Source organism: Equus quagga, chromosome 5, assembly GCF_021613505.1.
Source record: "Equus quagga isolate Etosha38 chromosome 5, UCLA_HA_Equagga_1.0, whole genome shotgun sequence".
Classification (NCBI taxonomy): domain Eukaryota; kingdom Metazoa; phylum Chordata; class Mammalia; order Perissodactyla; family Equidae; genus Equus; species Equus quagga.
Window position 1 is genome coordinate 60,997,186 of NC_060271.1, and position 72,089 is coordinate 61,069,274.

The 72,089-nt window shown below is 45.3% G+C and overlaps 1 protein-coding gene across 1 annotated transcript; it reads left to right on the forward strand.

Moving 5' to 3' along the window:
• The first annotated feature begins 17,363 nt into the window (after positions 1 to 17,363).
• On the forward strand, positions 17,364 to 32,812 carry LOC124239623 (uncharacterized). Its single transcript, XM_046661811.1, has 6 exons — positions 17,364 to 17,370; positions 18,338 to 18,591; positions 18,879 to 19,157; positions 30,434 to 30,601; positions 31,721 to 31,846; positions 32,248 to 32,812. The coding sequence occupies exons 1-6, from the start codon at positions 17,364 to 17,366 to the stop codon at positions 32,299 to 32,301; spliced, it is 888 nt and encodes a 295-aa protein (XP_046517767.1). The 3' UTR covers positions 32,302 to 32,812.
• The last annotated feature ends 39,277 nt before the right edge of the window (positions 32,813 to 72,089 follow it).

Consider the following 72,089-nt stretch of genomic DNA (forward strand, 5'->3'; position numbering starts at 1 on the left):
GGAAGGAGAGGTATGGGGGCTACAAAGGTGGTGCCTGAGCTCAAGAGGCATCAAGTGGAAGAGAGGGTGGTAGGTGAGTGCACAGGCACAGAGAAGGGCAGAAAAGTTCTGGTTGCCATGCAGGGACCTGTGAGCATCACACAGACATCAGTTCTAGGGAACAATGAGTGCACACTGAGGGAATTCTGACCGATCTCCAAGGGAGAGGAAATGTGCATTGAGAAAATGATGATGTTGATCAGAGATGCAAGAAAGTGGGGCAGCCCCATGTAAGCAGCACAGATCATGAGCCAGACTGTAGATCATTCAGAACATGGTGCCACCTGACCCCGCTCACAGACCCAGCATCTCCATCCCAGGACCCTGCGATGGGCACTAGCTCCAGAGAGCTCAGCAGCAAGTGCTAACCACAGATCAATGCTCATCGGTATGAATGAAAGGACCAGCCGTGCTTTCTGAACTAGGCAGGCTTCCAGCCTCTCAAAGGATCTCACCGCATTACCCCATGAGATGCATTGACTCACCCAACAGCTGTTTGTGGAGGGCCTTCTCTGTGCCAGCGTTATTCCAGGATGGAAGACAAGGCAGGCCTTCCAGAGGGTGAGCGTTCATTAAACAAGTAAACATTGGACAATTCTCAATAGAAGAAAGTGCCATGAGAAGTGATCAGGGGGACACAATAAGTGATGTGGGGAGGAAGGGGCTTCTTGGGTGGGCGTGTCAGGGAAGGTCTCTCTAAGAGGAGACCATGTGACTGAGTCCTCCAAGAAGAGGGGTTCCTGGTGGAGAGAGCACCAAGGCCCTGAGGTGGGGACAGGCTTCCTCTGTCTGAGGAGTAGAGAGGAGCGGGGCAGAGACCTGAACAGCCCAACAACCGAGATGAGGCTGGGTGGGCAGGGGGAACCAGGCAGCACTGTGGAGGAGAGGCCATCAGAATGTGCAAGCATGGGCTTGAAGTACCCTGAGCATAGTTCTAGAAGGCTCCTCCAGACCTGCAAGGAGGCTGCTCAGTGGCTGCAACCAGGGAGGCCTCAGGCTTGGAGCAGGGCGGTGAGGGTGAGGAGAGAAGGGTTGGAACGATGACAATGGATATACAGGCTTTGGTGCGGAGCTGATGAGAGTAAATCATGCTGCCTGATGGGTGTCCACAGGCCTGGGTTAGAGCAGGAGAGAGGCACCTTCCAGCCTCACTCTCACTTCTGCTTCCTAGGGCTCCACAAGCCCTACTTCCCCACCACCCTTTTTTTTTATCAGATTTTTTTTTTTTAAGATTTTATTTTTTCCTTTTTCTCCCCAAAGCCCCCCAGTACATAGTTGTATATTCTTCGTTGTGTGTCCTTCTAGTTGTAGCATGTGGGATGCTGCCTCAGCGTGATTTGATGAGCAGTGCCATGTCTGTGCCCAGGATTCGAACCAACGAAACACTGGGCCACCTGCAGCGGAGTGCACAGACTTAACCACTCGGCCACGGGGCCAGCCCCTCCCCACCACCCTTTTTATGCATTTGTCCCACCCCGTCCCCTGCCCTGTGCAGAGCCCCAGATTCCACTCCTGCTTGCTCAAGAGCTGGGCTCTCTTCTCCATGCTGTCGACTCTTCTGATCAGACCACAGCTGATAAAAATAAACCTGACTCATTGTCTTTCTCTGCTGAATGCCCCTGGCAGACAGAACCCAGAACAAGGAGCTAAGAACCGGCTTCCCTTCTGGTCCCTGTGGGCTTTTGAGCCAATGGTTGCAAAGTTTTTGGTGGCCAGCCACCAGACTGGTTCCTGCTTTCCAATGCAGGAAAAACTTGGTGACCACAGAGACCATAACAAAGTAGAAATGATGCATTGACACAGGAACAAAGCAGTCAACAAAAGAAAGCATAAATTGCTCTAAGACTATCTTAGTTAATACAGGTGAAGTAGCAACTGAAACTCATGAGAAACTCAGGGTGACTCTTGTGATATGACGACCTTTCTCAAAATTGTAAAAGTCGTGTGCACACCTAGCAGTGGGCACCTTAGCCTAACACTCCTCACCCGACAGATTTCTTAGGGAAACATTGAACTAAGAACTCTGAAAACTCTAGTACCAAACTTATCATTTATGAATACCAGCCTTAGCAGTGCTAACAAAGTCACTGAGGAGGTGCTCCGTGAGGTGTCTTCAAGTTACCTGGAAAGTCCAGGGAGCCAGGTGTCTTTTGCTTGTTGAGAACATGAACAACCAAGAAAGATTCAGGGAGGATTTGTTTAGTCAGTTCTTGGCCTGTGGGGAGTAGCCTGACAGTTCCCCAGGGGCCCTACTTGAGCCAATCTCTTCTTTTAGTGGTGTGACTGACTCCTTACACTCCCTCTCTCACTCAAACTGAGTGCCTGAGCCAGGGGATTTCAGGTTGTAAGTAGCATCAAATTATGGTAAGTAAAGTATTCCAATTTGCATTGTTTGAAATAAATCATTCTTTTTATTTTATTGATTAGTTCAAAGAAAACTCAAAAGGTACAACATAGTTTATGGGGAAAAATAATTTTTCTTTCTACCTCTTTCCCCCAATCACCCACTTGACCTCCCAGGAAGCAACTGCTGCTACCAACTTCTTGTGCATGTGTCCAAAATGTCCCAGGCATCTAAAAGCAGATTCCAGGGCAGTGGGGGAGTCTGGACAGTTCAGTGAATGTTGCTGTGACAATGATCCATCATATGAAAAAATGGAATTGGTTCTCTACCTTCATCACACACAAATGTCAATCCCATCGGTATTGAAGTCCTACATGAGAAAAGAAAAAACATGATCTTGGTGTAGGGGAGATTTTCTTAAGACATAGAAAATGTGAACCATAAGAGAGAAGCTTGATAAATACTTCATTAAAAACCAACAAACTTCTGCCCTGGAAGTCACAGACTGGGAAAAGATATTTGCAAAGAATAAAACTGTTACAGGACTAATACTTGAAAATATAAAGAACTCCTATAAATACCATCTCAGACCCCTTGGATTGGGAAACTTTAAAGAACTTGACAATGCTACATATTGGAGATGTGGAGTGACAGGAGCCCTGCCCTCAGGGAGGGAGAGTCAATTCACCCCACTCCACAGGGAGCTGCAGATGAGGCTGTACCCTGAGGGCCAGCAGATCTCATCCTCCTCATGCTGTCATTGGGACCACATCTCCACACTTTCTCAGGCCCTGATGGACACCTTGGTTTGGTCACAGAATCTTCTGGAATGTAATCCTGCTGTTTGGGTTCATGGTATCTATTTTCAAAGTTCCTTTCTATATATGTTAAATGATGCTGTTTTTCCATTTACAAAGATGACAAAGTTTCCACTTAAGAAGTACAGCTGTCAGTCAGAGGATTCTGGGAAGATGGAGGAGTAGGAAGCACCAGGAATCTGTCTTCCCACCTGGACAACAGCTGCAGTGGTAGAATCCATCTGATGTAACTATTTGGGAACTCTGGAATCATGAAGCCTTGCAACTTCCAGGGGAAGACTTGAGAAAGACTTCAATGACCCACTCACAATAATGGATAGAACAACCAGACAGAAGATAAGTAAAGAAATAGAGGACTTAAACAACACAATAAGCCAGCCAGATCTAACAGACGTATATGGAACATTCTACCCAACAACAACAGAATACACATTCTTCTCAAATGAGTGCAGAAGGGACACTGTCCAGGATAGACCATATGTCAGGCCACAAATTGTCTCAATAGATTTAAAGAGACAGATAGTATACAATGTATCTTCTCTGACCACAACAAGATGAAGTTTCTTCACAAAAGGAAAACTGGAAAATTTATAAAATTGCAGAAATTAAATGATACACTTTTAAAGAATCAGTGAGTCAAAGAAATAAATAAAAAAGGAAATTAGAAGATACTTAAAGATAAATGTAAACCTAAAACACAACATACCAAAAATTATGAGGTGCAGCAAAAGCAGTGCTAAGGGGGAGAATGTATAGCTAGAAACACATTACAAAACAAGAGAGATCTCAAATCAACATCCTTACTTTACAACCTAAGGAACTAGATAAAGAAGGACAAAGTAAACTCAAAGTTAGCAGAAAGTAAGAAATAATAAAGGTTAGAGAAGAGATTAAAAAAATAGAGGCTAGAAAAACAATAGAGAAAATCAATGAAACCAAAAGGAGTTCTTCAAAAGAATCAATGAAGTTGACAAACCTTTAGCTAGATGGACGAGGGGAAAAAAGAGAAGACTCAAGTTACAAACATCAGAAATGAAATTGGGGACATTACTATCAACTCTACAGAAATATCAAGGATAATAAGAGGGTATTATGAACAATTGTACACCAACTAATTGGATGACCTAGACGAAATGGACAAATTTCTAGAAACACAAAACCTACTAAGACAGAATCAAGAAGAAATGGCATATCCAAATAGACCTATAACTAGTGAGTAGATTGAATCAGTGATCAAAAATATCCCAACAAAGAAAAGCCCTGGACCTGATGGCTTCACTGGTGAATTCTACCAAACATTTAAAGAGAATGATTACTAATCCTTTTCAAGTTTTCCAAAAAATTGAAGAGTAGGAAACACTTCCAAACTCATTCAATGAGGTCAGCATTACCCTGAAAACACAGCCAAAGACACTGCAAGAAAACTATATATCCATTAATAACGTTAATGCAAAAATTCTAAACAAAACACTAGCAAACAGAATTCAGCAGCATATTAAAAAGATTATACATCATGACCAAGTGGGATTTATTTCTAGAATGCAAGGATGTTTCCACATATGAAAATCAATCAAAGTAATATGCCACATCAACAGAATGAAGGAAAAAAAACCCCATCGTAATCTCAATTAAAGTAGAAAAATTATTTGATAATATTCACACCCTTTAGTGATAAACAAACTATGAATAGAAGGAATTACCTCAATATAACAAGAACCATATATGAAAACCCACAGTGAACATCATACTCATTCGTGAAACACTGAAAGCATTTCCTCTAAGATCAGGAACAAAGTAAAGATATCTGCTCTTACCACTTCTATACCATCTAGTACTGGAAGATCTAGCCAAGCATTTAAACAAGAAATAGAAATAAAAGGTATTCAAATTGGAAAGAAAGAAGTAAAATTATCTCTCTTCATAGACAGCATGATCTTATATGTAAACAACAGTAAAGATTCCACCAAAACACTGTTAGAACTAATAAATTAATTAAGCAAATTAACAGGATACAAAGTCAACCCACAAAATCAGTTGCTTTTCTATATATTAACAATGAACGATCTGAAAAGAAAATTACAAAAACAATTTCATTTACAATAGCATCAAAAAGAATAAAATACTTACGAATTAACCAAGGAGATGAAAGACTTGTACAATGAAAAGTACAAAACATTAGTGAAAGAGATTAAAGAAGATATAAATAAATGGAAACACATCCCATGTTCATGGATAGAAGATTTAACGTTAAAATGTCACTACTACCCAAAGAGATCTATATATTCCATGCAATTCCTATCAAAATCCTAATGCTTTTTTGGGCAGATACAGGGAAACCCATTCTAAAACTCATATGGAATCTAAAGGGACCCTGAGTAGCCAAAACAATCTTGAAAAAGAAGACCCAAACTGGAGGACTCACACTTACTGATTTCAAAACCCACTACAAAGTTACAGTAATCAGAGTAGCACAGTGTTGGCATAAAGACAGACATATAGATCAATGGGATCGAATATAGAGCCCAGAAATAAGCCCTTGTATATATGGTCAAATGATTTTTGACAAGGGTGCCAAGAACATTCAATGGGGAAAGGATAGACTTTTCAACAAATGATCTGGGAAAACTTGATATCCACATGCAAAAGAATGAATTTGGACACTTAGCTAACAGGATATATAAAAGTTAACTCAAAATGGATCAAAGATCTAAATGTAAGACATAAAACTCTTTGAAGAAAACATAAGACAAAATCTTCATGACACTTGATTTGGCAATGATTTCTTGGGCAGGACACCAAAAGCAGAGGCAATAAAAGAAAAAATGGACAAATTGGACATCATGAAAATTTTAAAATTTTGTATATCAAGAAACACTATCCACAGAGTAAAAAGGTTATCCATATAACGGGAGAAAATATTTGAAATCCTGTATCTGATGAGAGATCAATATCCAGAATATAGAGAGGATTCATATAACTCAACAACAAAAAAGAAAACAACATGATGCAAAAATGAGCAAAGGGAAGAGTGACATTAGGATTATGGCAGAGTGAGCTTTTCTCTTAGGGTCTCTCCCGTAAACTACAACTAACAGGACGTTCATAAACCAAAACAGGACATTTACACAGCACAACAGACATCTGAGAGATCCAAAAAGCGGTACATCTGAAGGTGGGGGTGTTTGATCCTCACTGGGAGGCAGTGGCAGGAGGTAAGTGGATCTCTTCACCCTCCTGAGTGGCAGTGATCTATGGCATGGGACTTCATGTGGCAGCTGGCCCATGACTCTGAGAGGAGAAGGGGAAAAAGGCAGCCCTCCATGGGAATGCTTTCACTTTCAGAGTTTCCTCCCAGCCTGTAGGAATGCTCTACACCGATGTGGGTAAGCAATCATGGGGGTGTCACCACCAAGCTGAGCAGCCCAGGTGGGCAGACAGTGATTGCAGAGTGGAAGCACAAAAGATCGCACATGCAAAAGAAAGCACCCCTCCCTCCAGCCTGGCACACCAGCTTGGCCAGTCAGCCAGAGCAGGGTATCCCTGACAGAGTGCCTGTGCCTACATGTGTAAAGCAGGGGTGGCCAGCAGGAAAATTCATATGGGGCCTGTTGGCACAGCTTCCAACAGACAGGCACAACTGCCAGGGGTCGTGGGGGGTTCAGAAACCACAGCTCTTGCCCCCTACAGTAGTGGCAGGTGGAATCTGTGACCAGATACTACCACTATGTGATAGCAAAAGTTGACCCTATCAAATGGCATGAGGAAGTCTATCAACACTCTGGACCAGAAAGAAAATGAGAAGTACATAGAAATCAATCTTCAAATAACAAAAATTTACAATGTAAATGACAAAGAATTCAAAATAGTTATCATAAACTCAACGAGTTATGAGAAAACTCAGAAATACAGTTCCATGAACTTGGGAATAAAATTAATGAACAGAGGGAATTCTTCACAAAAAAAAGATTGAAACTATAAAAAAAATCAGTAATGTTGGAGATGAAGAACATAAGACTGAGATAAAGGAAAACCTGGAATTCTTAAAAAACAGAGCTGATATTATGGAGGACAGAATTATCAATTTAGAGGGCAAAAACATAAAAATGCTTCATATGGAGGAGGAGAGAGAACTAAGATTAAAAAGAAATGAAGAAATTCTCTGAGAAATATCCAACTCAGTTAGGAAATGCAACATAAGGATTATAGATATTCCACAAGGAGAAGAGAGGGAGAATGGACCAGAAAGCTTGTTCAAAGAAATAATAGCTAAGAACTTTCCAAACCTGGGGTAAGAGCTGGAATTACATGTAAATGAAGCTATCAGAACTCCTAATTACATCAATGTAAAATGACCTTCTCCAAGGCATATTTTAGTAAAACTGGAAAAGGTCAAGGATAAACAAAAAATATTAAGGGCAGAAAGGTAGAAGAAAATAACCTATAAAGAGCCCCTATCAGGCTTTCAGTGGATTTCTCAGTGGGAACTGTACAGGTTAGGAGAGAGTGGAATCAGATATTCAAAATTATGAAAGACAAAAACTTTCACCCAAGAATACTCTATCCAGTGAAAATATCCTTCAGACATGATGGAGAAATAAAAACTTTCAAAGATAAAAGCTGAGGGAGTTCATCATCACAAGGCCCCCCACCCCCGGCAAAAGGAATGATCAACAAAGCCCTCATATCTGAAAAAAAAGAAAAGGTTCACAAAGCATCGAGCAAGGAGATAAATAGAGAGACAAAATCAGAAAATTGTAGCTTTCTATCAAAATAGGTTAGCAAACAATTATAACTTCAAAGATAAAAGGAAAGAATGCATCAAAAATAATTATAATCACCTCATTTTAATCACAAACTCACAACACAAAATGGAATAAGTTGTGACAACAATAAGTTAGACAGGGAAGAGGAAAGTGATGGAAGCTGCTCAGACAGAAGAAATAGAGGCTATCAGAAAATAGACTTTGTCATCTAAGAGATCTTTTACACAAATCTCACAGTAACCACTAAACAAAAAATCAGAACAGAGACACAAATGATAGATAATGAGAAAATAATCATAGAGAATCACGAAACTGAACTAGCAGTCAGACATACACAGAACGAGAAACAAGGGAAATACAGAACAATGGAAAACAAGTGATAAAATGGCAGGATTAAGTCCTTATGTATCAATAATCACTCTAAATGTAAATGGATTGAACTCATCAATCAAAAGACACAGAGTGGGTGGATGGATTAAAAAACAAACCCCGACAATAAGCTGCCTCCAGGAAACACATCTCAGATCTGAAGACAAACAGGCTCAGAGTGAAGGGATGCAAGATGATATTCCAAGCTAATGGCAAACAAAAGAAAGGAGGTGGAGGGGCCAGCCCCATGGCTGAATTGTTAAAGTTCTGCATGCTCCACTTCAGCAGCCCGAGTTTACAGGTTCAGATACCAGGCATGGACCTACTCCACTCATCAGCCATGCTGTGGCGGCATCCAACATACCAAAAATAGAGGAAGATTGGCACAGATATTGATTCAGGGCAAATCTTCCTCACCAAAAAGCAAACAAAAAAAAGAGAAGTGTTGTTGCCATACTTAGACAAAGTAGACTTCAAGATACAAAAGGCAATGAGAGACAAAGAGGGGCAGTATACAGTGACAAAAGGGACACTCTACCAACTGGACATAACACTTATATATGCACCTAACACAAGAGCACCAAAGTACATAACACAATTATTGTCAGACCTAAATAGAGAAATTCACAGCAACACAATATAGTAGGGAACCTCAACACTCCACTAACATCAATGAAAAGATCATCCAGACAGAACGTCAACAAGGAAGTAGTGGAATTATATGAAAAACTAGACCAGATGGACTTAATAGATATATATAGAACACTCCATCCAAAAACAGCAGAATACACATGCTTCTCAAGTGCACATGGAACATTCTCAAAGATAGACCATATGTTGGGAAACAAGGCAAGCCCCAACAAATTTAAGAAGATTGAAATCATGTTAAGCATCTTTTCTGACCATAATGCTATGAAACTAGAAATCAACTATAAGAAAAAAGCTGGGAAAGATACAAATATGTGGAGACTAAACAACATGCTACTGATGACCAATGGATCAATGAAGAAATTAAAGGAGAAATAGAAAAATATCTGGAGACAAATGAAAATGAAAATACCAACTTATATTGGATGCAGCAAAAGTGGTCCCAAGAGGGAAATTCCTAGCAATATAGACCCACCTTAACAAATGAGAAAAATCTCAAATAAGTAATCTTAAACTACACCTCACAGAACTGGAAAAAGAAGAACAAAGTCCAAAGTCAGCAGAAGGAGGGGAACAATAAAAATTAAAGCAGAAATAAATGAAATAGAAGCCAAACAACCCACAAAAAACAGTAGAAAGGATAAATGGAACTAAGAGGTGGTTCTTTGAGAAGATAAACAAAATTGACAAACACTTAGCAGGACTTACTAAGAAGAAAAGAGAAAGGCTCAAATAAATAAAATTAGAAATGAAAGAGGAGAAATTACAATGGATACCACAGAAATACAAAGGATTAGAAGAAAATACTATGAAAAACCATATGCCAACAAACTGGACAATCTAGAAGAAATGGATAAATTCTTAGACTCAAATAACCTCACAAAACTAAATGAAGAAGAAATAGAGAATCAGAATAGATGAGTCACAAGTAAAGAGATTTAAATAGTAATCAAAAACCTCCCCCAAAATAAAAGTCCAGGACCAGACGGCTTCTCTGGAGAATTCTATCAAACATTCAAGAAGATTTAATACATATCCTTCTCAAATTATTCCAAAAAATTGAAGAAGACGGAACACTCCCTAACACATTCTATGAGGCCAACATCACTGTCATCCCAAAGCTAGACCAGCACAACACAAAGAAGGAAAATTACAGGCCAATATTGCTGATGAACGTAGATGCAAAAATCCTCAACCAACTATTGGCAAACCAAATACAGCAATTCGTTAAAAGGATCATATGCCGGCCGGCCCTATTGCCAAGTGGTTAAGTTCACATGGTCTGCTTCAGTGGCCCAGGGTTCCACCTGTTCAGATCCTGGGCACAGACCTAGCAACACTCATCAAGCCATACTGAGGCGGCGTGCTACATAGCAGAACCAGAAGGACCTATAACTAGCACATACAACTATGTACTTGGGGGCTTTGGGGAGAAGAAGAAAGAAAAAAAACGAGGGAAGATTGGCAACAGATATTAGCTCAGGTGCCAATTTTTTTTAAAAAACCCAAACAATCATACACCATGATCAAGTGAGATTTATACCAAGGACACAGGGATTGTTCAACAGCCACAAATCAATCAATGTGATACACCACATTAACAAAGTGAAGAATAAAAATCACGTGATCATCTCAATAGATGCAGAGAAAGCATGTGACAAGATCCAAGATCCATGATCCATTTATGATAACTCCAAATAAAATGGTATAGAAGGAAAGTACCTCAACATAATAAAGGCCATATATGACAAACCTACAGCCAACATCATACTCAATGGGGAAAAGCTGAAAGCCCTTCCTCTGAGAACAGGAATAAGACAAGGGTGTCCACTCTCACCACTCTTATTCAACATAGTATTGCAGGTTTTGGCCAGAGTAATTAAGCAAGAAACAGAAATAAAAGGTATCCAAATTGGCAAGGAAGAAGCGAAACTCTTGCTGTTTGCAGACAACATAATTTTATTTATAGAAAACCCTAAAGTATCCATCAGAAAAGTATTAGAAATAATCAACTACAGCAAAGTTGCAGGGTACAAAGTCAACTTACAAAAATAAGTTAAAAAAAATAAAATCAGTTGCATTTCTGTACTCTAATAGTGAACTAACAGAAAGAGAACACAAGAATACAATCCCAGGGGCTGGCTCCGTGGCCGAGTGGTTAAGTTTGTGCGCTCCGCTGAGGCGGTCCAGGGTTTGGATCCTGGGCGCAGACATGGCACCACTCACCAGGCCACGTTGAGGTGGTGTCCCCCATGCCACAACTAGAAGGACCAGCAACTAAGATATACAACTGTGTACAGGAGGGGTTTGGAGAGATAAAGCAGGAAAAAAAAAAGAGGAAGATTGGCAACAGTTGTTAGCCCAGGTGCCAATCTTTAAAAAAAAAAAAAAAGAATACAATCCCACTTACAGTCACAACAAAAAGAATAAAATATCTAGGAATAAATTTAACCAAGGGATGAAAGACCTATACAATGAAAACTATAAGACATTACTGAAAGAAATTCATGATGACATAAAGAAATGGAATGATATTCCATGCACATGGATTAGAAGAATAAACACAGTTAAAATGTCAGTACTACCTAAGGTAATCTACAGATTCAATGGAATTGCAGTTAGAATCCCAATGACATTCTTCACACAAATAGGACAAAGAATCCTAAAATTCATATGGGGCAACAAAAGACCCTGAATAGCTAAAGCAATCCTGAGAAAAAAGAACAAAGTCGGAGGTATCACAATCTCTGACTTCAAAACATACTACAAAGCTCTAGTCATCAAAACAGCATGGTACTGGTACAAAAACAGAAATACAGATAATGGAACAGAATTGAAAGCTCAGAAATAAAACCAAACATCTAGGGACAGCTGATCTTTGACAAAGGAGCTGAGAACATACAGTGGAGAAAGAAAAGTCTCTTCAATAAACAATGTTGGGAAAAGTGAACAGCCACATGCAAAAGAATGAAAGCAGACCATTGTCCTCTGCCATACACAAAAATTAATTCAAAATGGATTAAAGACTTGAATGTAAGACATGAAACCATAAAACTAGAAGAAAATATAGGCATTACACTCTTTGACATCGGTCTTAGAAGGATATTTTGAACAGCATGTCTACTCAGGCAAGGGAAACAAAAGAAAAGATAGACAAATGGGACTTCATCAGACTAAAGAGCTTCTGCAAGGCAAGGGAAACCAGGAACAAAATGAAAAGACAGTCCACCAAATGGGATAAAATATTTGCAAATCATATATCTGACAAGGGGATAATTCCCAAAATAAATAAAGAACTCATACAACTCAACAACAAAAAAAACTAGCAACCTGCTCAAAAAACGGGAAGAGGACATGAACAGACTTTTTTCCAAAGAAGATATGCAGATGGCCAACAGGCACATGAAAGGGTGTTCATCATCACTAATCATGAGCGAAATGCAAATCAAAACTACATTAAGATATCACCTTCTACCTGTTAGAAATGCTATAATTACCAAGACCAAAACTAACAAATGTTGGAGAGGATGTGGAGAAAAAGGAACCCTCATACCCTGCTGGTGGGAATGCAAACTGGTGCAGCCACTATGGAAAACAATATGGAGATTTCTCAAAAATTAAAAATAGAAATACCATATGACCCAGCTATCCCACTACTGGGTATTTATCCAAAGAACTTGAAATTAACAATTCAAAGAGACTTGTAGACCACTATGTTCACTGCAGTATTATTCACAATAGCCAAGACGTGGAAGCAACCCAAGTGCCCATTAACAGATGAATGGATAAAGAAAATGTGATATATACACACAGTGGAATACTACTCAGCCATAAAAAAAGACAAAATCATCCATTCACAACAACATGGATGGACCTTGAGGGTATTATGTTAATCGAAATAACCCAGACAGAGAAAGACAAACACCATATGATTTCACTCATATGTGGAAGATAAACAAACACATGGACAAAGAGAACAGATTAGTGGTTACCAGAGGGGAAAGGGGTTGGAGGGTGGGCATAAGGGTAAAGAGGCAATATCTGTGGTGACTGAGGAATAATAATGTACAACTGAAATTTCACAATGTTATAAACTATTATGACCTCAATAAAATAATTTTAAAAATGAGCAAAGGACTTGAATAGACATTTCTCAAAGAAGATGTACAAATGACTAATAAGCACACAAAAAGATTTGCAACATCCCTGATTATTAGGGAAATGCAAATCAAAACTACGATGGGATACTACCTTCCACTCATTAGGACGGCTACTATTAAAAAAACACAGAAAAGAAGTGTTGGTGAGGATGTGGAGAAACTGGAACTCTTGTGCATTTGTAAGTAGGAAGGTAAATTGATGTAGCCACTATGGAAAACAGTATATGGCTCCTCAAAACATTAAAATTAGAACTACCAGGTGACCCAGAAATTCCACTTCTGGGTCTATAGCAAAAGCATCAAAAGCAGAGTCTTGAAGAGATATTTGTACACCCATGTTCATAGCAGCATTATTCACAGTAGCTAAAATGTGGAAGCAAGCCAAGGGTCCATGGACAGATAATTGGATAAGCAAAATGTTGTCTATACATACAATGGTATATTATTCAGCCTTAAGAAGGAAGGAAATTCTGACACTTCCTACAACATGGATGAACCTCCAGAACATCATGCTAAGTGAAATAAGCCAGTCAGAAAAACATGAATACTGTGTGGCTCCACTTACATGAGGTACTTAGAGCAGTCAAAATCAGAGACAGAAAGGAGGTGGGGGCTGCCAGGGGCTGAGGGACAGCAGAGCGGGCAGTTACTGTTTAAGGCCCACAGAGTTTCAGGTTCACAAGATGAAAACAGTTCTGGGGATGGATGGTGGCGATGGTTGTGCAACAATGTGAGTGTACTTAATACCACTGAATTGTACACTGAAAAGTGGTTAAGACAGTAAACTTTATGTTAAGTGTATTTTACCACAATAAAACACAAATGCTTTTTGAGTTGCTGGGTAATTAATGAGATAACGTATGTAAAATAGCGAGCATGTGGAAACACTTGAGCCAAAGGGAGCGGGTATTGCTCATATAATTAGCAACAGTGCATGCGCACACTGCATCACCAGAAGAAAGATGTCAGCCTATTTTGTGAACTACAAGACATCTTTTGAGAGGGACAGAGAATCGGTGACTGAGCTGGTCCTGGCCTGGTTGTAGAGGAGCCTGGGGGCTGGGAGGGGCTCCTGCAGATGGTGGTGGGGGTAGGAGGCGATGGCACGACAGTGTGAGTGGGACGTGGGGGTGGGGAGGCGGAGGGGAAAGGAGCAGGGGAGGGTAGTCCTGCTGTCCTGCTCTACATCCCAGGGCAGGACTCAGAGGCCAGCGGGGCGTAGCTGTAGGTGGTGAGAGGACGCGGCCCCCCTTAGTGGGCGGTGCTGGAGCAGGAGACAAGAGGTTTTCATGGAGGCAACATGGAGCCTTCCGGGCACCTTTAGGCAGCTGCTCAGGACCCCAGTGAACCAAGGCAGAGCCGGAGGGGTTGCCAGTGGCCATGATATTGACCATAGTGGACAAGAGGCTCAACCAACCTCTCAGACAAGGTTTTACTGTGGCTCATGTTCCAGCACAAGGGAGACAGCACAGGAGAAGTGGCTTTCTGGCTGGCTCCCAGAAGGAAGCCCTCCTGAGCCTTTTATGGGGTCAGGGAGCAGCCTGGTGTCATGATTCTCCTCCACAGGCATTCTGCTTACTTCTCCCTGGTGGTGTCATCTGCGCATGCCCAGTAGATCCAACATGGCGGTGTTGCTTGCTACCACCACCCCAGGAAAGTCGTCTACAGGTCATCTCGAGGCTTTGTGCGCAGGCGGGAATCAGGGCGACTGCTTAGGGGAGATTTGTGGTTGGAAGGGTGCTTAAGTTGACTTCAAAAATAGTTGAGCTGGGAGGCGCCGGACCTGGTGGTTAAGGGTGAGGGGCAGAGTCCTGTCCCTATTCTGTCTCAGCAATACTACTTCTGTCCCCTACATTACAGCTGAGTGGGCCCCCATCTACCCCACAGGCCCAAGAGGTCACTCGAGAGTAAAATGTCAGAGCAGGCTGGCCCGGTGACTAAGGCCTGACAGAGGAGCAGGCATCCAACTGCCGCCCTAGGTGTCACCTGGTCCATGTCATCACGTGGTGCCACTGATGGCACAGTGGGAGCAACGGGGGTGACCCACGGAAGAAGCGCGTCCACAAGGGCGGTTCCTACTGGGGCTGAGATTCTATTTGCTGGTGAAAGTTCCAGGACCTTTTCGAATTGGTTTTCCTTCCCCAGTATTGCAAGGCCGTGAGGACCCAGTGTAAGTGCTCCCAGCTAGACGGGGGGGCCTCTCACATGGGTCATCCTCTGGTTCAGCTCTCAGCAGCCGACTGTGGGATTGGTTCCATGGCCTTCCCATCTTCTGAGTTACAGGAATTCACAGTTGGTGGCTCCTGCAGGGACCAGAACAGAAATTTCCACTTGCTGAAAGAGGAAGGGACAGCAACAGCCTCAGGCCTGGGAGGCGACCGCCGGGAAATGAGGTGGGATGCAGGTGTGTGAGTGAGAGCCAGAATGTTCTCTAATGGAATCTGTGTCCAATAGGGGAGAGCACTTTTCTTCTGAGAGTGGAAGGGCACACACGTGTGATGGTGACGAGTCCCTGGGGATTGTGAGCATCTGCTGACACCAGCTTCCACGTCTTGAAGCTGCCTCCCAGCAGGCACTGCACAGGGCACTCAACACACGTTGTCTCCTTCAATCCACAAACAGCCCTGTGAGGAGGGAGTGCTGTTGCCATTTATGGATGAGAAAACCAAGGCACAGAAACCAAGGGATCTGTCTGAAGTTGCACAGCGAGTGAACAGCAGATGGGAGATTCTTAACCCAGGTCCCGAGTTCACTCTATAGTCTGAGGGCTCCCCAATGTCTCTGTTTCTATTTAACGTGGGGCCAGAGGGAGGGTAACGATTTTGATAAAATTAGAGGCGCAGCCCTGACGCTGAAGCAAAAGTTCAGAATGAACAGGTGCCCAAATGCTCAGCTCCTTCCTTTGGGAAGGAAACCAAGGCAAGAGTGCAGTTGCCACCCATGATTGAGGGAGCCGGAGCAAGCGAAGAGCTTGAGGTATTCATCAGCCAGGCCTCCAGGGGCCGGGAGGCATCGTACAGCAGTGTTCGCTGCAGTCACCGTGCTCGATGTTACATCCCAAGTACTTCTTTATCTCATAACCGGAGGTTGGTACCTTGTGAGCACCTTCCTCCAATGACATCTGCCCCGGCCCCCATCTCTGGTAACCACAACTCTGATCTCTTTTTCTATGAGTTTGGTGGGATTTTTCTTGTTGTTTTTTTAGGTTCCACATATAAGTGAGGTCATACACTATTTGTCTTTCTCTGTCTGACTTCACTCAGCATTAATGCCTTCAGGGTCCATCCATGTTGTCACAAATGGTAGGATTTCCTCGTTTTCTATGGCTGAATAATATTCCATTGTCTGTATACACCACGACTTCCTCCTCCATCCATCCATCCATTAAGTACGGTCTTGATCAGGGGCTTGCAGCTGTGGAGGCACAGCGTCACTCAGGTTCAAGGCTGAGCTCCACCACTCACCTGCTGTGTGGCCTTGGGCAGCTACTTAACCTTTCTGAGCCTCCATCACCTCATCAGTAAAATGGGGGTCATTCTGCAGACCCCAAAAGTAAATCCCACCTACTATGATTTCCTGGCAAGTCCTGCCCCATGAATCTTTCCCTGACATGTCCCTGTCCCCCAGTCCCTTCTCCCACCCCCCAATCCCTCCCCCGACACACACTGGCTGGAGGTGACCTCTTCCACTCTCAGGCTGGCACAGCAATCGTCACTTTCTAGGTCCTACTTTGTAGAAACCCACCCTAGGCCATGTTCTTATTTTGACAGAAGTCCCAGATCCTCCCAGACTGTCCCCACATTCACACCCACTGTGCTGCTAGGAGGACCGAGGACCCTGCAGTGAGTCATTATGGGCTGAGGGTGTTTTCTCATGTCCTGCTGGAAACCAAAGTGTGGTCCTGTCTTCTTATGGACCCCTACATCATCGGCTCGTGGCCCAGAGCACCCTGGGACAGCTCTGTGACAGGCAGACAGACTGTCTCTACTGACCATACTCTACGTCCAGAGTCATTGTCCTTCCTCCTCAGGCGGTCAAGCACCAACAAGGCCGGGTCCATCCTGGCAGAAGACGGGCATTTACTGAGCACCGTGCATGGGCTGGGGTCTTGGTTGGGCACTGAGGATGTGATATGGCAGGAAGGAGACAGGCGGATGGGGTTGGGGTGGGGGCTGCCCTGCAGAGGGTAGAGTGTGGTCAGGAGAAGGACCATCAAGCAAAGATGGCAGGTGAGATGAGGGTCACAGAGAAAGGGCCCTTCCTTTGTGGCTCTTGGGCCTCATCAAAGGAGGCTGCAGCCCATCAGCCTCACTGGGCTGCACCAGGGAGCTGCGCCTTCTCCCCAGAGTCAGGAGCCCAAGGCTGTGGAATTTAGCAGCAAAGGTTTGAAACAGCCAGCAGAAAACCCAACTGAAAACCAAACAATCAACTTCAAGGCCAGGCGAAGAGGTTATTAAGAGTTGGGAACACCTTTGTGTGTTTCATTGGTGAGTACTGACAGAGAAATTGCCAAACGGCTTTGGATGGATTTGCTTGAGTGTTATCTCACCTTCCGCCAGTTGTGGTTGTCCCCACCAGAGTCTCCTTAAGATGAAGCAGATGGACACCCTGGGTCTCAGGCCACCAAGGCCAGCAGCCCCGAGGAGGCTCACAGAGGCGCAGTGGGATGTTCTCATTTCAGGTGCCTGGTCCCTCTCTGTGAGTGTCAGAATGGACAGCTCATGGGAATGGGTGTTTTTGTTTTTCTGAAAATGTGTCCAGGAACTGACTTCTCTCCACGGGGACTGGGAAGGAAACAGAGCTGTGTAGAGGGAAAGGGTGAGGGTCCCACTGGGGAGGGGGGGCGGTGCCTGCTGGGGCTGTGGGTGCAGCCACAGAAGTGCTGGGGAGTCTGAGCTGGCGGCCTGCCAGGGATTGTGGGCAGATTTTCGGCTTTAGGACAGTAGGAGAAAACCCAGTACTCATGTCTACATTAAAATAAACAGGCGAACTCCTGGAGTGTGATACTTGTTTAAAAATACAGTCAAAATAGAGGAACGAAATTGTGCTCCAGAAACAAAAAACCAGCAGCACAGGGTAGTAGAAGGACGTGGGGAGGGGGAGTCCTCCCACCGCGGAGGCGCAGGGCCGCCCCCTCTGAGAGAAGGGCACGGATCTGCTCTAGGAGGCCCTTCCTGTCCCTTGGATTCAATGCAGATCGGCCCCAGCGCCGCCTCCACCGCCCTCCTCCGGGGCTGGCAGGGCTGAGAGCAGCCTCCTCCCCCCAGACGGACAGACTGAAGCTCCAGCATCAAGTGGAGCGCACTGTGGGTGCAGAGTACCTGGCGCTCCGAAGCCGCAGGGCGAAGGGGTGGCGGCCAGAGCCGGTCCCAACGACGCCCCTGCAGACCCCCAGCCTGCAGCTGCGGGCAGGACCAGGAGCTCGTCCCACGGCGAGCCTGGACGCGGAGGTCGCTCATATTAACGCACCCACTGAAAGATGGAGACACAACTCAAAAACAGTTAAAGTAATCGTGACCCGAGCGGTGCCGCAGTGGAGAGTTTTGGGAGCCTAGTTATTGATGGTTCTCATTCTTAAGGGATGGTGATGCCCCGCGAAGAGGGCAAAGCGTGCGAAACTCGTCGCTAAAGTGGCTTTTCCTGTTCCCCACGGGAAATAGCGCTCGGAGGTGGGACACAGCAGTCAGGCCCCCGCCCCAGCTCGGCAAGCCCTCTGTGCGCCCTCCGGGTGGTTCAGGGCGGAGCCCGAGGCACTCCGGCAGGGTCCCTTGGGGGCGGGGCGGGCGGCGGCCCGGGCTCCTCCCTCCTGAGCCCCGAACGCCTCTTATCTCAACCCGCCTGCGGGGCGACCGGGTCACCCGGCTCCGCCGAGCAAGCGAGTGGTCAGCGCGGAGCCGGAGCCTCGCGCGTCCTGTCCCGACACATAAGCCAGCATGCCGCCATGGACGGCAGTACTCTGCCCAGCGGCTTCGCTGTCTTCACCACCTTCCCCGAACTGCTTTTCATCTTCGAGCTTGTGAGTGAGTGGCTGGCGCGCCGGAGCCGGGGAGGGGGCGGGACGAGCTGTGCCGCGCGCTGTCGCTGGGGCTCCGCACACCCGTCCGGACCAGATGCACAAGTAGCGCTGGTCCCAGGAACATCGGGATGGCGGGGCCAGGGTGAGGAAAGTCTCCCCTAACCCACTCGTTTGGCCCCTCCTAGAACAACTACAATGGGGGAAACAGTCTCCAGGATTTAGGTGGAAAAACCAAATTCGCAACATGGGTCAGATGTTGGGAGCAGGCTAGGGTCCATCCGTTGCGCGCTTGTTCCGAAGCTGCGCTCTGACCCACTTCCCATGGGTGCAGAGGAAGCTCTTATGGGAGAGCGACGTCCCTGTAGAGGTGCCCAGCTTTGTCCAGGGTTAGGATTTCGTTTACAAATATCAGCAAAAGAAGCCTGAGCATCACCAACCCAGGTTTGGAGATTGGGTTGGTGAGGGAGGAGCCGAATCCGGAGTATTCTCTGGCCTTTGCAAGTTTCAGGGGAAAGAACATATTTTCCACAACTTGGATCTGGAAATAATAAAACAGGCCATGGTTTGCTCCGGCCCAGTTGTCCGCCCTGTGTGTGGAGTTCGAGGAGGGGGGAGGGCTGGGGAAAGGGATCCCCTGCCTTGGCTGACCTTGAGCAGTCCTAAGGGCCTCCCTACCTGTGGTGGGTTCTTCCTCAGGCTGAGCCACACAGCTCCACTGGTGGCTGCCTGAAAGCGCTTGCTACCCTGGGCTCAGAGTACAGTGCTCACTGTGTCAGGAACTTCAGACTGCCCTCAGCCTAAACCCCCCAGGGGCCACCAGCCCTTACCTGGGAGGGGCTGCTGTGTGTGTTCTGTGGGCCTCCAGTGATGCAGTCACGGAGACTCCTTTCCCAGCAACCCTCGCCCCCCATCCCCATGCGGAATAGTTGGTTGTAAAAGAGTTTGTCCAAAAAACCTGACTGTTTAAAAACAGGACCACAACTTATTCTTGCCTGATTGGAGGCGGGAGGGTGTGACCAGCACGGGGAGCAGGTTCTGTCACCCATGGAGGGTTCAGGGAAAAGGGCTAAGGGGACTGAGGTCGCCTGGTGGCCCCGTATCACTGCATCTGTGAGGGTTGAGTGGAGCTCACACCTGCGTGTATCCAGAGTGACGTCAAGTCCTGAGGCCAGCCAGGGTCAAGGAAATGGCATCTAGAAGAAACCCTGGACACCTCTACGCCCAGCCCCACTGTTTACAGATAGATCAGCAGATCACATCCGAGTCTCTCCTTTGGCCTCCAGGGCCAAGAGATGGGGCTCCCCTCCCCTCCCAAGGCAGGGACACTGCCCACCAGAGCAGGAAGGGCGATGGCTCAGGGTGGGGCCTGGCAACCTTGCCCTGCCCAGCACCCCAGCCCAGAGCCCCTGCCCTCTGAAAGCTCAGGGTCCTCACGGGAGGTGGAAGGCAGCCCAGCCAGGCCTGTGACCCTGGCTCTCTGAGCCTCTGGAGCCCACAGGCCACGCTGCTGTTGCAGGCGGTGGGGTCCCAGTGCACCCACACAGGCCCAGGTGGAACGTCCAGGGTCTCCCCTCCCCACCAGCTGCACCCAGGGCTCTGCTTCTGGCCTATTCCCCTGTCCCCACCCAAGGGGGACATTCCTTTTGGAACCACAGTCTCTGTTTCTTCCTCCTCCTCCTCCCTTCTAAGCCAGGGGCGTCCTGACACTGGGCCCCCATGCACAGCACAGGATGTGAACCTGGGACACTGTTTGTCTCAGCTCTGGCCAGGCCCCAAGAGGAAACTTCTCTCAAAATACCAGGAGGTACCCCCCACTTTCAGAATCTGGGAAGGAAATGCCTGGAAAGGGGCAGTGAAGTCATTAGCCCAGCTCCCTCCCCCCAGCCTGTGTGCAGTACAGCCCCTGAAAGAATGGCTGGAATGGAGAGAACATTTCTTTGGATAGAGCCTGCTGGAGTGCCACCCCCTCTCCAGGGCACCCCCTCCTTGCCTGCCCCTCAGGAGCTTGGGGACTCAGAGGGGTAGGGTAACCTGGTGGGAGGCAGCGCTTGTAGGGTGCACTTTTGGGGGTGGGGTGGGGTGGGGGAGCCACCTGGAGTCGGTTTGCAGTTTCCATTCTTACAGTGAACTGGACACAGTAGTTACTAACATGAGCCTATGTCTGTGACCCAAGGTGACTGGGGACTTTTTATTATTTGACAGTGACCTGGGACCTGCCCTAGATGCTCACTTATCGGCCAAAACGACCCCCAGACCAGGATCGGGCAGTGGGGTGGCGGGCAGGGTGACAGAGCAGCTTTCTGGTGGGTGGTCCACATTCCGGTTCCACGGAGAAGGCCCCATGAGGACTCCTGGGATGAGAGATGTAGCAGCAGAAACCTGACTTTCCAGAGGTAGGAGGAAACTGAGGCTCCGAGAGGGGCAGCAGCTGCCCACGTGCCCCGGTCTCCAGGGTGGGACTTCTTGCGTGACAGCAGGTCACTTCCAGGTTCCTGCATTCACCCAGACACCCAGGATGAACTGCCCACAGCAGGAGGGATCATGAATGGGGACCCCGCCCACCTGGGAGCCCTGCACAAGGCCTGGCTCCTTTCTCTCCCCTCGGGGAGTGAAGGGACAGCTCAGAGCCACTGGGCAGCTCACACCCTCCTTGGCCTGCTTGTCACATACACAGCCTGGAGATTTTGAGTCACTAGGTCCAGGGTGGGCCCAGGAATCTGCATTTGATAGTCACTGCCCAGCCCGCATGGATCCAGGGAAGTCTGGAGTGGTCATTGGTAGGGCAGCCCACCCCCTGGACGTTGTTATGGGGGCGAGGACAGTGGGGACAGTTCTCAGTGACAGGCTGGGGCAGGGAGCCAGGGGCCCCTGAGAGTCTCCCAGGTTCAGGGCAGGCACCCTCTCTGTGCTGCCCCAGCCAGGGACCCTCATACAGTCCCCAGGGAGTAGGGGCAGCCCTGCTGGCCGGTGCAGGACAGTGGGAGAGGCTGGCCTTCCCTGGCTGTGCCCACTGACCCCTGGCCCTGTGTCATCTTCCTGTGCTGTGGGCCCCTCTCTGTGGCTGTTTAGAAGGGGTGAGGACACTGCCCGGGTTTTCTCATTCCTCCTCTCTAAAGGGGGAAATTATAGGCAGAGGTCTCTCAGGGGTTTGTTCTGGGAGTTGAGAAGTCACTTTTCTGGTTTTTCTAGAACCAGAGGCCTGCTTTGATCAGCAGTCAGTGAGTCTGAGCTGTTCTCTGGAAACTGCTAAGTGTGATGGTGGGGCTCATGCGTGTGTCATCACAACCAAGCTCCACTGAGAAAGATTGCTCCTAAGCTTTCCATAAGTCACTCCTCAACCTGACCTGACGCAGGTGGGGTACTCTCTCTGTCCCAGAGCTTTCAGGAGAGAGCAGGAGGACCCCAGATGGCATGGCTCAGGCTCGGGTCAGGCAGTGACAAAGGCTGATTGTTGCACCCACAGGCCCACAGAGAGTGGGAGAGGGCATTGGGCTGCTGGCCGAGGCCAGGTCTGCAGCCTTAGGAATGGATGGCTTTGCTCTGGGCTCAGGCACATCCTCTGAGGGAAGGGCTGGGGTGGGGGTCTGGGCCCCCTGGGGCCTGCCTTGAGGTCGGAGGGGGCAGCCAGTCTAGACTAGATGGGGGCTGGGGGCTGACTCCTGTTGGATTCAGAGCTGAGCCCTGGCTCCACCTGTGACACAAGCCTGACTGTGCTCCCTCCTGGCCTCTCAAGTCTCAGTCCCTGGAAATGGTGTTTTGGACCAAAGGCCACCAAGGGCAGGCCCTATGAGATGGTCCAGCAGGTGTCCTCCTCGGGTGCTGATGGATGAGGACAGTGGGTGGGCCCCCTCGTCCCTGGAGCACTGATGCCATGGGGAAGCATGGCTAACTCCTCACAGGTTGCAGACTGTCCCAGGAGCAGGAGCAACTCCCTGCGTTCTCTGTGTCCTGGGCCCTGACTTGCTTTCTGCATTCTGGTGGAAGGTTTGGTTCCTGGTTGGCTCCTGCTGGGCCCCAGCAGCATAATGACTTCCTAGGGGGATGGACTGGCCTTGATTCTCTGCTCCAGGTTCTCTAGCACTCCCAGCTCACTGACAGCTACTGTTCTGCCCACACTGGGGCAGAACCACCCCTGTGGTGAATCCCTGTAGTGCACCAAGGCCCTGGGGCCTGAGAAGAATATGCAGGATCCAGAAGAAAAGCCTGTCACCAGCCATCACACCTTGATCTGCACAGGCAGTGGAAGAGGAAGGCCCAGGGCCACCCAGCCCCTCTCAGCTGACCTGAAAGTGCACCCCAGAGACCCCCTTCTGTTAGAAGGCAGTTGGGCTGGAGGGGAGGGGGCAGGAAGAGGAGGAGGAGGGTGATGCCCCTGCAACTCCTGGATCCACCTTTGAAGGAGGCCCTAGGAGGGCCCAGGGCACAGGCTTTGCAGGGGACACACCAGGAAAAGAGGAAGGACAGGAGACGAAGGCCACATCCCGACCCTGGTAGTGGGGGTGGGGGTGGGGTGACAAAGGTCGTGTTGATGGACCCAGGGATGAGGACCCCAGGCCTGTGTCTGCCGAAGAGGGAGCGACGTACTTCAGGGTTCGGATCTTTTGCTTGTTTTTGGTCTTAAACACACACCTTGGTATTCTTTCCTCTGAAGGGACGGAGCCTGTTAGCCAGTGGAGGGTGGAGGAGGGGAGGCTGCCTCCCATGGCCTCCTCCTTTGGGTTCTCTGCTCCTCTACACCCAGGGCGCCTGGGAGCAGGACAAAGGTTAACAGGCAGTCTCCTCTCCCTCCGTGTTACTGTTCTCATGGCCATTTCCAAAGCTGGTCCTAGACACGGGAGGTTTCATGATGAACCACCTGTGCATGGCCTTGGGGGACTGCCACACACATGGACATCCTGACCTGGCTCCACAACCAGCCTGTCAGAGCTGGCCCTCAGCAGCTGTGGGGGTGTGAGCGGGCCACTGCGCCTCAGTTTCTGCATCAATGAAATGGGCTATAATAGCATCTACCTCAAGGATTGCTGTGAGGACCGAGTGAGTGTAACGTATGCAAAGCTCTTCAAACCACCTGGTGCCCGCAGCTCCTGCTCAGTAGCCATTAGGTGCAATTATCATTAATTTACTAATAAGTCAAACACCTGCTCCGATCAACTGGCCGATCCGCACTTAAAGGGGGCACCTACAGGAGGGGCCATGAGGCCGATCCCCACCACCTTTGACCTTCCATGCCCTTCCCGGGCAGGGAGCGCGAGGCAGGGGGAGAGTGAGATTAGGGGGTGGGTGGGGCTGTGGAGGGCACGCATGACTTGTCCCTGGGGTCCCCAAGTACTGCACAGACAGCACCCTCTGTAGGGCTTTCCAGTGGCTCCTGTGCTCGGAGCTGCCCCTAGTCAGCCTGATGGGGTGACCAAAGGGAATAGGGGGCCGTGGCAGTCCTGTCCTGCTTTCTGCCTTGGGGGTGGGGACTTCCTGAGCCTCTGTCTGCACTGCCCTGCCAGCCTGGTGCCAGGGCGGGTCGGGGGAAAGCTGTGTGAATTCTGAGAGCGAAGCAAATTGCTGCATCTGCCCGAAGGCGAAGGGACCAGTTACCAGTGGGCCCAGGAACAAACATTTAAAACTGATTTATCATCGGTGTCAGTGCATCACCATTTGTGAGGGTGGTGGTTCAGGGAGGAGGCAGCCTCTGGCACAAAACTGTCCCCACCTCCCCAGCCTCCATCCCACCCTGCAGCTGCTTAGTGATAAGCCAGGGACCGCTGGACTGAGGGCTCTGGCGGGAAGGAACCACCAGCTTTTACATCTTAGGACTTTCCAGAACCAGCCCCACAGTCCTCACTGGTCTCCATATGTGGTGCTCCTTTGGTGCAGGTGGCATGGTGGGGCTAAGTCCTCTGTCCTTTAGACCCGGCTTACCCCAAACCTCCAGCCAGAAGCCCACCCTGGGGGAACCCGTTTCCTGTCCTGCAGGCCCCTGCTTGTGGTCAGTCTCCCACCTAGACCCTGAGTTTGCCCATGTCCATGCGGGAACTGCAGAGCGTCTGGGCCGGCGTCGGGGAGCTGGGCAGGGCGTGCAGACAGCAGGCGCTTCTTCTTCTGTCTGACGGGGTCACCAGAGCATTGTCCACAGGCTCGTGTTGTGGAGACACATCCCCAGGCCTTTGACAAATAGCCCGGGAGTCTGTTCCCTGTCCTGTAACTCTGCTTCTCTGCAGTCTAGTCAGACCCTGGGCCCAGACCTGGGCATCGGTGTTCTTCCAGGTGTGTCAGTGATTCCAGTGTAGACTGAGGGCTGAGGACCACAGAGCCTTAGCCCAGGCCCCGCCCCCATTTTCCAGCTTGGGGACCTGGGCCCAGAGAGAGAGCTCCACCAGGTGACTGTCGGCCCCCCGACTTAGAGACCTTCGTCTGAGAGCACACCAGCCAGCTGCACCCTCTCTGGTGTGGAGGACGGTGACCCAGGGGCCGGCGGGGGTGGGGGAAGTCCAGCCTGTACTGTAGACAGAGATGAAGGGAAACTGAGGCCGTGCCTCCACTTATGTGCCTGATGTTTCAAGGTGATCGCCTCTGAGCATTTACCGCCTGGAAGCTGGGAGCTGCTTAGAGTTTTCTTTACGAAGGGAAATGCTTGAACCCTCACCTACACCTTTGCTCTTGAGAAGTATTTGTCCAGCAGGGTCCTGAGGCCAGGATGGGGTGGGCTGCTCCCTGCCCAGGAGGCCTGGTCTCCCTGGGTGTGGGCGCAGCGCCTGCTCTCCCTGATGCTCTCTGCACACTGAGTAGGGGGAGGGCGGCAGGCGCTGGCTGTGTCCGTGATTCCCGCCGAATCCCAGCTTTGCACTGAGCGGGGCCTGGAGGCATCCACACTGGCCGAGCGATCAGTTCTGTCTCAGGCTCACCCTCCCTCAAGCTCCTTGTCCCCTACCTCGCGCGTGGCTCCCTGGCCTTCGGAAGCCCTCACTGGTTCTCCAGAATCCTCTGGACTCAGCGTGTACTCTTCCCTCCCCATGAAGAGCTACTTGGTGACCCTGTGGCCAGAACAGCTACTGCCGTCCAACTCTCCCTTCAAAGCTCGATGGGGCCCTGCCCCAATCCAGGCTGCTTGGCCCACTTGGGGCGGGACGTCATCCTGCATTGTACCGGGCTGCCTCTGCATCTGTCTGCCCCGGGCTGTGGGCTCCTGGGTGAGCAGTGTCCTACCCCAGTTGTTGGGTGGTGCTGGGCACGTTGCTAGCAGCTTCACACTCACCCCCATAGTTTCAGCCAGTTTGCACCAGCCGGCAGTGTGGGGAGACAGCTGCAAAATGCCATTACAGACCAGGAAGCCGAGGCCCAAGAGGCCGAGTCACGTGCTCCAGCTCCTCCAGCACATGCGGCGAGAGCCCCTCTCCAGGGCTCACATGCGTCCCCACCCGTGCAGACGCTGTGTGGTGGAGGTGCTGTGGGAGCTGGCATGTGCCTGGGAGGAGTGGGGCCTTCACACCTGCACAGCTGTTCCAGCTGTGACCCCTTCCAGCACACATCTGCACTGGAGCTCTCACAGCAGCCGTGTCTGTGTCCAGGACGCTGCTCACAGACGTCCAGCTGGAATAGACCCTCTGTTCTCAGCCTCGTCTCTTTTCCTTGCTCCACCCGTCCTCTCTCAGGGGTGTTCTGCACCCACCTCAGCCCCCTCCCAGGTGGTCCCTTGTGCAGGTCGCCCTACATTTCTCCCTGGGCACTTGCTGGGCAGGGCTGTGAGGTGTACAAGGCAGGCCCACTGCCCATCTCCTGGGAGCAAAACCCCCAGGGTTTAATCATTTCCTCTGTGTGAGGACATTTCCTTCACATGATATGTCACTTAGAATATGTTTCTGGGACAGACGGGGCCTGCTGGCTTGTTTCCCATGAGAATGTCCCTGGGCACCAGAGGCTCCTCAGCTCTTTCCAGTTGGAGGCTCCAGACAGATGATCCACATTCACTCAGTGTCCCTACATGGTGTGTTAGGATGGCCGGTGGGCTGTGCTCTGATGGTAGAGATATTTCATAAAGGTGCCCTTGAGAGAGAATTTCTCACCTTGAAAGACGTTGTGCCAAATGAAAGAAGCCAGTCACAAAAGTCCACCTTTTATATATGATTCAGCTCATGTGAAGGTTCAGAATAGGGGAATCCATAGAGATGGGAAGCAAATCAGTGGTCGTTTAGGGCCTGGAGGGGTGGAGGGAGCCGTAGCTAAAGGGCACAGGGTTGCTTTGAGGTGATGAGCATGTCCTAAATTGGCTCTGGAGGTGATGGCTGCACATGTCTGTGATCATCCTAAACCATGAGTTGTCACTTTACGTGGGTGAGCTGTGTAGTGTGTGAGTTCTCTCTCATTAAAGCTGTCTAAAAGAGAGAGAACTTCTCCCCGCCATCTTACCATGAAACTCAGTGCTACAGAGAAACCACACAAAGAAAAAGTCAGCGTGATTCTTAAAGGACCTTTGCAAGGTGGTGCACCCAGAGGCAGGACAGGGTCCTGAGGTCCCAGGGGGCAGGGCTGGGATGGAGCATAGGGTGGGCTTTGCTCCTGTGGACGGAATTCTTACCAGAGACCCTAGGAATCTGGATAAGGGTGTGTGAGTGTGTGAGTGTGTGAGAGAGAGCATTCCTAGGGAGCTGGAACACGGTCTTCCTCACACTGGTGGAAGCGCACACCCAAAGCAGGTGGAGAGTCGGGGTAACCTCGAAGCTTCCCTCTGCACTGGGGGCCGGGAGCTCAGTCCAGAGCTGTGGCCCCGTCTCGCTGGCGCTCACTCAGGACTCTGTGACGAGCACTCAGTGTGGGGACTGCGCTCTGACTTCCCCTCACTCTTCCTGCCTTTGATTCCTGACCGAGCCACACGGGGAGGAATCGAGCTGAACGGGGTCCAGGGCACTAAGCCTGAGACCAGGGTCTGAGAGCCGCCTTCTCAGATTGTGCCACTTCCGGGTGCGCCCGTGCCTTAATTTACCTCCCATGTGTTTTACAGTTAATTTTTCCAGAATAACTATATCACTCCCTTAAGAATAAAAGCCATGCCCTTCTCCAGGTCACCTCTGCCTGCCGGTCCTTGGAGCTCATGCTCTAGGGGAGCTCCAGACCCCTGGCTGTCCCCTGAGCCCTTCTCCTTGCCTTAGTCAGAAAAACTGAAGAGAATGACAAAGCGAACCGTTTCCCCCACGTGGCATTTAGTGTCCCTCAGTCCCATGTCCACTGGCCACATACAAGCACCTCAGGCCCACTGGGTCCCACGTGGGATTCCATCATGGAGGGCTCTCCCCTCCGCGTGCAGGGCCAGCTGCTCCTCTGGGATTTGGTCCATCAGCCTCTTGTTTAGGCACACCCATCTCCCAGGAGGCCCTGAAGGCCAGGGAACTAACTCGGACACTGACACACGGCTCGACGTGTCTTCCCTGTGTCCCACACCCAAGAGTCAGCCGTGAACAAGGGGGACCTCACCCCCTCCCTCACCTGGTCAGGGACAGCACCACTTTGTGACTAAGCAGATGCACCTGTCTTGTGCTGAAGGCTGCAAAGGGGCAGAAGCAGGGCTCCCTGAGAGCACGTGAACGGGGACCTAACTTGGATTGGTCCTCTTTGGATGGTCACTGCTTGTCTGGGCAAAGAACGCCTAGGAGAAGCGTGTCCCAGGCCCTTGCCTCTGCCCATGGGATGGGCATGCCCCATCCTCCCGCTCCTCCGTGACACACTCTCGTGCCTCCTAAATCCAAGTCCATCTCAGCCATCAGCACACTCATGTCCCTGTGTCAGTGCCCGTGATGGAAAAGGCCAAGTAACCTGTTTGATCTTAAAGGCAACTGTGGATGAGATCGACCCACACGTCTCATCTGTGGCAGTCTGAGGATTTGTGTTTAACTGATTTTGTTCCAATTAGCTATAAATTGTAACGTGTGTCCCACTGCCTCTGTCACATGCCTTCCTCCAGGCCATCTCAGGTTCATCAGTAGAGGAAGTCTTCTGGGCAGAGATGCCCAGATCTGATTCATTAAGCCCAGCTTGGTTTTGCTAACTCCAGATTCTTCATTACACTGATTTTTCTACCAAATGTGATTCTCTCCTGATGCTTCTCAGCTAAGAGGCTTGGAGAACCCCTGTGAGGACAGTGGTGTCTCTTACCCAGCAGGTGGGCTGGGGGATAAGAAGGTGAGGTCAAGGTGCTGCTTGAGTTCACACCACAGGGGATGTAGGACTGGGAAGCAGCCCGTCCTCAGCCCCCAGGTGCTCAAGACGATGGTGCAAGGGTCACATTACCTCAGAACCCTGACTGTAGAGCCATCTCCCCAGTGTCCCAGCCCAGACTCAGCACAGCTGTTTTCCGGATGGGGATGGTAAATGAGGCTGAGCTGATGTCATTGGGATAAAGAGGGACAAGGAGAAGGGAGGAGACATATAGAGAGTCCCAGCTTGGGGTGAGCTTGTCCACAGGGGAGCTGGACTGTGGCACTGAGGGGTGTTGTGACCTCTAGGTCTGTCCTTATGCTCCTCTTTGATTGGGGCTTTTGACCCTGTGAACATAACTGGGTGTCTTCTGGGTGCCGACGAGGAAGTGTTGCTCTCATGCCATCCTCAGCCACCCGAGGAGCCTGGCTGAGCTGGGCTTTCTCTCCAGCCCCAATGCCAGCACTCAGAGCACTTGTGAGACTTGGGGATTTAAGGAGTCCATTATTTTTAAAAATGCTAATGACACAATGTGGCTAATTTATTTGACAATAAAGACCAAAAGAATCATCTGGTCACTACCATTTCATAAAAGAAAGGATATTTTTGTTTCAAAAATACTAGGAAGGATATAATCCTGGAATTAGCCCTTCTAATGATAATGCTGGATGGTGTAAGTCCTTTCTTGGATGATGAATTACTTAACTTCCATGTGCCTCAGTTTCCCCATCTGACAAATGGGTCAGTACCTTGCTTATAGGGCTGTGTAATGACTAACTGAGTTAATATTTGTAAAGTGCTCAGGACAGTACCTGGCACATAAACGTGATATAAGTGCTTCTTAAATAAAAACATAAATTATATTTAAATAGTGAATGAAGGCAAGCAAGCAGAGGATTGGGAAAGACTGAGATTGGAGATCAGGCTAGAGCCTTGGGGCTGAAAGAGTCATTCTTGGTGAGGAAATGCCCCCCGCTGTTCTCTGCCTCCTTCCTGTTTTCCTGCCCCTCGTGCCCCAGCGTGACCTCTGGGTCTGGCCCTTCCTGGGCGTGGGCTCTCCTGGCCCGATGCTCACCCTGCCCTCCTTTCCTCCTCAGGTCTTTGGGGGCCTTGTGTGGATGCTGATCACCTCATCCCAGCTGCCTAACCCCCTGCTCCAGGGCTGGGTGACGTTCGTGTCTGTGTTCTGCTTCATAGGCACTGGTGTTCTGCTCTTCCTGTACCTAACTGGTGCCCATGGCGGTGAGACTTCCTGGGTCTCCCTGGTGAGTCCCAGCCCTGAATGTTTGAGGGGGGTGGGTAGGACCATCTCCTCTGAGGGGCTGGCTTTTCCAGTGCTGGGTGAGGCTGTTCCCTAGCCATCTGCCACCCATGTTCCAAGGCTGAGCTGGCTGGGCCTTCAGCTCCGAGCTGTGCACAGCAGCCCAGGGCTCCCTGCAGCCAGGAGGTCAGGAGAAGGGGACAGCAGAGGTTGACTGTCACCGTCTCCTCTGCTTCCTCCTGTATGACTGCCTTTTTCTTGGGTAACCAGCTGCCCAACCCCCCTCCCATTGCACCTGCACCTGCCAGGGGCCTATTGGCACCTCCAATCATCCAGGAGTGCTGGTTTCCATCTCCTGGGAGCAGGGTCCTGGGGGCTGGCCTGGGCTGCCCAGTGTGAGGCCATGCACACTGCCCAGCTCCATGTCACAGCTTCTAAAGCTGGGTCACCAGAGAGGGAGCTGATGGGGGAGAGAGATGGCCTGTGGTCTCTGTGTTCTGCATAAATTCTGCCTTGAGGCACATAAAGAGGTTGAAACTTACACATGGACCCCTGTCCCTTATGTCCCCTGGAAGGGATGGGGCCATTTGGCTGGGCCTGTCACTCAAAAAGTCTCCTAATTTCACTTGAGAAGTCACCTCCCAATTACAGCTGCTCAAACCCCAGTCTAGTGCTTTTTTGTTTGTAAACATACCTGGAGCCCACTGCCTCCCCATCTCTCCCCTGCACTGGTCCCTGAGGCCACACTGGAACCAGGACTGTGACCATGTATGACACTTCTCAGGTTCAGAACCAACTTCTGCCTATTCAGTTCCAAGCTGCCCTCCTCACTTGATCCCTGCTCAAGGGAGAGCAGGGTCCCTTCTCCACTGAAGTCCTTACCCTTCCCCCAAACCAGGGAGATGAAACTCAGCTGGACCAACGACCTCTTTGAGGAGGGGGTGGAGGGGTGGTGATGGTGGATGGGGTGGGAGGGAGTCAAAGAAAGTAGCAAAAGGTGACCAAGGACCTGAGCCATGCCTGGTGGGTACACGTGGGGTGGATGGGCCCTGCTGGACTGCAGCTGCCCCACATCCTCATATCTGGGCTCTCCATCTCTCTGACGGCCTTTCTGACCCCGCAGGAGTCAGCCTACCACACTGTTGCAGTCCTGCTTTACTCTATCGCCTCAATCCTGGAAATTCTGGCCACCATCTATATGCAAGACGGCTTCACGTACGAACATTACCTTGAAAACATCTCTGCTGTGGTGAGTGCCCCGTCAGCTTCCCCATGTTCACAGCTGCTACTACCTGCTGACAGAGGGTCTGAGCAGAAGGCTGCCCTGCTCTGTCCAGGCCTGGGCTGACCAGGGGTCCAGGCCTGGGTGGGCTTTGCAGACAGCGGGTGTGTGATGACATGACCGCTGAGTGCCCGGCACCATCCGAGCTCTCTGTGAACCATCATATTGAACCCTCACAGCGGCCCTGGCGTGTGGGCGCTGTGGTCATCCCCATTTCACAAATGGAGAACCAGGGCACCACGAGCAGGATAACGTGCTTCAGGTCTGTCATCCCAGAGCACCATGGGAGCAGCTGGCCTAGTGTGGACAGCCCATGTCTTGTCCTCTCTCCCCGCATGCCCATTAATCATCATTTATCTTGGTTTCAGGTGTTTTCGTGCATAACCAGTCTGCTGTACATGGCCCATGTGGTGTTTGTTTAATAAGATGAACATTTTCAGAACTTTAAAGCTGAAGAAGTTTAGCTGAAAACTCGTGGTGTTAACTGATCAACCGCCTCCCAGCATAACTTTTTAGAATGAAGAAATGCTCTTGACAGTGGAAAAAGGAAACCAAAGGAAGAGCAACACTGTGTGTCTTGTGGGTGTTTGTTTACTCTCCCATGTCCCTCCTGTCGGGGTTGGGACTTGCTGTCTTTAGCCTCCAACTAGTGAGCCGTCTTTCACGGTCATCTCCTATTTTTGAAAGGGGGCAGTGGGGTGGAGTTTGGGGTCTGAATGTGAGAGACTGAGAAACAAAGATCCCCTGCTGAGCCCTGGACCGGATCCTGAGAACTCTCTACTGGAGTCTTCCACAGGCTGTTTTGAGCCCCCATCTCATGACGTGTTTCTAAGTCTTCATGGAGATTCTACCTGTCATGGGGATGCAGCTCGTCCAACAAGTATTTGCAGATGTCCACGGGGGAAAATGATAAACCTTTCAAATACCTTATAAAGTGTCTTTATGTTCAATACTTTTGTGGGATGTTTTTGTTTTGTTTTGTTTTAATTCCTCAGTATCAGGACACCATCACTCCCAGCTTCTTCTGAGGAATCCTTTGGCTTAGACTGAATGACAGCTGTGTGTCGTCAGCCACTGCACTTAGGGAGCCCTGTGCTTGGTCTCCCACCCTCCCCAGCTACCAGGGTTGTCAGATAGCTTCACCCTGTCTGGAAACTCACCAAGTACCAGCCTGGAGCTCCCTTTCTTTGTTCTACAAGACGAAGGGGTCTCTGGTCAATTAGCAATTCCTCAAGTCACAAGAAAACAGGATGCAAATTTTCCTCTCACTCTGTGAAGCTGATCAGAAATGTTCTAAGCAGTGGGCTGTGTGTTCTGTTCCAATTAGTGATATGGATAATAAATTGTTTTTAGAATTTCCTTGGGCCACTCCATAGGGGAGAAAGGGGACCACACTGTTACTGAACCTAAACACAGGTTCGTTTATCCATCAGGGGGGTCAATACCTTGAACACAGACTTATGGCAAGGATAGAGGTCCAATATTGAAAGGCAGCTAGACAAGGAGATGGGAATTAAAACTCAGATCCACCTCCTTGAAGGGAAAAAGGTAGGGGTTTTTACCTGGGGTTTTAGGTAGGGATGGGGAGCATGTGCTGTGGTTTTATGTAGGGGAGCGGGAGCATGTGGCTTCGCTGGTTGGTCCCTTTCCACCAGCCTGCATTTGGCCTTAAGACTGAATTTCTTTTTCCTTGAATGTCTGAACTTGTCTGGTTAGTTTACATCTTCAACCTGTGTTAGGCCTTGTGAGGCTGAATCTTGACATCTGGACCTTGAATTCCTGGGAAAGACAACTCATTCCTAGACTAAGGAGGGGCAGAAAGACCTGGTTAGTTTTGAACAACAGTTGATTATGCTGCGTATGCACAGCTCCAGTTAACAAAGCTTTCCTCAAAGCTTTTTTTTCTCTTCTTTTAGCCCTGGGAAGATTTTTCAACTTTTTTGTTCTCAGTTTCAAACCCCCCCATCTTATGATCATTCCTAAATCTTGGGGAATGGGTGTGAAGACCCCTCTAGCTACTTCCTGCTGCAAAAGGGAAAAGATCAGGGTTAGAGGTCTGAAAATTTTCTACCTTTATTTTAAGATATTTTGGACACCAGGTGGGGAGAGTGAGATATGCTTTGCATGACTAATATTTCAGTGCTCTGATCAATGGCTTTAGAGCAACATTTAAGTCCACATTTTATAATTACATAGATGACCACACAGATTAGCAAAATACACGGACAAAATTTTAGTATCTTCTCTGTAATGGACCTTAATCCTTTGGGAATCCAGGAAAAGGGGCCTGTAAACCAATCAAGGCTAGTGTCTAGAACCTCAGGTGGAATCTGATGTAGGCAAATAGCCTGCTGTCTAATAGTCCAACAAATAAGTTAAGAACCTGGGAGTCATTTATTACTTATGTTTAGGAGATTGTCTTCTGAACAGCAACTGGTGGCCTGTCAGAGGTTCACTTGAATATTTGAAGAGGGCAGTGTCTAGAGTATGAAGCCACCCAAAGTTTGGGTGATCCCAGTTGTGGTGTTTCTCTACAGCGTGGTTCATGTTCCCTGTGGCATTTCTTGTATGGTTCGATCTTGTGCTTCCAGGGTTTTCACTGGACCCAATCTCCATGACAAAGATGGTGCAGAGGAACATCTGACAGTACCTAGTTCCTTAGTTCAAGTTTCCTCCAGGTCTTTTGGATCATCTCTAGAACACAGACAGTGTCTCCCAAAGTTAGGCCTGTATTGTGTAAGCAAGTATTCAGAAACTTAATAGGAAGCATTTCTAAAGGAACAAAAAGAAAAACAAGGTTAATGGTTGAAGCAAATTACAAGCCAATTTCTGAGCCCAGGGGACAGTCAGTCAAGAAGATCTCTAGATGTCAGGGATGAAGCATCCCCTGCAGTTTGAAATGTCTCTGATGATGTCATAAGTCATTCAGGTAAACCTTTTGAGTGGTTTACACAGCAACTGGCATGAAGATTGTCCAAACATGGGCTATCATGGTGCTCTCTCTTAGGTTTATGTCAAGTTGTCCAGCTTCAGTTTTCAGGGCTTCAGGAGAAAGGGTGGTTTTAGTTCTCAGTGATTCTAAATGAAAAGGACACAAAAAATCGAAAACACTAATTTCGAGATCTGTACCAGCTATTTGAGGAAACTAGAAGATTTCAGTATCCAATTCAGTTTACAGATAGAAAACAAAAACTTCAAAGACAATTAACAGAGCTGGAATCTAACATGCACAAATGTGTATTATAATTTCTGTTGAAACATAATTTTTCTGTCTAAAATCACTCTCATTTTTACTAAAGACAGCCAAATTAAGACTCATTGGTTTGCAAAGTACGCCTAGTTTTAAGAAAGTTGGCCCAATTATTTACATAAGTACAGCAAGGATAGCAATTGCTCATAGGCTCTTTTAAAACTACTTTGACAGAACTTTTTATAAGGAATCTCAGATTGAACTTTAAAGGCCTCTCAAGATGAGGAAAGCCAAGTCAAGGACTTGTCATCAGAAACCACCTGTAATACCTACAGATTTGAGTGAATTCCTCTCTTCTAAAGGTCCCCCAAATATCCTGTGATTCTTGCACCTGCCAGGAAAGTTACCTTCTTTACTCACCTAGTTAGGTCGCTGGGAACCCTTTAAGCAAGGTACCAGGCCAATATTTCCTTGTGGCTTTATTTGTTCCATAAAGTCAATTCTTGTTCCTCAAAGCCATTTGGTCATATCTTTTTTATGCATTTTTTTTCAAATATGACATTTCAGTCAAAGCCTTGGTAATATAAGCAGTGTTTTAAATTATGTCCTGCTGTAAGAAGAACAGATTCTTATTGAACTTACGCATGTAACTATATTGCCATGAATATAAGAATAGTAACTCATCAAGAGTTTTCAAATTCTGGAAGGATCAGATAGGGAGAAAAAGATAAATGCTTCAATTCTGCTTATAAATTACCGTAAGTCACAGTTCCTTAAGAGAAAAAGAAAAACATTTCCTTAAATCTGGAAAAAGAAAACATTAAAAAATCAGCAATATTTCACATAAAAGTAATAAAAATTATAATCATCCTCATCAATTTATTTAGTCCCATGTAATCAATTTTTGGTCTTTTGTTAGCAGTTTCATGAGGCCATTAGTTCTCCATTAGAATTCTGTAATTTCTTACCCAGCTCTGTTTCCAACATGAAAGTTTGTTAGATACCTGGATTTTAGAGCAAGTGTCAGAGTCCTGTCCATGAATCTCTCTGAAGATGAAACATATTTTCAAAAACATCAGAGTAAAACAACTGTCTGCAAATAACAAAATACTAAAAAATGGCAATTGACAAAGACGTTTGGCTACTTCTGTTGCATACATCTCTTTGAGATAATAACAAGAATTATAACTGACAACCAAAATGGATCAGAATGTTTGGAATATTATATAATTTTTTAAAAAACCACTTATATTAATAACACTTACCTACACAACATAACCTAAGAAGGTTTATCATGATTTGATAAATTTTCCCATGTAATTTAACATACCAAATAAATCTAATTAGTTTAATGTCTTTCTCTTTATAGAAAGAGAGAACAAAATTATTTGAGAAGTCCCAAGGTTGATCGGAAATTCTGTTTCCTTTTTTTTCTTATTGAGTTCATAATAGTTTACATCATTGTGAAATTTCAGTTGAACATTATTTCTTTTCTGTCGCTGTGGTGCTCCTCTTCACCTCCTGTGCCCACTCCCAGCCCCTCTTCCCCTGGTAACCACTTCTTTGTCCATTTGTCTATTTATATTCCACATATGTATGAAATCATATGGTGTTTGACTTTCTCAGTCTGGCTTATTTTGCTTAGCATAATACCCTCCAGGTCCATCCATGTTGTTGCAAATGGGATGATTTTGTATTTTTTATGGCTGAGTAGGATTCCATTGTATATATATGCCACATCTTCTTTATCCAATCATCAGTTGATATGCACTTGGATTGCTTCCATGTCTTAGCTATTGTGAATAGTGCTTCAATGAACATAGGGGCACATAGCTCACTGTGGATTGTTGATTTCAAGTTGTCTGGGTAGATACCCAGTAGTGGGATTGTTGGGTCATATGGTAGTTCTATTTTTAGTTTTATGAGGAATCTCCATACTGTTTTCTGTAGTGGCTGCACCAGTTTGCATTCCCACCAGAAGTGAATGAGGGTTCCCTTTTCTCCACACCCTCTCCAACATTTGTTATGTTTAGTATTAGTGATTATAGCCGTTTTAACAGGCATGAGGTGGTATCTTAGCGTAGTTTTGATTTGCATTTTCCTGACTATTAGTGATGTTGAACATGTTTTCATGTGTATATTGGCCATCTGTATATCTTCTTTGGAAAAATGTCTGTTCATATCCTCTGCCCATTTTCTGATTGGGCTGTTTGGTTTTTTTGCTGATCAGTTGTGTGAGTTCTTTATATAATATGGAGATTAACCCCTTGTCAGACATGTGATTTGCAAAACTTTTCTCCCAATTAGTGGATTGTCTTTTTGTTTTGATCCTAGTTTCTTTTGCCTTGCAAAAGCTCTTTAGTCTGATGAAGTCCCACTTGTTTATTTTTTCTTTTTTTCCCCTTGTCTGAGACGACATGGTATTCGAAAAGATCCTTTTAAGTTTGATATCAAAGAGCGTACTACTTATTTTCTTCCAGCAGTCTTATGGTTTCAGGACTTATCTTCAAGTCTTTGATCCGTTTTGAGTTTATTTTTTGTGTATGGCATGAGATAATGGTCTTCCTTCGTTCTTTTGCAAGATGTTGTCCAGATTTCACAGCACCATTTATTGAAGAGACTGTCTTTTCTCCATTGTATGTTCTTGGCTCCTTTGTTGAAGATTAGCTGTCCATAGATGTGTGGTTTTATTTCTGGGCTTTCAGTTTTGTTCCATTGATCTGTGTGCCTGTTTTTGTACCAGTACCATGCTGTTTTGATTACTATAGCTTTATAGTATATTTTGAAGTCAGGGATTATGATGCCTCCAGCTTTGTTCTTTTTTCTCAGGATTGTTTTAGCAATTTGGGGTCTTTGATTGCCCCATATGCATTTTAGGAGTCTTTGTTCTGTTTCCATGACGAATGTCCTTAGGATTCTGATTGGGATTTCATTCAATCTGTAGATTGCTTTGGGTAGAATGGACGTTTTAACTATGTTTATTCTTCCAATCCATGTGCATGGAATCTCTTTCCATATCTTTAGGTCATCATCTATTTCTTTCAGTAATGTCTTATAGTTTTCATTGTATAGGTATTTCATTCCTTGGTAAATTTATTCCTGGATATTTTATTATTTTTGTTGAGATTGTAAATGGAATTATATTCTTCTGTTCTCCTTCTGTAAGTGCATCATTAGAGTACAGAAATGCAACAGATTTTTGTAGGTTGATTTGTACCCCACAACGTTATGTAGCTGTTCATTATTTCTAATAGTTTTCAAATGCATACTTTAGGGTTTTCTATATATAAGATCATGTTGTCTGCAAACAGTGAGAGTTTCACTTCTTCACTCCCTATTCTGATTCCTTTTATTCCTTTCTCTTGCCTGTTTGCTCTGACAAAAACCTCCAGTACTGTGTTGAATAAGAGTGATGATATTGGGCACTCTTGTCTTGTTCCTGTTCTCAGAGGGATGATGGTCAGTTTTTTCCCATTGAGTATGATGTTGGCTGTGGATTTGTCATATGTGGCCTTTATTATGTTGAGGTAATTTCCTTCTATCCCCATTGTGTTGAGTTTTTTTTTAACCATAAATGGCTGTTGAATCTTGTCAAATGCTTTCCCTGCATCTATGAAGATGGTCACGTGGTTTTAGTCCTCATTTTGTTAATGTGGTGTATCACACTGATTTGCAGATGTTGAACCGTCCTTCTGTCCCCAGTATAAATTCCACTTGATTATCATGTATGATCTTTTTGATGTATTGCTCTATTTGAGTTGCCAATCTTTTGTTGAGGATTTTTGCATCTATGTTCATCAGCAATGTTGGCCTGTAATTTTCCTTTTTTGTGTTTTCCTTTTCAGGCTTTGGGATCAGAGTGATGTTGTCACCATAGAATGTGTTAGGAAACATTCCATCTTCCCTGAATTTTTGGAATATCTTGAGAAGAATAGATAATAAGTCCTTTATGAAAGTTTTGTAGAAATTCTCCGGGGAGACCCACTGGTCCTGGGCTTCTATGTTTTGGGATGATTTTGATTACTGTTTCAATCTTTTTACTTATGATTGGTCTATTCAGATTATCTATTTCTTCTTGATTCAGCTTTGGGAGGTTGTAAGAGTCTAAGAATTTATCCATTTCTTCTAGATTGTCCTTTTTGTTGGTATATAGCTTTTTGTAGTATTCTCTTATAATCCGTTGTATTTCTGTGGAGTCTGTTGTAATTTTTGCTCTTTCATTTCTAATTTTATTTATCTGAGCTTTCTCTCTTTTTTTCTTTGTAAGTGTGGCTAGGGATTTGTCAATTTTATTTATCTTCTCAAAGAACCAGATCTTTGTTTCAGTGATGCTTTCTACTGCCTTTTTTGTTTCAATTGCATTTATTTCTGCCCTGATTTTTATTTTTTCTCTCTTCTGCTGACTTTGGGCTTTGTTTTTCTTTTTCTAGTTCAGTTAGGTGTAGTTTGAGATTTCCTTTTTGGGATTTTTCTTGTTTGTTAAGGTGTGCCTGTATTGCGATGAAGTTCCCTCTTAACACCTCTTTTGCTGCATCCCATATGAGTTGCTATGGTATGTTTTCATTTTCATTTGTCTCCAGATATTTTGTGATTTCTCCTTTAATTTCTTCAATGATCCATTGGTTGTTCAATAGCATGTTGTTTAGTCTCCACATCTTTGTCCCTTTCTCAGCTTTTTTCTTGTAATTAATTTCTAGCTGCATAGCATTGTGATCGGAAAAGATGCTTGTTATTATTTCAATCTTCTTAAATTTATTGAGGCTTGCCTTGTTTCCCAACATATGGTCTATTCTTGAGAATGTTCCATGCACACTTGAGGAGAATGTGTATTGCATTGTTTTTGGATGGAGTGTTCTATATATGTCTATGAAGTCCAACTGATCTAGCTTTTACTTTAATTCCACTGTTTCCTTTTTAATTTTCTATCTAGATGATCTATCTATTGATGTGAGTGGAGTGTTGAGGTCCCCTATTATTGTGTTGTTATTAATACCTCCTTTTAGGTTTGTTAATAGTTGCTTTATGTACTTTGGTGCACCTGTATTGGGTGCATACATATTTATAAGTGTTATGCGTTCTTGGTGGAGTGTCCCTTTGATCATTATATACTGTCCCTCTTTGTCTCTCTTTACCTGTCTTATCTTGAAATCTACTTTGCCTGTTATAAGTATTGTGACACCTGCTTTCTTTTGTGTGGCATTAGCTTGGAGTATTGTCTTCCATCTTTTCACTCTGAGTCTGCATTTGTTGTTGGAGCTGAGATGTATTTCCTGGAGGCAACAAATTGTTGAGTCTTGTTCTTTAATCCATCTTGTCACTCTGTATCTTTTTATTGGCGAATTCAATTCATTTACGTTTAAGGTGATTATTGATATATGAGGGCTTAATGCTGCCATTTTATCACTCATTTTCCTGTTCTCCTGCATTTCCTTTGTTTCTTGTCCCAAGTATTTTGGTCTACCAATTGAGTTATGTAGTTTCTTATGTAGGGTTTCTTAGTTTTCTCCTTATTTATTATTTGTGTCTCTGTTCTGCTTTTTTAGTGGTTACTATGAGATTTGTATTCAAAACCTCGTAAATAAGACAGTCCATTTTCTGATTGCCTCTTATTTCCTTAGATTAAACTGATTCAGTCCCTTTCCTCTTCCCCTCCTAAGTAGTTTTTGTCACATATTATTCTATCTTGTTTTGTGAGTTTGTGGTTAAAATGACAAGGTTATCTTTGTTTTTTGTGTTTTCCTTCTCTTTATCTTTAATGTTATACTTGATTATTTTCTAACCTATTCTGATGTATAGCTACAACTTTCTGATTTTGTCTAGCTATTTATCTCCTTACTCTGTCCTTGTAACCCCTTTCTCCCGTTTTTTTACACCCAGGAATGAGGGCCTTCTTGAGGATTTCTTGTAGGGAGGGTTTTGTGGCTACAAACTCCCTTAGCTTTTGTTTATCTGGGAAAGTTTTTATTTCTCCATCACATATGAACATTATTTTCGCTGGATAGAGTATTCTTGGCTGAAAGATTTTGTCCTTCAAAGATTTGAATATGTCATTCCAGTTTCTTCTAGACCATAATGTTTCTGTGGAGAAATCCATTGAAAACCTGATAAGGCTTCCTTTGTAGGTTATTTTCTTCTGCCTTGCTGCTTGTGGTATTTTTTGTTTGTTATTCACTTTTGCCAGTTTCACTACTATCTGCCTTGCAGTAGGTCTTTTTACATTGACGTATTTAGATCTGCTAGCGTTTTCCACATGGCTTTCCGTCTCCTCCCCCAGGTTTGGGAAGTTCTCTGCTATTATTTCTTTGAACAAGCTTTCTGCTCCATTCTCCTTCTCCTCTCACTCTGGAATATCTATAATCCTTATGTTACATTTCCTACTTGAGTTGGATATTTCTTGGAGACTTAATTTCTTTTTAGTCTTAGTTCTCTTTCCTCCTCTATCTGGAGCATTTCAACATATCTATCCTTGATTATGCTGATTTGCTCCTCTATGATGTCTGCTTGAACATTCAGTGAATCCATATTTTGTTTCATCTATTGAGTCTTCCATCTCCAATATTTCTGATTGATTCTTCTTAATAGTTTCAATCCCTTTTGTGAAGTAGCTCGTGAATCCATTGAATTGTTTCTCTATATTCTCTTTTAACTTGTTGAGTTTTTGGATGATAGCTATTTTGAATTTTCTGTCATTTAGATTACATAGTTCTGTGTCTTCAGGACTGATTTCTGTGTACTTGTCATTTTCTCTCTGGTCAGAGATTTAATATAATTTTTGATACTTCTATAGGTCCTGGCTTTGGTTTTTCATATCCTGGTATTATTTGGTCACAGTTACTACCTTTTGCCACTGGGTGGGGGTCAAGAGACACATGTTCTGAGCCCTCTGCATTTCAGCAGGGTCCCAGGGGCTGGAGTCCTCACTGGGTGGGTGTGGGGGAGGGGCACTTTCTTCGGTGTGCTTTCGCTGTCCTACTTGCTCTCCTTCACTACCTGCTCTCCTGGGGTGTTGGCTTCATGAGGTCACCCCCGTGTTAGCTTTCTACCTTGGGAGGGGCTTTCCCCTAGGCTGCGTGGGACGTCCAGGATCTTTGATGTTCCCGTGAATGAGAGTCCCCTCCCCCTTCCTTCCCTCTCAGAGGCTGTACTCACTCCTGGATTGCAGTCTTTTGGGGAGGAGCAAAGTTTTCTCTGACCGTGTTCCACCTCGTCCAAGGGAGCTCCAGCCTCTCCACTCTCCAACAGGTGGCTGCATGGGTCTCACAGACGTGTTTTATATTGTGTTTATATCCTCTGTTGGACTGTGAATGTCTTTCATTGTATGTGGAGGGGAGAGACTGCTGGGAGAACTCACTCTGCCATGATGCTGATGTCACTTTTAAAGTTTCCTTTTTAAGTCAAAAGAAAGACTAATGTTGGGGGGAGTTAGTCAAAAATATCAAAAAATTTTTAAGACACTTGGTCAAATAGGAAACAATGCTTAATTATCCATTCAATCAAGGTGACAACAGAAACAATGAAAAAAACCTTAATGAAGAGACTTCAGTCTTTTTGAACATAGGACATTATTTTAACAAATCATAGATTTTTTGTTACTGGTAAACCTACTCAAAAGTAAAGAAAACATTTTCTAACCTTTTTATCAAGAGCAGATTAAGAGTTCAAGAAATTATCTTTTTAAGGGAGAAAGCCAAATTCTAGTTTTGAACCAGCTTACTTTTGATATTAAAACTCATTTCTTTAGTTGACTTTATTTTTATTGATTTTTTTTAAAGATTGGCACCTAAGCTGACATCTGTTGTCAATCTTCTTTTTTTATTTTATTCCTTCCTCTTCTCCCCAAAGCTCCCCAGTACATAGTTGTATATTATAGCTGTGAGTGCCTCTGGCTGTGCTATGTGAGACACCATCTCAGCATGGCCAGATGAATGGTATCATGTCCGCACCCAGGATCTGAACTGGTGAAGCCCTGGTTCGCTGAAGCAGAGCATGTGAACTAAACCACTCATCTGCAGGGCCAGCCCTTAATTGAATTTATTTTAATCATAGCCAACTTGACCATGCATAAAACTCCTCAGGGTTTTGCTTCCACAAACCTTTCGTCACTTACATTCATATTTTTTCCCATGTTTTCTTTCCTTTTTTCTTTCCAAGTACTTTAGTACTTTAGAGTTTAGTTCTTTAGAGTTTTGCTAAGTTAAGTTAAATGATAAAAATTTGTTGAGTATGTAGGTCATTTCTATATAAGATAAAATATTAGAAATTGACTACTAAGCATATATTTATCTTCCTTAACAAAACACCTGTAACAAAACAAAAATACCTCTATTCTTTATACCTTCTTTACTGAAAACATACTTTACTTTCCTTGTATACAGACTTTCTGGAAATATGTGCTTTTTCATGGAAAATTTCTCAGCATGTGCAAAACTTGTATATCAATAAACTAAAGCATCTTTCAGTTTCTCTAAGAATGCAAAGGCAGACAAATCTATGCTTAGTAATCAATTTCTAATTATTATCTTATGTGGAAATGACCTAGATACTTAACAAATTTTTATCATTTAACTTAATTTAGTAAAACTCTAAAGTCTTAAATTACCAAAAGACTTTGGAAGTTAACTTTTCAAGCATATGTACCATTAAACATAATTATTGTACCAAAAAACTCTTAACTATTTTTATCTATTTAAATGATTTGTTCTCAACAATTATGGTTACTCACAAAAACTTCATGTGACATTAAAATATTTAGCCATTATCTTGAGTTGTTTTCAGTATATACACCATAACATATTATTATTGAAAAGATCCCCCAAAACTTTCATAATTTTCACATTTATTAAGTTTACTTTTCCCAATAATTATATTTAGATTGCCTACAAACCCTCATGAGACAGACTAAATCAGCTATTATTCTATGGTATTATTTTTTTTTGCTGACTAGTTTTGTAACAGAGATAACATGTCTGTATCATATCCAGTGCTGATAACTGTGAAAATACATTTATTTCAACCAAACCAACAAACTTAAACCAGCTCTCCATTTACCAAAGATCACTTTATATCATGTTAGCTTGAAAGACATCTGGGCTAGTTTCTATTATGTTTACAAATAGTTCATATAAGCACTTACTTCAAGGCAATAAAATAGAGTCCCTTAAGAAAGTATATCATCTAGAGGCAAATGTATATATAGAGACTCATACAGATAGACACAAACAGAGATCTTTAAAATTTTAACCAGGTCTCAGGTACAAAACTCAGAAGAACAGTTGGATCTAAATTTCTCTTTGGTAGATGGATCTGCTCAGATGGTCAAAGATTTTTATTAAAAGTTTTTCTCTTTTGGCTGTAGGTATCCTTTTCAGAGCTGTTTTTGAAATGATTTTATCTTTTAGAAGTTTCTGCTTATTAATCAATGATTGCATTCCATTGTCTCTGAGAGGTTTTGAATCCTCTCTATTAAGGGTGACTCTTAAGGGGGCCTCATCTGAAACAGAGGTTCCTCAGAATGGCCAATATGTCAAGTTATCTCAAAAGTTTACCCACTTTCACTTGCTTAATTTTAGTTCGGGAATTTTGGGGGTGTTTACGTGGGGGAGCTCAGCAAGAGAAGAGAGAGGAGAAACAGATTTGGTTTCATTACGCTAGCATACCTGCCTTCTTCCAAATGCATTTGCAAATACATCAGTTTGGGTAAACTGAAATTGGCCCATTTTGGCCATTTTGAAGTGAGATGTCCTTTAGCATGTTTAATTAACATAGTCTGGAGGGTGGGTTTATATGCTCTTACAATATCAGGCAGGGGAAACGTTCCCCAGTTAGACACAATGTTTATCTCTACAACATAATTTATAACACAATCGGGCAAAAGAGATGCAATCATTTTACATAAAGCCCATTTAAATATACCAATGTTTTATAAAACTCTATCTAAATTTTGTCGACTCTTATATGTCTACTCATAGCTTCCATTAGGACTCCATCAGTAAGTCTTGGTCTTATAATATTGTGTAGGGGAGGCATTCCTAGCCAGACAACATCCATTCCCAAAAATCACTCAGGCAATGTTGACATGACCTCTTCATATAATATTAGCTCAAACCTTTTAATCTTTATAATCTTAACAATGTTAGTGGCCTGTTGCCCCAAATGATTCTTGGTCAGGTTTCTCATTGTGATTTCTGCCTTGTGGCTTTTTAAATTTTTTCAAACTGGGCTGAATAGAATGGGCTTGTTTGAAGTCCTTTAGTGTGGCCGGGGAGGGGGCATTGGGGGTCCGTGTAGCCACCCCAACCTTAGGCAGAGTTTGATCAAAACCTTTTTCTGGTTCCTCTTTGTTTTTCCTCCTTTTAATATTTGTCTTATTTACCCCACTGTCTTATTTAGCTTATTTTTTAAAAAACTCTAAAAATTTCCACTCTGTTGAGAAAAGTCCCCTTATTTTGCTCTCAGCTTCCTTTACAACCAATTCTAACAACAATTGGTTCCACAGTTGATTATCCTGAGTAGACACAGCTGCAGTTAGCAAAGCTTGTCTCAATGTGTTTTTTCTCTTCCTTTAGTTCATCTAGCCCAGGGAAGTTTTTTTTTTTTTTTTGTCTAAGGAAGATTAGCTCTGAGCTAACATCCATTGCCCCATTGCCAATCCTTATTTTTTTTTTTTGTTTGCTTGAGGAAGATTAACCCTCAGCTAACATCTGTGCCAATCTTCCTCCACTTTATATGTGGGTTGCCAACACAGCATGGCTGATGAGTGGTGTAGGTCTGCACTTGTGATCTGGACCCTTGAACCCTGGCTGCCAAAGTGGAGCGTGCTAAACTTAACACTATGCCACAAGGCTGGCCCCCCAGGGAAAATTTTGGAACTTCTTCATTCTTGGTTTCAGTTTGTTCTTCTGTCTACAGAATTAGACATGTACAGAACACGGGTCCATGCAGTCACACACAGATGTGTACAGATGCACAGAGGGAGAGGTACACACACCCAGGAGTGCAAGGCAGACCTTCGGAAGGGCCTGGGAGGCAGACTGTCCCCTGCCACTGCCTGCTGGATGACTCTGGGTGAGATCCTCCCCTCCCTGTGACACCCGCTTAGCAGAGCTGGAGGTGAGCTCCAGGGGAAGCATGCGCACTGCAGAGCACCTGGAGCAGCCGAGACTCTCAATGAATGGCAGCCGCTGTTTAGCACATACACAAACGTCCATATAACAGTGGTTACTGTCCTATGGTAACTATTGGACTGTACTTCGATTGTGAAGACTCCCAGGCAGGGACTGTGTCAAAGAACACTTGTTTAACAAAAGTCAAATTAATGTTTATGTCTCTGTGTCTGTGTGCATGTGCGTGTGCGTGTGTGTGTGTGTTTATTATAAGGGAAAATTTTCGCAGAGCTGTGTGAGGTGTTAAGTACTGTCCTGCAGCCAAGGTAGAAGGGTCCCAGAGATAGTAAGTTTGGTAACGTTGTGTTCTCCATCCCCCTCTGGGAGACTCACATTGCACAGTGGTGCATTAAAGAGTGTCACATTCACAAGCATGTGTAAACATTTTTTGACTTTTCTTGATCTGGTTTTCCCACTTGGTACCCTTTTTGGAGTGAGACCTATTACCATATCCTCACAGAAATAGTGACATACAGGAACATAATTTAGGAAATGCTGTCTATAATGTATCATACTGTTTTAGCTTCAAAATCAGAATATTTAATGCCAACGCCTAGGTAATGGGTTAACTATATAGCAACCTGAAAAATACATCTTTGATTAGATGACAGGGAAGATAAAAAAGGTAACTTTCACAATTAAATTAAAATTGTAGCAGTCTTACAAAAATCATCCAGACATAAATGTATCAAACCAACACTGTCCAACAGAAACATGATGTCACCCATACGTGCAATTTTAAATTTTCTCATAGATGCATTAAAAATGTTTAAAAAAGATACAATTAATTTTAGTAATATATTTTATTAACCCAATGTCCAAAACACTGTCATTTCAAGATGTAATCAATGCAATAATATATTTTTTTATTAATGTTATGATAGATTACAACCTTATGAGATTTCAGTTGTACATTATTGTTAGTCATGTTGTGGGTACACCACTTCCCCCTTTGTGCCCTCCCCCCACCCCCCCTTTTCCCTGGTAACCACCGATCAGATCTCCTTGTCAATATATTAACTTCCACCTATGAGTGGAGTCATATAGAGTTCGTCTTTCTCTGACTGGCTTATTTCACTTAACATAATACCTCGAGGTCCACCCACGTTGCTGCGAATGGGCCAATTTTGTCTTTTTTTATGGCTGAGTAGTATTCCATTGTGTATATATACCATATCTTCTTTATCCAATCATAAGTTTCTGGGCATGTAGGTTGGTTCCACATCTTGGCTATTGTAAATAATGCTGTGATGAACATAGGAGTGCAAGGGACTCTTGGGATTTCTGATTTCAGGTTCTTAGGATAGATACCCAGTAATGGGATGGCTGGGTCATAGGGTATTTCTATTTTTAACTTTTTGAGAAATCTCCATACTGTTTTCCATAGTGGCTGTACCAGTTTGCCTTCCCACCAACAGTGTATGAGGGTTCCTTTTTCTCCACAACCTCTCCAACATTTGTCATTCTTGGTTTTGGATGTTTTTGCCAATCTAATGGGTGTAAGGTGATATCTTAGTGTAGTTTTGATTTGCATTTCCCTGATGATTAGCGATGATGAACATCTTTTCATGTGTCTATTGGCCATATTCATATCTTCTTTTGAGAAATGTCTGTTCATGTCCTCTGCCCATTTTTTGATCGGGTTGTTTTTTTTTTGTTGTTGTTAAGCCGTGTGAGTTCTTTGTATATTATGGAGATTAACCCTTTGTCGGATAAGTGGCTTGTAAATATTTTTTCCCAATTAGTGAGCTGTTTTTTTGTTTCAATCCTGTTTTCCCTTGCCTTAAAGAAGCTCTTTAGGGGGCTGGCCCCGTGGCCGAGTGGTTAAGTTCACGCGCTCCGCTGCAGGCGGCCCAGTGTTTCGTTAGTTCAAATCCTGGGCACGGACACGGCACTGCTCATCAGACCACGCTGAGGCAGCGTCCCACATGCCACAACTAGAAGAACCCACAACGAAGAATACACAACTATGTACCGGGGGGCTTTGGGGAGAAAAAGGAAAAAATAAAATCTATTAAAAAAAAAAAAAAGAAGCTCTTTAGTCTGATGAAGTCCCATTTGTTTATTCTTTCTATTGTTTCCCAATGCAATAATATTTTTGAGATATGTTGCACTCTTTTTCCAATCCAAGTCTGAAATCTGCTGTTTATGTGACACTTACAGCTGACCTCAGTAGCCACATTTCAAGGGCTCAGTAGCTGCTCAGGCCAGTACCTACAATGTGCTCCCACGCAGGTCTACACCTTGCTGTCTAAGTGCTCAGTACTTTTTCTAATGATAAAGTAAGTAGTTTTATCAGGCATACAAATGATTAATTATGACTTCAAAGCAGATACCAAAGACCTGGTATACTAGCACAATTGGTACTCTATTTGATTTATTTTCTTGATTTATTTCCATGCCATAGTTCTAGCATAAGTGTACTAGAAGCTTTGAGATAAAAATTTAAATATAATGTTTTATCTTCTGATGCCAACTTTTTAAGATATACCTAGAGTTACATGAAATCATTTTTACTTTGGAACCACAGTGAAACGTAAATCAGAGTGTTCAAGAATTTTAACACATGGAGTCTGCTGGGCACAACTGCCACAGCCCCAGGACCCTGGGCACTGCCTGCCTTTCTGCCTGCTCCCCCACAGGACGGGAGAAAGGTCCATCTCTGCGTCCACACAGCTTGGCGCAGCACCTGGCTCAGAGGGACTTTCCATCAGTCTTCAATTATGAGAGTCATGACTGGAACCGAATGAACTTTGAGAACAGAACCATCTCAGAGCATCAGTGATTCTCCTGGAGGAATCAAGGTTCCCGCTCATCCAAGCCCAGCTACTCACTCAGTGGCTATTTCCTCTTCATGATGTGTTCTTCCCACCTGGAACTACCCCTGGAACATGCCTGTGCTCACAGGAGCCTGGGTAGGTTGACTACTTTTATTTCCCTGGGAGCTTCAGCCTTCTTCAATCTAGCTTAGTCCTTTCGATTCTAGTATTTTCTAAATGAGTTCTAGCAAAGGTGAGCAAAAGTAGAGGACAGGAGGGGTGTGAAATTTCTCTGCTTTATGTTCAACAAATATGAGTTTTTTACTTACTTCTGGGTTGTTTCTTCATCTTGATACGCGTCCTTTTAAATTTTCAAGAAACATCATGGAATGCTGGAAGGTAAACAAACACAAGAAGGATTAGGTGTGTAGTATTACTGCCCTTGCAAATATCACAAGCAGCTAATACCACCCCAGCCAGCCAGCACACACTGGCCGAGGACGAGCGACAGACTCTGATTTCACTCATTACTAACCTTCTCAGGAGAGAAAGTTTGTTTCTACTCTTTATATATTGATTTGTAAGAACATAGCAACAAGCAGAGAAACACAAAGACACCCATAGAGAGACACTGCCTCCCATAATGAAACAAGTGTAATCCTGCAAATTTTAGAAGAATAGATTAACACCCACTTGTATGGTTTTCATGTTGTTCTATATAATGCAGATAGTGAACTGCTTTGTCATTTGCCTGAAAGAATGGAAAGATTTTTCTTAAGTTCATTGTTGGCATTTACGTTTTCTTTGGGATGGCAAAAAATAGACATCATAAAATATTTTATTATGGAAAATTTCAAACACAAAAATTTCAGTATATACTTCTAAAACTAAGGATTTCATTTTAAAAATCATAAGCAGAATATTACTATTGCACCCTAAAATAGTAATAACTGCTTAGTACATGTCAACATTCTGTCAGCGTTCAGACTTTCCCCATTGTCTCATAATCTTGTCACAATCACAAGTCTGATAAAAATGATGGAAAAGAATACAGGCACTTCTAAACTGCTTTTTATGAGATAAGTGACCTTTGACAGTGAACATCAGGGGAGGGCTGCTATTTTTATTTATTTTTTTTGTGGTTCTGATGGTGACTAGCACATAGCTTATTGATCTTTTACTGTCAACACAGGAAAAATTGTACGTATTTTTCGGAAAGTGTCCACCAGTTCACTTTCCCAATGGCAAAACCTGTAAGAGAAAAAGCAAAAATATGAAAAGGAGCATAAATTTGGCACATAATATCTGTCATCACATTTTAAGTTTCAGCTCCTACAATATTTCATCACACTTCATTTTTCTTCTTTCCACAGAAAGCCTGCTGTTGAAAACGAATGACAGAGCAGGAGGCTACAGAGATCTCCTTCTCTGTGTTGGAGCACTTTGGAAACATTATATTTGAAAGCATCTATAAAATTCAAGGTTAGATGCATAATAATACCTTTATAAATCTCTAGATAAAACTAAATATACTCTGTTAAAAATGCTATAAGTTAATAAGGTAAATGGTTTTGAGCATTTTTGAAAATAGATTAGAATAACCAGAAAGATTGGGAAAAAACATGCATTGCTATAGAGTAAAATCAAATTTTCTCTGGAACTTTCAAATGCAATTCAGATTTCAATTAACCAGGAAATAAAATAATGATTCTTGAGTTCATGAATGCTCAACCCCTTGAAATGAGGCTTATCACGAGTTAACAGAAATGCTTTCATTATTTGATGTCACCATTATTTATTTCAAAGAATGTATTTTATTTTTAAATTATACACAGGAAAGTAACATAAGAGGATACTGCTCCATGAGATACGCAAGACAGCTGTGAACCTGGGACAAAAGGGGCTGAGGATCCCAGTTCACAGTTCAAACAAAATGAATTAAACCATGTAAGTCCTGCAGGAAAACACAGGTGAACATATCTTCAAATGAAAGCTTTCTAAGCAAAACACTAAACCAGAAGTGATAAGAGTGATAAACTTGCTATATAGAGTTTTAAAACTTCTGTGAATTTAAAACTTTGTGTAGAAAAAATTAAAACTAAGTCAAATATGATAGACAAAGTGTGAATGTCCTTAACTTACAAAGAGTTTATACTATCAATAAGGAAGAACAATCGCCCAGGAGAAAAATGAGTAGAACACGTGAACTAACAGATCTCTAAAAGGAAATAATAACAGCCAATAGATATGTGAAATGGTGTCCAAACTCGCATAATTAAATAAATGCAAATTAGAGCTAACAGATATGTTTCTCACATCATATTGACAATCATTAACGTTTGATTGTGTCCTGGGCCCCAAGGATGTGATGCTACAGATGAAGATAAACTGATGCAACATTTGGAGGGTAATCTGCCAATACTCATCAACATTTAAAATGCACAGAATTTTGAGGCAGCAATTTCAGCAAGAAATTTCCCCAATCAATATATTTGCAAAAGTACAACAATTACATGTACAAGAAGCTCACTATTTTTGGTAAACAGTAAAAACTTGGAAACAAGAGACATATTCAGCAACAGGGAAAAGGTTACAAAAATTCTATTTACCCACTAAATGAAACATTATGCAATCAGTACAAAGAATTCAGGGGATTCTGTTCTGCCAATACAGGACGATCTCTCAGTATAAAACTAAGCACAAAAAGCAAGGGACTAAATTATGAATATAATAGGATCCTTTTGTGTCAATTTTTAAAAGATATGTGGTGATATATGAATACAGAAATCTAAAAAGGTACAAAAGTAACTATCAAGAGTGGTTTCCTTTGGCAAATGCTCTCTGGGCCTAGTACTTGTTTTGAAAGTGTCAGTATGGGTTGAATGTTAAAGTGTCAATATGGGTTTTTAAAGACAAAATCTTAAAGACAGTTTTCCAATTTTCTTTCCCTTAAACATTCATGAATACATTTCAAAGAGAGACGTTTACTACAAAAACTTTATAGAAAAGTATAAAGAAGAAAATTTAAATGATTGGCAAACCTACTAATTAGAGTAAACATTATTACCCTTTTTATGGCATATCTTCCAGTCTTTTCTTTGCACATAAACATACTTTTTTTAAAAAAAATAAAATTTGGGTTTATATTCTACAGTCTCACATTAATTATTTTTTAAATTTAGCATTATTGTGTAAGTGATTTTCCATAATTCTTTAACGGCTAAAGAACACTACAATCTGTAGCTACACCAATAATATCACTGGTAAAGGCAAATATACCTTAAAGGCAGAAGATTAATCACCTATGAAGCTAATACGAAGGTCAAAAGACAACAGTACAAAAATTATCTATTTCCATGATAAGAGGAGCAATGGATACACATGCACAAAAAAGAGGTTAAATATGATATCAAAAACATAAGCTGTGGGAGGAGGGGAGTAAAGGAGTAGAGTTTTTAGCAAGAGATCAAGCTTAAGAGACCATGAACTTAATATAGGTTGCTATATTCATAAGTTATTATATATGAACTTCATGGTAATCACAAACTAGAAACCCATAATAAATACACAAAAACTTAAGAGAAAGGAACCCAAACATAGTACTAAAGAGAGCCATCAAGCCACAAAAGAAGAGAACAAGAGAAGAAGAATGGAACAGAGAAGAAGTACTAAAACACCCAGAAGAAAGGTAACACAATGGTAATAAGTATGTACTTTCCCATAGCTGCTTTAAATGTCAATGGACTAAATACTCCTATCAAAAGACATAGAGTGGCTGACTGGATAAAAAAACAAGGCCCATATATGTGCTGCATACAAGAGACACATCTCAGACATAAAGACAGTCACAAACGGAAAGTGAAGAGATGGAAAAAGATACTCCATGCAAATGGCAATGAAAAGAAAGCTAGAGTAGCAATACTGATGTCAGACAAAATAGACTTTAAAACAAAAAGTCTTAAGAAAAGACAAAGAAGCCAATACATAATGATTAAGGGGACAATCCAACAGGAGGATATAACACTTATAAATATCTATGCACCTAACAAAGGAGCACCTAAATATACAAAGCAATTATTAACAGACATAAAACATGAAATAGACAGTAACACAATAATAGTAGGGGACCTTAACATTCTACTTACACCAACGGATAGATCATCCAAAGCGAAGAGCAACAGGGAAACATTGGCCTTAAATGACACATTAGGCCAGATGGACTTAGATATATACAGAACATTCCATCCAAAAACCACAGAATAGACGTTCTTTGCAAATGCACATGGAACAGTCTCCAGGATTGATCACATATTAGGCCAGAAAGCAAGTCTCAATAAATTTAAGACTGAAATAATACCAAACATATTTTCTGATCACAACAGTATGAAACTAGAAATCAACTACAGGAAGAAAATCAGAAAAGCCACAAATATGTGGAGATTAAACAAAACACTACTGAACAATGATAGGGCCAACAAAGATATCTAAGGAGAAATCAAAAAATAGCTGAAGACAAATGAAAATGAAAATACAACATGCCAAAATTTATGGGAAACAGCAAAAGTGGTTGTAAGAGGGAAGTTTATAGCAATACATGTCTATTTCAGTAAACAAGAAAAATCTCAAATAAACAATCTAACAGTGCACCTAAAGGAGCTAGAAAAAGAAGAACAAAGCCCAAAATCAGTAGAAGGAAGGAAATAATAAAAATCAGAGCAGAAATAAATGAAATAGACAGTAAAAAAAACAATAGAAAAAACAATGAAACAAAGGGCTACTTCTTTGAAAAGAAACAAAATTGATGTGTCCTAAAGCAGCACTGTTGCAGAGCCACCTCCAGGCTCCCTCTGGGGTTCATCTACTAGCAAATGGACGTTCACACCGGGATGTCATGGTGCTGAGCTCACTCACGTAAAGATGGTCCTGCTCTGAGCCGGCACTCTGGTCTCTGTTCCACAGCATCTTCCTCCTGCACAGTTGCACACCTGTGCACCAGCGTCTACCACAGCATCAGATGGTTGAGTAGAGAACCAGGCTTCCAGGCTCCGGTGGGTCACACTTGGCCCCTCCCCCTGCTGTGCCCCAGGGGTCCAGCCCCTCCTTTGAAATGTGGGTGCCTCTCTAGCATTTCCATGGGAACGCCTGCTGTGCACGTGGGAAGGTAAACGGGTTCACACTGCACACGCCCTTGGCGTGTAGCAGATTGGAACGTCTTTCCGTGTTCCTGTAGGTTCACACTGCATTTTCCACGGGGCAGATCCCAGAATCCCTGTGAGGCAGGTGCGATGACACCCCTTCAGCTTGGCCCGAGGCCCCCGTTCTGTGGCTGCTGCCTGGAAAGCAGTGTGGCACCTGAGAGGAAACCAGTGTCCCCGCATGGGTAGGGATGAGCCCTGGATGCCTCGCTCCTCCCACAGGCCGGGCCTGACCCAGGGCTGCCGGCCCCTCAGGCCTGCTGGTCACCTCTGCCAGCACCATCGCTCCAGCCTCCCCTCTGCTCTGCTGTCCTGGCTCCACCCCGTGTGTGTAACCACGGCCCAGGAGGGTTTAGGATGGAGCACAGAATTGTTTGAGAATTAAACCTGTGATAGTAATTTTGCATGTAAATTTGTACATTTCACATACTAGATGTCAAGTTTAAAAGAATTTGGCCTAGTAAAGTTTTGATTAGTTTAAAATGTGTCGTCGATCAAGGTTTGTCATTTTAAGCTGAAACATTCTGAATTTATCAGCAGTATTACAATATTTCAGGGAACATAACACACAGTATTTCGAAATTTAGTTTATTACATTTATGAGTTATTTAAATACTCAGGAAAGTTTATATAGATCAAACAATTGGAATTCTTGAAAAAGAAATTATTACATTTATAAGTACAACTTTAAAGGCTTAAGGGAATTTAATTATCAAGAAATAAAGGCACCTTAAAATGATTGCTAAATACGATGGATAAAAATTGTAAAATTTAAAAATATGTTGGCTGAAAGTGGATGCTTAAGTAAGACTAGGTTTTGAATTTGTGAGTTTGGTGGGTTGGGTGTTAAACTGTAAAGCGAAGGAACCACTGCCTGAGGGATCCTGCACCAACCCCTCCCTCAGGGACGACGACAGGGGCCATGGAGGAGGCCTCCTGAGGGGCTGGACAGGGACCTGAGTGACCCCAAAGCCCAAGCCCTGTGGGCAGAGACACGGACTAAAAACAATGAAAAGAAGAAGGGGCCGTGATGAAAACAGGGAAACTCTAGTCCAGGTAAGACCTGATTTCTGTCTAGGAGCCACAATTTTTATTATTGCTCTAAATTCCCATTATTAGGCAGTAATTTCAAAACCCTCATGTACCCTATTATTTAGTTAATCTGTTCTTCAGTTGTTTGTAAGGTTTGCTGACCTAGACCAGGAGCAGGGGTGGACTTGCTGTGAAGCCTCAGCTTCTAGACCCTTCCATGGCCCTGGGAGGGGACCCTGGTAATGGGCTCAAATAGTTATGTTTTGTGTACATTTTTTAAACTGTGAGTGTATAAATAACAATTCTAAATTCGAATTACTGAGGCCCAGAGGCACGTTCGCTGGGTTGGGGCAGAATCCAGCGCTGTGGTTAAGACCATGGACTCTGGAGCCCAGCAGAACAGGTGCAAATCCAGACTTTCCAGCTGTGTGACTTCAGGCGAGTGACTCCATCTTTCTGTGCCCCCGCTTCCTGTCCTTACAGTGGGCGTTCCAGCAGACTTCCTGATAGAGCTGGTGTGGGCTCGTCTCCATCAGCTTCAGTGCAGTGGCTGCTGCCCAGGACACTTGGTGGCTCTTAGCGGACGTGGTGGGTTTACAGCTGGAATCAAGGGTGGAGACTCTCCCCTTATGTGTGAGTCAGCTTGGGCTGCTGTAACAACACCACCGACTGGGGGCTTCACAGCAGACATTCATTTCTCACAGTTCTGGAGGCTGGGACGTCCAGGATCAAGGTGCCGGCAGATTCTGTCCTTGGTGAGGGCTCTCTTTCTGGCTTGCAGATGGCTGCCTTGTCCCTCTGTCCTTACATGGTGGAGAGAGGGAGCTCTGGTCTCTCTTTTCTTCTCCTAAGGACACTAATCCCATCGTGGGGCCCCACTCTCATGACCTCATCTAAACCTAGTCACCTCCCAAGGCCCCCTCCAGCTACCGTCACAGTGGGGTGAGGGCTTCCCCATGGGAACCTGGGGGAACACAGTTCAGCCCATAGCACCTCGGCAGCTGCAGGCTCCATGGAGGTTGAGTGTGGGGGGAGGGCACATGGCAGGGGGAGACCATGCTGAGCAAAGGCCTGGAGGACAGACAGCAGGAGCACATCTAGGACACAACAGGCCAGGAGCTGGGGCCACACGAGGGCTTCCTTCCATCAGGAGATAGTCCTCTCACTCCACGCTGCTGCATTTCCTCCCACTGCGGGCAAAGTGGTGTCTCAGATGAGGGTCTCACTCTGTGCCTGAGGCTCCTGTGGGCTGGAAGGCTCATGGAGGAGCTTGTGGGAGGGGCAGGATTTGAGGGTGGGGAGGAAGGGGCCATCCTGGACCAGAACACGGGGAAGGCCCAGGGGTGGGAATGCAGGCTGGGTGGAGCACAGAGCGGGGAGAGATGGGGAGGATTCTGGGTGATAGCTAGTGCCTGAGGCTCTCCTTTGTTAACCGCTCAGATGAGATGCACTCGACACAGGAAAGACTCACTGAGTCCCTAAGGAACCCAAGTGGAGGGACCACGAGTGCACCTGCTTCACAAGGAGGAGGCTGAGGCTTGGGGAGTGAAGTGACTTGCCTCAGCTTCCAGGTGACAGAAGTGGACTTGAGCTCATGCTCTGTGACCCAGCTCCCAGCAGGCCTCACAGCACCCACCGAGGGCCCATTCCTTAGACCCCTCTGTCCTCGCCCCACAGCCACCACGCCCTCCGCTCCAGGCGCCAGGAGTTAGAATGGGTCTTCCCACGTCCACTCCATGCTATGCTGTGGGAGCCTGCAGAGTTGCAGGGGCGGGGCCCAGCTCTCTGCTCAGCCTGTCTGTCGGTCCTGCTGTGGGATCACCAGGCTCCAGACCTCCCAGTCCACTCTTGATGGAGGATGAGGGGCACCCAGTGGCCAGCGGCCCAGCCCAGCAGGGGCTGGCATTGGCCAATCCTACTCCAGCTGCAGAGTGATGGAAACCCAGAGTACATTCCAGGGCCTCTCACCAGCCTACAAACCCTGGAGCATGTTGGCAGCCCCACCCCTGTGTGTGCACAGTGGCCTGTGTCCCTCCAGCTCCCAGCACATTGGGCTTTGCAGTGGGGAGACGAGATGATGGGCTCATCCGTGATTGTCTTGAAGGCCTAGGGCCTGACTCCATAATGCCATCATAGCTCCATATCCTCTCTTTCCTCTAATGCATGGAGGTAAATTCTAAAGGAGGCAGTCCAGCAGGAGGCCAGTCACGCAGCGGTCAAGGGCTGCTCTGTGCCTGGCCCCACACACGTCCCTCTCAACTCTTATCACAGCAGCTTCCTCACTTTACAGATGAGGGGACTGAGGCTCAGGGATGAGGGATGATGTCCTCATCACCATCTTGGCAGTAACTGCCCAAGGTTTGGTTTACCCAGGATGGTGGCCAGAAGGAAGAGCAGACTCTGCATTCCAGGCCAGATCTGGGACAAATCAGTCTCCCCACTTGCTTGCTGTGTGAGCTTAGGGAAATCACTTGGCCTCTCTGAGCATCACTTTCTTTGTGAATAAGGATGGTTGTGAAGATCAAAGATGATGGGTAAAAGCCCCTTGGCACTTAATACACAGCCAATTAGAGGGTGGCCACTCCCACCTTCTAATTCTCACAAGAGACCTGGGACATGGCTCTAGCCACCAACGGGAGACCTGGCACACAGCTCCTGGCACCAAAGACCTTGCCTAGAAGCCATGGGCTGCAAGGGACAGCCCCCAACAGCACCCAGACCACCAGGGAGTGTTCTCTGGCCCTGGGACAGGCTGCCAGGGCCTCACCCTCCCAGGGGCTCCCTTCCTCCTGGGTGCAGAGCCCCCTGTGGCCCAGGCCTCAGGGCCTTGGTCCCAACACCTTGGCCTCACGGTGGTCAGCACTTGGACCTTCTCCTCAGGTCCTCAGGTCATTAGTGACCACAGCAGAGGGGACAGTGCCCTCTCCTCCAGCTCCCCCTGGTCTGGTTCAGTGAGTCACTGACTCTGACCTCCCCCACTGCCAGGCTGGCCCGTGACTCCCCTCAGCCTCGCTGACTCCAAGTCAGAGGTGGGCGTCCTGCCTGGGACTGCACCCGGCCTCTCCAGGGCTGGGCAGCCTCCTGGGGACCCCCCAGTACACTCCAGGAGACTGGGGGCTTGTGGGGCTTTGTATAAACGGCACATCAGACATCCACAGAGAGATGCAGAGGGACCCACAGCGCCTCTAAGTAGAGTTAATGTCAGTGAACATAAGTGAGGCCATCTTGTTACACTAAATGGCCCCAGCCCCTGTGTGTGCCTACTTGCTGCTCTTCACATATTCGAAAATAATTCACGTTTTCCTCATTTATGGCCTCAGCTTACATATGTACTCCCCTATAGCTTGATAAATTAAAACTTTGTTCTATGAGTTTCTCTCTAGGAACAGGCTGACGACGGGCGGGAAACACACCTACAAGATATTCTTCATCACTGACAGAAGAAAAGAACAGTGAAGGAGACTGGAGTCCATCCTGCCTGAAGGCTGACATTTCTGAACCCTCCTTACTGCCCATTGTCCCTATCTAACTGACTCGAGATTCTGTGATCCCTGAAGATGGTTTTTTTGAGACATTAGCCACCTGTGTTCTGATTATGGCTGCCGATCAAATGAAAACCTCCTTTATCGATCCCTAACTCACTGTGATTAATTGTCTCAGATCACAGTGAGCAGAGCGATCCCATTGCTCGGCCCCTGAATTGTAGGGGATCATGCAGTGTGGACAGTGAGTCAGGCTGCTTCTGAGTGCAGGGAACAGAATCCCCAACCAAAGTGCTCAAACTATAAGGAATCTAGTGCCAGATCTCACATTCTGAAAAGCCCGGAGACGTGCTGCCTCCAGGTTGTATTAATTCGGTAGCTTAACCCCAGTCAGGTCCTGGCTCAGCCTCTCTGCTATTTCCATGGCTTTTTCCTCATCATCTCAGGGAGGCTGCCACAGCTCCAAGCATCATATCTTAGTACAATAAGGTCCAAGGACATGAAAAAGCCACAGTGCAGAGCACCCCTCTGTGGGGTTTGGCCTAAAACTAAGGCCCAACATCATGTGCCGCCTTGATGTCTGGTGAGATGGGAGGACTGACTGGTCTGACCTCACCTTCCCTTCTCCGCTCTGCCCTTGGATGAGGGCCTTGCCCAACCAGCCTCCTTATCAAGGGAGCAGGCACGGGCTCCTGTTTATCCCTGAGCAGCAGGTGTCTGCTCCCTGCCGGCCCAGGGGATCATTCAGACAGGCCACTCCAGCCTCCTCTGGGGACCTCCCCTGACCCCAGGTTGCTGGGAAGCCTGCCTCCCATGGCCCCTGCCGCTCACCTCCTCCTGGTGCACTTGCCACACACAGGCTGCCCCTACAGCTCCAGCTGCCTGTCCCCTGTCCCTGGGGCAAGCCCCTGTGTGGCCCTGCCTGGCAGCTGGCCCTGGTTGGAGCTGTAAGTGACAAGGAGCCTGCCTTTTCTCCGAGGATCTTTGTATTGTGTCCCCACCAGAGGAACCTTTAGATCTCATGGAACAATTGGTGCTGTGACAGGATGGTGTGGCCGTGACCTCTGGCTCCTGGACGGCCTCATGGGGAGACTGCTCTTGGTTTGTTAATTGGTTCAGTCCATGGAAAGGGGCTTGACACAGAGCTTCCATGTTGGCCCTGTTGCCCAATGCTGTGTCTGCCAGTGGTCACCACTCTCTCCTGACCCAAATTTCCTCAGTGTGGGGATATTGCAAATGAGGTGCTAATTGTCCCAACTCTGGGGACTGCATGCCAGCTCAGGTGAGGCCCACATTAGGGCAGTGCTTTGGTGTCGTACGTCTTTATTATTATTTGGGGCAGAACCCTGGTGTGTCTCGGGTGACCCCTGTGGAAGAAGGCGTTAGTTGGCTTCCCCTGGGGTAGACAAATGGCTCCCTGGTCTCACATGGATGTGGCTCAGGTGGGAGTAGCGGCCCACCTGTCTCCTTGCTGCTCACACCTGGCTGCTGTCGCCTCACACTTCCTGCCCCCAGGTCCTCAGGGGTAATGTGAGTTACACCCTCCCCCACCCCAACACCTGCAGAAGTTACCCAGCTGCTTAAATACTGCAGGGCCCCTGCCAGTGTGCTTGGGCCTGAGTGAGGGCCCCGCGTGTCCACGTGCAAAGGGCCTGAGACATCAGACAGGGGCTCATTGTGCTGTCCCAGGAGAGGCTGCTCTCTCTCCTAAGAGCAAACCCAGAGCCCTGGGAGGGGAGGCCCCTGCCCCTCCTTTTCCTGTAACCTCCCAGAAGGCCCACACCTTCAGTTCTGAGAGACAGAAACTAAACCAGGGCTCTAGGCTGCTGGAAGCCTCCCTTCCAAAAAGAAAAAAAAGAAAGAAACCTGGATGGGTGGTGGGAGGAGGTTAAAATATTTATATATACGTATATGCATAATTAAATCAAGTCCATAGTCTGACTCAATTGAAAGGCAAAAATTTACTTAAGATCATTATGTAACAAAAAAATTTAAAAAATGCTGATTGGCTTATTGTCTAGACAGCATAGATTCTAAATTAACATTTTTTTCCTTCCCAAAGCCCCAGTGCATAGTTGTATATCTTAATTGTAGGTGATTCTACTTCTTGTATATGAGATGCCACCACAGCATGGCCTGACGAGCAGTGAGAAGGTCCTCACCCAGGATCTGAACCAGGATATCCTGGGCTGCTGAAGCGGAGCATGCAAACTTAACCACTGGGCTGTGGGTCCGGCCCCTATATGAACTTTAACATTTGTTTAAGTGCACCACTTGACAAAGTTTCATGGACTTAATCAATACTGGGGCTCAAATGATAGTTGCACCTGAGGACCCCACTACAAGTAAGCACGATACCCCCCGTAAGCTTAGGAAAGTAACTAATCATAAGATAGAGAAAAGATAGGTGTGCCTCCCTTTGACTGCAGCCTTAGCTAAATTTCCCATAGTTATAGTCCCATTGCCCTAAAATATCCCACAGACGCTCTGACACAATGAGTAATAAGTTAAAACTAAATGAAGTCTTTGGTGCTTACAAATTGGTTTGGCAGAAAGAGACCCCATGGACCCCAGTTATAACAGTTACCATCGTCCTATGTCAGTTATAACGGGGCCTTCAAGGATTAAAACCTCTTACACAAGCTCTAAGGAATGACTGGGTGGTTATCCCCACTGCCTCTCCGTTGACAGCCCAATTTTTCCTGGTCTTAACCCTGAAAAGATATGTGGCCTGCGTGGTGAATTATTGCAGCCTTCACGCTGTGGTCCATCCAGTCAGACCCCCATGCCCAGTACCCATTGTTGAAATCACTGACTCCATCCAGTTAGCAGCCAGTGACTGCTCTGCTGTTGTGGATTTGGATGGTGTGTGCTGTTCAGTGCCTGTTTCAGTAGTCTCCCAGCTGCAGGGTGCCTGGCCCTCTGTGGAGTAACTGTATTTTCTCATTTTCTGTGTTCTTGATGCCCTGGCATCTGAGGTCTTGCTGATAAGGAGAGACGGCCCCTCCCAGGGTGGCCAATCCTTAGAGATACAGACGACTCACTTGCAAACCAATCAGTCCAAAGCCCATGGCTCCCAAACCCCCCCACCTCCTCTGCCTGGCTCTCACTCTCCAGAAGCCGGTATTCCTCTCCCTAATCCCCAGGGTCAGGACAAGACACCTAGTACCACCGCTCTGCCCCAGAGCTCGTGGAAAAGACTCAAAGCGGCCCATCCTCAGCCTGCTCGCCCTGCCCTGCCCGCTCCTTCCTGCAAATCCACAACAAGGCTCCCGCTCCCTCTGCCCCGTCACTGACCTTGATGCCTCCCCACGTGACCCCTGTGCTGGGCCGTGCCCCTCCTCCTGGGACTGTGAGCTGCAAACTGTCTTTTCAGTGGCATCTGAACACTGAGCTGTTGACCTCGCCAGACCTGAATAATCATAAAATCTACACTGTAAAACACTCCAGAGGGACACAATGCACCTTTTCTGGGCCACCCAGGGGTCCCCCCATAGCTCTGCCATTGCACAGTCTTCCGGGCAAGATCTTACCTGCACCCCCTTTGCCCAGGAGCACAGCTGTGACGTTACAGGGATGACGTCCTCCTCCAGGGAGTTGTGCTTAATGTGCTCATTGAGGACACACAATCCAGCATCTTTTAGTCCATTTGAGCTCTGGAGGCAACAATTCCTCACTGACAAATTCTACTTAATCTCACTGGCACTGCTCCTTACAAACCAGCCCTCCTTCCGAGGGGCCCTCACCAACCAAAGGCTCTGGAAGCTTCCATGTGACCATCAACAGGCGCTCCTGCCAGGGCTCTAGAAACTCCTTCCCTGCAGAGGCGGTCACTGCCTCCCCTCGGGCTCCTGGGGTCTCTGGGCGGCCTGTGCTGCCCAGCAGTTGCCCCTGGGCTTCTGATGCAGAGCCTGCCCTTCTCAGCTCCGTGCTGCCCACAGTGGAGCACCAATGGCTGACCATGTCCCGGGCTCTCCTGCACACAGAGGCTCCCCCTGACCTGAGCCTGTGACCCTCTGCACCCAGCTGCCCTCAGGTCGTGACAGCAGACCCCACAAACGCAGCACGACTACTGAGGCCTCCTTGATCTAGGATGGAGCCACCCCTTGGCCCTCTGCGTACCTCCCCTGCAGAAGGGGACGGCCTCCTGTCAATGAAAATAATCTATAACCTATCTATAAATGAAAATTTGGGTGAGTTTATTGTGAGCTAAAATGTGAGGATTATAGCCCAGGAGAGTATTTCCACAAAGGAACAGAGCACTCCAAAGAAGTGGGGGTATACAGGGTGGTTATGTACCCTCAAAGAGGATGTTTCACATATGATTGAAATGGCCCTTTTACAATAGTCACGAGACTGCTCTGTCAGAACAGAGATTGATGAAACAGCAGGTAGGTCTGCTGTCTCAGTGAACACAGCAGGGCGGCAGGTCTGCTGTCTTGAGCTGGGTGGTCACACGTGAACACAGCAATCAGTTCCTAGCCTAAGGAAAGATGCTTAATCCTTAAGGAAATGCCAACGTTGGGAGGGGGAGGGAAGTTGCACCTTTATCTCAAGGGCATTTGTTCTTGCCATAGGAAATGTATATACAATGAGTGCTCAATGGCCACAGTCAGGCCCTTTTGGAAAAAACAAAGTCAGGACGAATTAGGTTTATACCAAACGGCTTCCTCATATACTCCTATTGCTTGCCATTTTTATTTGTCACTCCCCTGTCCTCAGCCCCTTGCCAGATGCTTTTCTTCTGTCCAAGTGTCAGTGTGTAGTGTTCACCATCAACAGAATCATTACATTTTATAAAACGCCAGTGCACCAAATGCTCTCTGACTCAGGAACGGTTGGGAAGCACTGGGTCTGGGAAGGTGCTGTGGAGCTTATGGGGCCCAGGACCCTACCAAAATCTGAGTGTTGAGCAAGGAAGAAGGAAGATGGGGACGGATGTGGGTAGGCTGCCTCCAAGGTCAGCCCCAAAGGAGAAACTTTGCTGCCAGTCCACGTCTGTCCCCCATGAGTCTTGTGTCAGCATCACTGTGTAGGTGCCATGACAGCCAGGAAGGATAGATCATTCATTCACTCTCTCACTCACTCACTTATTCATTTATTCGCTCACTCAGTGCACTCATTCATTCATTCCCTCACTCATTTACACACTCATTAATTTACTCATTCATTTCTTCACACCCTCATTCATACCCTCTCTCATTCACTCATTGAGGGACTTGGTCATTTACTTGTTTATCAAACATGGATGTTCCAGGCCTCAAGGATAGAAAGATGATTAAGATTGTTCTTTCCTTGCAAAGCTCCCAGGCCTGGTCCATGGGTTAATAAATAATTACTATAGGAGAAATGCTAAATGAATAAAGTACCACAAGAGGCCTGGGAAGGAGCTGCCCTAGTAGGTACAGGATGGAGAGGTATGGGGACTGATGCGGGTCGGTGAGCTGAGGAGTTGAAAGAAAGATTTCTTGGACTCTCAAGATCTGGCGGTAGTGCTCTTTTATTTAGAGAATAGTGTGGAATAGCATGGGGACAGGACCCATGGGCAGTCAGAGCTGCTGCTGCGAAAATGAGCTGATAGGGCTAATTTCAAGGCATAGGTATGTGAGTTATCTCTTTACAAGACAAAGGAAAGAATATGAAAAAAAGTTAAAATGGTATCTGTGCAGGTGGGGTCTGGCTATTGGGTGATCCCATAACTTTTAGATAAGAATCAAATCAGATTAAGTAAAGGCCAGAAGCCACCACCCTAAATCAGTTACATGAGGTTGCCAGACAGTAACCAACTTAAGTTCTTGCCTTCCCCATTAAGAGTTTCCAGAGATAAGGCAATCCTGCCTTCCTTCACAAATGCAAATGTCTCTCATCAAAGGGCAAGCAAATTCCAGTCCTCGGAGTCTGCTTCTCATCTGCAGTTTTAAAATTAACCAGGCTAAAATCCTCATCAGGGACCACACAGGTGGTACCTGGGGTAAGAAGCATCAAGTGGAAGAGAGGGTGGTAGGTGAGTGCACAGACACAGAGAAGGGCAGGAAAGCTCTGTTCACTGTGCAAGGACCTGTAAGCATCACACAGACATCAGTCCTAGGGCACAATGAGTGCACACTGAGGGAATTCTGACGGATTTCCGAGGGAGAGGAAATGTGCACCAAGAGAGAAAATGATGATGTTGATTGGAGATGTAAGAAAGTGGGGCAGCCCCATGTAAGCAGGGTAGATCATGAGCCAGACTGTAGACGATTCAGAACGTGGTGCCTCCTGACCCTGCTCACAGACCCGGCATCTCCATCTCAGGATGCTGCTGGGGGTGCTGGCTCCAGAGAGCTCAGCAGCAAGTGCCAACTGCAGATTAATTCTCATTGGTGTGAGCGAAAGGACTGTTACTACACAAGGGGGTTGTCTGCCGCTGCAAAACATGCCAATAGTCAAGAGTTAAGGTGGTAGGAGAGGAGGGACTTTTCATTACAGCTTGCTAGCAAGAGGGGAGATGGTCGACTAAAGTCTGAAAGAACCATCTTACAGAACAAAGACTACAGGCCAGTTACATAGGGGGCTGGTCTCCAGGTGAAGACAAACATCTGGTCCCAGTTCCTAATAGTCCTTTGTTTTACTGGCTATTCATCAGAGACCAGTATCCTGATCTTTCCGTTGTCATTGGTGATGGCTATCAGCATAGACTCTCTGCCTGGAGGTCATCACATTCCTAAGGAACTCAAAGGAACAAAGTTATCATCTTATTGCAGCTGGGAGGGGTCACAAAAACTACAGAGCCTGCAAATCCCCCAGAGAAGGACCCTTACTTAAATAGGCCAACTAAAGCAAAGATTCAAAGGGGCTGGTGAGTCACGTTTGGTTAATCAGAAGTCATTCAAAGTTATAATTTCTTTTTCTACAATATGGCTTCCCTTATGTCAACCTTGTGTTGGGTTGGGATCAGGACCAGCCGCGCTTTCTGAACTAGGCTGGCTTCCAGTTTCTCAAAGGATCTCACCGTATTACCTTATGAGATACGTTGACTCACCCAACAGCTGTTTGTGGAGGGCCTTCCCTCTGCCAGCGTCACTCCAGGATGGAGAACAAGCCAGGCCTTCCAGAGGGTGAGCAGTCATTGAACAAGTAAACAATGGACAATTTTCTTTTTTTTCAAATTGAGATTCATAATAGTTTACATCATTGTGAAATTTTAGTTGTACGTTATTTCTTGTCTGTCACCAGACAAGTACTCCCCTTCCCCTCCTGTGCCCATCCCCCAACTCCCTTACCCTGGTAACCACTGAACTGTTTTCTTTGATAATGCTCCATTTCCGATAGGAGAAAGTGCCATGAAAAGTGATCAGGGGCACACAATAAATGATGTGGGGAGGGAGGGGCTTCTGGGGTGGTCGTGTCAGGGAAGGTCTCTCTAAGAGGAGATGATGTGACTGAGTCCTCCAGGAAGAGGGGTTCCAGGTGGAGAGAGCACCAAGGCCCTCATGTGGGGACAGGCTTCTTCTGTCTGAGGAGTGGAGAGGAGGGGCAGTGAGACCTGAACAGCCTGAACAACCAGATGAACCTGGGGGGGCAGGGGAACAGGGCAGCGTTGTGGAGGAGAGGCCATCAGAAGGTGTGAGCACAGGCTTGAAGTGCCCTGAGCATAGCTCACTGGGCTCCTCCAGACCTGCAAGGAGGCTGCCCAGTGGCCGCAGACAGGGTGGCCGCAGCCAGGGTGGCCGCAGCCAGGGAGGCCTCAGTCTTAGATCAGGGTGGTGAGGGAGAGGGAGAGAATAGACAGATGGATGAAATCTTTCAGAGAGTCCATGGGCTTTGGTGCAGAGCTGATGAGAGGAATCATGCTGCCTGATGGGTGTCCGCAGGCCCTGGTTAGAGCGGAAGAGAGGTGCCTTCCAGTTCACTTCACTTCTGCTTCCTAGGGCTCCACACGCCCTGCTTTCCCACCACCCTTTTTCTGCATTGATCCCGCACTGCCTCCTGCCCTGTGCAGAGTCCCACGTTCTCCTCCTGCTTGTTCAAGAGCTGGGCTCTCTTCTCCATGCTGTCGACTCTACTGATCAGGGCACAGCTGACGAAAGCAAACCCAATTCATTATATTTCTCTACTGGATGCCCTGGCAGACAGAACCCAGAACAGGAAGCTAAGAACCGGCTTCCCTTCTGGCCCCTTGTGGGCTTTTGAGCCAAGGGTTGCAAGGTTTTTGGTGACCAGTTACCCGACTGGTTCCTGCTTTCCAATGCAGGAAGAACTTGGTGACCACAAAGACCATAACAAAATAGAAATGATGCATCGACACAGGAACAAAGCAATCAACAAAAGAAAGCATAAATTACTCTAAGGCTGTATTAGTTAATACAAGTGAAGTGGCAACTGAAACCCAGGAGAAACTCAGGGTGACACTTGGGATGTGGTGACTGATGAGGATTATTTTAGGCTGGTTACTTTTAAAACTGCAGATGAGAAGCAGGCTCCACGGAGCAGAGTTTGCTTGCCCTTTCTTGGGGAACATTTACATTTGTAAGGGAAATCTCCATCTGCACCACAGGAAGGAGGGATGACCTTATCTCTAGAGACTCTTAATCAATGCTAAAGGCAAGATCTTAAGTTGTTTACTGTCTAGCAACCTCATGTAACTGACCCCCCCAACATCCTCCTTTGTCTTTAGCTGAAGGTAATATTTAAGCGGTGACTTCTGCCATTTACTTAATCCGATTTGATTCTTATCTAAAAGTTATAGGACCACCCAATAGCCAGACCCCACCTGCACTGGTGTCATTTTAACAACTTTTTTACATATTCTTTCCTTTATCTTGTAAAGAGATAATTCACACACCTATGCCTACAAATTAGCCTTACTCTCCACTCATGTTTGCAGCAGCAGCAGCTCCCCATGCCAGCAGCAGCTCTGACTGCCCATGGGTCCTGTCCCCATGCTATTCCACGCTATTCTCTAAATAAAAGAGCACTACTGCCAGATCTTAAGAGTCCAAGAAATCTTTCTTTCAACTCCTTGGCTCACCAACCCCGCATCAGTGACTTTTCTCAAAATTGTAAAAGTTGTAGCCACCCATGTGGCTGTGTGCAGACCTAGCAGTGGGAGCCTCAGCCTAACACTCATCACCAGACAGATTAATCACAGAAATACTCAACTAGGGCCTCAGAAAACTCTGGTACGAAACATCATTTATGAATACAAACCTAAGCAGTGCTTAGAAAGTCCCTGAGGAGTTGCTCCATGAGGTGTCTTCAAGTTATCTGCAAAGTACAGGGAGCCAGCTGTCCTTGCTTGTTAAGAACATGAACAACCAGGAAAGATTCAGGGAGGATTTGTTCAGTTCCTGGCCTGTGGGGAGGAGCCTGACAGTTCCCCAGGGGCCCTGCTTGAGCCAATCTCTTCTTTCAGCGGTGTGGATGCACTCCTTACACCCTCTCCCTCACTCAGAACTGAATGCCTGAGCCAGGGGATTTCAGGTTGTAAGTAGCACCAAATTATGGTGAGTAAAGTATTCCAATTTGTATTGTTTGAAATAAATCATTCTTTTTATTTTGTGATTAGTTCAAATGAAACTCAAAAAGTACAAAATAGTGTATGGGGAAAAATAATTTTTCGTTCCACCTCTCTCTCCCCCAACCACCCGCTTGACCTCCCAGGAGGCAACTAGTACCACCAACTTCTAATGCGTGTATCCAGAGTATCCCAGGCATCTAAAAGCAGGTTCCAGAGCAGTGGGGGAGTCTGGAAAGTTCAGTGAATATTGCTGGGACAATGACCCATCATATGAAAAAATGGAATTGGATCTCTACCTTCACCACACACAAATGTCAGTTCTATGTGGACTAAAGTCCTAAATGAGAAAATAAAAACCATGATCTTGGGATAGGGAAGAATTTGTTGAGACACGAAGAACACAAAGCATAAAAGAGAAGCCTGATAAACTCTTCTTTAAGAACAAACAAACTTCTGTCCCAGAAATAAAAAACGGGGACAGGATATTTTCAAAAAATGAAACTGTCACAGGACTAGTACCTGAAAATATAAAGAACACCTATAAATATCTTCTCAGACCCCTTGTTTTGGGACACTTTAAAGAACTTGACAATGCTAGGTGTTGGAGATGTGGAGTGACAGGAGCTCTGCCCTGGGGGAGGGAGAGTCAATTCAGCCCACCCCACAGGGAGCTGCAGATGAGGCTGTACCCTGAGGGTACATGCTGTCATTGGGACCACATTTCCACACTTTCTCAGGCCCTGATGGAGACCTTGCTTTGGTCACAGAATCTTCTGGAATGTTATCCTGCTGTTTGGTTTTCAAGGTGTCTATTTTCAAGCTCCTTTCTATATATGGTAAGTGATGCAGTTTTTCCATTTACAAAGGTGATAAAGTTTCCACTTAGGAAGTACAGCTGTTGGTCAGAGGATTCTGGGAAGATGATGGAGTAGCACGAACCAGGAATCTGTCTCCCCACCTGGGCAACAACTACACTGGCAGAGTCTGTCTGATATACCAATTTTGGAACTCCAGAATCATGAAGACTTGCAACTTCCAGGGGAAGACTTAGGGAAGACTTCAATATCCCACTCACAATAATGGATGAAACAACCAGACAGAAGATAAGCAAAGAAATAGAGGATTAAACAACACAATAAGCCAGCCAGATCTAACAGACGTATATGGAACATTCTACCCAACAACAACAGAATACACATTCTTCTCAAATGAGTGCAGAAGGGACACTGTCCAGGATAGACCATATGTCAGGCCACAAATTAAGTCTCAATAGATTTCAAGAGATAGCATTATACAATGTATCCTCTCTGATCAAGATGGGATGGAATTAGAAGTCAGTAACAAAAGGAAAACTGGAAAATTCACAAAATTATGAAAATTAAACAATACACTTTTAAACAATGAGTAAATCAAAGAAGAAGTCATAAAGGAATTTAGAAAACACTTAGAGATGAATGAAAACTAAAACACAGCATACCAAAAATTATGGGATGCAGTGAAAGCAGCGCTAAGGACAGAATGTATGACTATAAACACTTACATTACAAAACAAGAAGATCTCAAATCAACAACCTAACTCTACAGCTTAAGGAACTAGATAAAGAAGAACAAACTAAACTCAAATTTAGCAGAAAGTAAGAAATAATAAAGACTAGAGCACAGATAAATGAAACAGAGAATAAAAACACAATAGACAAAATCAATGAAATAAAAAATAGTTCTTCAAAAAAAAATCAACAAAATTGACAAACCTTTAGCTAGTTGGACTAAGAAAAAAAGAGAGAATACATAAAATACTAAAGTCAGAAATGGAAGTGGGGACATTGCTATCAACTCCATAGAAATAAAAAGGATTATAAGAGAGTATTATGAACATTTGTACACCAACAAATTGGATAACCCTAGATGAAATGGAGAAATTTCTAGAAACATGTAACCTACCAAGACAGAATCACGAAGACCTAGAAAATCTGAATAAAGCTATGACTAGTAAGGAGATTGAATCAGTAATCAAAAATATCCCCAAAAAGAAAAGCCCTGGACCTGATGGCTTCACTGGTGAATTCCACCAAATGTTTAAAAAAGAACAACTACCAATCCTTCTCAAATTTTCCAAAAACATTGAAGAGGAGAGAATATGTCCAAACCCATTGTATCAGGTCAGCATTATCCTGATTATCAAAACCAGACAAAGACACCACCAGAAATCTATAGACTGATGTCCCTTATGAACATGAATGCAAAAATCCTCAACAAAACACTAGCAAACAGAATTCAGCAGCATGTTAAAAGCGGTATCATGTCAGAGTGGGATTTATTCCTGGAATGCAAGGATGGTTCAACATCTGATAATCAATCCGTGTAATACACTACATTAACAGAATGAAGGCAAAAAACCCCACACGATCTCCATTTATGCAGAAACAGCATTTGACAAAATTTTACATCCTTTCAGTGTAAAAATTCTCAACAATCTAGGAATAGAAGGACATTACCTCAATATAATAAATGATATATGATAAATGCATAGTGGACATCACACTGAAAGCATTTCCTCTAAGATCAGGAACAAGGTAAGGATGCCCACTTTTACCACTTCATTCAGTCTAGTACTAGAAGGTCTAGCCAGAGCATTTAGGCAAGAAATAGAAATAAAGACATTCATATTGGAAAGGAAGAAGTAAAATTATCTCTGTTCATAGACAACGTGATCTTATATGTAAACAACCCTAAAGATTCCACCAAAAAAAAGCTGTTAGAACTAATAAAGGAATTCAGCAAAGTAGCAGGATACAAAGGCAACATACAAAAACCAGCTGCATTTCCATACACCAACAATGAGCAATCTGAAAAGAAAATTACAAAAACAATTTTATTTACAACAGCATCAGAAAGGATAAAATACTTAGGAATTAATTCAATGAAGGAGGTGAAAGACATCTACAATGAAAACTGAAAAACATTGCTGAATGAAATTAAAGATGATATGAATAAATGGAAACACATCTCAGGTTTGTGGATTGTAAGACCTGACATTACAACATCCATACTATCCAAAGCGATCTACAGATTCCATGCAATTCCTATCAAAATCCCAATGATGTTTTTTGCAGATATTGAAAAACCCATCCTAAAATTCATATGGAATCTAAAGGGACCCTGAACAGCCAAAACAATCTTGAAAAAGAAGGCCCAAACTGGAGGACTCATACTTACTGATTTCAAACCTCACTACAAAGCTACAGGAATCCCAAAGTAGTGTGGTATTGGCATAAAGACAAACATACAGACCCTTACCTGACATGATATACAAAAATTAACTCAAAATGGGTCAAGGATCTAAATGTGAGACATGAAACTCTTTGAAGAAAACATAGGACAAGAGCTTCACAACACTGGATTTGGCAATGATTTCTTGGACAGGACACTGATGACACAGGCAATAACAGGAAAAAAATGGGCAAATGGGACTTCATGAAAATTTTTAAATTTTGCACTTCAAGAGACACTACCCTCAGAGTAAAAAGGTGGCTCACAGACTGGAAGAAAATATTTGCAAGTCATATATCTGATGAGGGATTAATATCCAGAATATAGAGAGGATTCCTAAAACTCAACGACAAAAAAGCAAACAACTCAATTCAAAAATGAGCAAAGGACTTGAATAGACATTTCTCCAAAGAAGATTTTCAAAAGACTACTAAGCAGATGAAAAGGTGCTCAACACCACTTATCATGAGAGAAATGTAAATCAAAACCAGAATAAGATACCGCCTCACATCACTATAAAAAAATAACAGAAAATGTGTTGGAGAGAATGTGGAGAAATTGGAACCCTTGTGCACTGTAGGTGGGAATGTAAAATGGTGCAGCCACTATGGAAAATAGTAT

What these genes read in the sequence shown, in the direction of transcription:
- LOC124239623 (XM_046661811.1), top strand. An exon ending in AGACTTCCTGGGTCTCCCTG is followed by an intron (nt 30,602 to 31,720) that starts GTGAGTCCCAGC and finishes CTGACCCCGCAG; the next exon opens with GAGTCAGCCTACCACACTGT. An exon ending in TTGAAAACATCTCTGCTGTG is followed by an intron (nt 31,847 to 32,247) that starts GTGAGTGCCCCG and finishes TCTTGGTTTCAG; the next exon opens with GTGTTTTCGTGCATAACCAG.